The sequence below is a fragment of the Melozone crissalis genome, unplaced genomic scaffold (assembly GCF_028551555.1).
Source record: "Melozone crissalis strain CALT ecotype California unplaced genomic scaffold, PUWL_Pcris_2 ptg000005l_1, whole genome shotgun sequence".
In the NCBI taxonomy this organism is placed as follows: domain Eukaryota; kingdom Metazoa; phylum Chordata; class Aves; order Passeriformes; family Passerellidae; genus Melozone; species Melozone crissalis.
The window spans coordinates 51,401,452-51,470,880 of NW_026535783.1; positions in this window are offsets into that span (position 1 = coordinate 51,401,452).

Here is a 69,429-nt window from a genome sequence, read left to right on the forward strand (position 1 = left end):
GTATGCAGTGTGTCTTGTTGTTGGGGCAGGGCAAGGTTTCATTGTGAACGCTGGGTTTTAAGGGAGCTGTTTGGGTTTGAGGTGGGTTGTAAGCTTGAGCAGGGCTGCGAGGGGCGATGGTGCAAGCGGCCTGAGGTCGCCCTGCGGCGCCTTTGCAAAGGGTCTGGCTGTTTTAGTGCCAAGGCGCAGGTTGGAGCAGAAAGAGCAGGAACTTGCGCACCGTTTGCACTGGCCGCAGGGAAAGGGGCCTCCCGCCGAAGGGGGCGTCTGGCGCGGTTGGCAGCAGGGACACTGGGCGCTGCCAGCCCTCTTGCGGCTTCTCTTCCCTGTCTGCCCATCCTCCTTTCTGGGGGGGCTTTTGCTCCTCTTGGCTTCGCTCACAGCCTGGAAATCAAAGAATGCTGTTTCAATGTTTCCTTCCCCTCAGAAAGCTGGAGATGCCTGCGTCCAGCACAAAAATCTCTTGGCCTAAGCAAATCCTTCCAAATCCTCAAGCGCTGAGGAAACGGCTGCCTTTGCCAGCGGGCTGCGGCGGGCTGCCAAGGCAGAGGTTGAAGGGAAATGCTCCTCTTTTCTACTGGCCAAAGGGGTGGGATAAATGTGTGGCTCTCTAGAATTCTACATTTCTTATTTCTACCTCACTGCCTAACATCTATTTCCCTCGGGTTTTCCTCCAGAAAAGTCTAGGGAATGGGATGGAAATGCAGTCAAATTAGGGAAGACAGATGGTTCTACGTTTTATACAAGCCAGAAGAATCTCTCTCTCTCTCTTTCTCTCTCTCTCTCTCACTATTGCCAACGGAATTGCTCTTTGCTGGTAAGGAAAGTCTGAGGGGAGCCACAGCACTGGCAGCTCCTTCTTGGGGAGTATGCTGGGATGCTGCAAAAAGTGCCTGCAAATCTGCAACATCTCCCTGAAGACAGGGATTGCTGATGTCAGGAGGAGTGAAGTGGGGAATGAAGGGTGTGACTGGAGTCAGCAAAGGTGGCAGCCCTTGAGAAAGCCATCTGTAGAGAGTCAAAGCCCATTTGGGTGGTGGTGCGGCTTTCTTGGCTCCAAGTTAGGCTCCAGAATGGCGTATTTCAGGGCAGCAGCACAAGGAAGGCCTGGGCAGCATCTGCTGCGCCTTTCCCAGCGCATGGGACGATGCGATGGTGGCAAAGTGGCGCCTGGCATGGCTGGCCAGCAGGTTTTCTCCCCTTCTCCCAGTTTCTGCACCCTGCTGGCAGGCCTGGATTTTCTTCCCCCTCACCTGAGCAAGAGTGCTGGCAATTTTATGCTCCTTTTTCCAGGTGTAGTAGTATTCCACACACTGTGCCACGGTCTTAGTCTGGATCTGTTGTGAAGAGAAAAAGAAGGAATCTAAACTTCCTTGGTAGGGTGCATTGGGGAAAAAGTAGAAGATGGAGTAAACTAGGAAGTAAAATCATGAAGTAAATGGAGTAGGGTGTAAAATGAAATCCAGATGGAGAAAGAGAGGCATCATGCAATGTAGTAAACCGTGTATCATGCTAGGTGGTAACACAGGTAATGCACAGATCAACAACAAATGCATCTAGCACAGGTCTTCTTTCCCGGGTTCACTCCAGTTATGGCAGCACAATGTCTTGTGGGAGCACCAGCAGAGCTGTGCGACAAGTCTGGGAGAAGAAATCATCATATTGCAAAGGAGCTTGGAGAAAAGGGCTGGAGAGACAGGATGATCCTTTTGACACAGGCCTTTGATGTCCCGTTTTGTTCCTACTTGAGCAGTTTTGGTACTTGAGAAGAGAGAGACGGAAGCCCAGTGTTTGTTAGCAGATAGAAGCAAGCTTTCCTCGTGATGATCTGCTCAGGTAAAGAATGTGCTGCGGCTTTACCTGCTTCTGGATGAGATGAAAATCCTTGCCGTAGGTGTGGAAAGCCTTTTGGAAGGAGTCCTTCTCCTCAGGTGTCCATCTGTCAGAGCCTGGCAATAAAAAGCAGCAGGTAAATGGATCCCTCGATGCACATGAAGTAGATCGCACTGGCTGCCGAAAGCAAATGGTGGCAGGCCATCATTGACGTGTGAGTAGATGTCTGGTCCCTGAGAAGGTGATGAAGACAAGAGCAGGCATTGCCCAGGGCAAAGGATTGGAAAAGAAGTCAAGCTGAAGGACTAGATGCTGGTGCTTTCCCCAGCCCGCGAGAAGACAAGAGCTTGTGCTGGTGTTAAGCACAATTTGTTGAAGCAGAAACGCATGCCACAACACTGAAGGGGACGGCAGCATCTGTGAGTGAAGGAAGAAGCTCTGCTTTGCTTACCTGCGTAATGATAACCAGCCAAGGGATGGCCTTGAGGTGTTGCAGGCCCCCCCGAGAGCAACATCTCCAGAGCCTCCTGCAAGATGCAAGGGGAAAAGGCTTTAGCCGCCCCACCACATCCAAAATGAGCCAAAAATCACAGATGCTGCCTTTCAGCTACTTTGCCTCTTCAGACCTTCAAGCAACTGTGTGCCATGTGGGTGAAAGCCTGGGATTTGATCCCAGTGCCTAGTTTTTGCTGCCGCGCCCTTTGATGCTGGTCCCCAAGAGTGGCATTTTGCTCACCAACCCAATGATTTTGCGGCTCCTGAGCCAGAATGGCCTCAGCTGACTGAGGCTTCTGGGAATTTCCCCTCCAAATGTCTTAGAGAAGCCAGAGGTGCAGGCCATTTCCAAGGCAGCAGGCTGCAGGAGCTTGCGCCGCCGCCTCCAGGAGGGAGATTCTCCCTGCTGGAGGCGTTTGGGCTCAGCCGTGACGCAGCTGGAGGAGACCCAGGAGGCAGCACGTGCTCTGCTCCCTGTTAAGAGCCTTCATCAAGGAGCAGGCAGGAAAGGCTGTGCCAGTGGCTGGGCCTTGTGCATTCCCTGTGCCCTGTTGTGTGCGCCCACAGAGCCGCTTCTTACCGGAAGGCTGCCGCGTGCCTGGTGCAGGCAGTGCAGGGCGCGCTCCAGGTCAGCTGCTGGCCCGGGAATGCCACGGGAGCTGGCCATGTCCAGCAGTTCTCTTACTGCAAGCAGAAGAAAAACCCAGGCAAAGTCAGGCTTGAGGCCAGCAAGGGCAAAGGTTGCCATGCAAGGCGGAAGGAAAGGCCAGGAGCTAAAGGCAGCAGCTTGGAGAGCATGAAAAGGAGAGCAAAGACAGGGCCAGCTGAAGCAAGGGCCCCCGCAGTGCTGGCTCTCCCTTCAAAGCAGCTTGTGGAAGAAGAAGTGGAGGCCAATGTCCCCTCTTCCAGTGGCAAATGGGCCTGAGCAATTTGGAGAGCAAGATGCTTGCTCTTTTTCCTGCTCTGCTGCAGAAGCAGAGCATTCTCCTTGCCTCTAAGACTTGTAGATGGGAAGATGGGCGAGACAGGGAGAGAAGCGGAGGCTGCAAAAAGCTGCCTTTCTATGCAAAAGGAGACTTGGAAAGATCCAAGTATGTCAGGGGTGGAAGAAAAGCTTGAAGAGAAGCTACCTCGGTCAGGTTTCTCCATGTCAGAGTCATCTTCCCGCCAGGGCTTCCAGAGCAGGCTTGCAGGCTCTTCATCCTCACTTGGTGCTCTGCTCTGCAGCTCTGGCAGCTCAGCCTGAAAGTCGCTGCCAACATTGATGTGTCTAAAGGAAGAAAGAGGTGGAGGTAAGAAAGGCAAGTGCTGGAGAGAGCCTTCCTGTGGATGCACAGGCTTGAAGCAATCCCAGGCTGACTCTGAAAGAGCAGCTCTCCTCGTGGCCATTGCTCCAGTTTGCTGTCCTTTAAGCCTAGGCCAAAACTCACGGCTGATTGTTGGCTCTTGCTTTCCTTTTCATTGTGCCTCCCCTTTCCACCTGAAAAAGATCCAAAGAATGCTCCAGTTAGAAATGGTTCCGCCAAGGATGTGTCAGTAGGCTTCCTTCTCAACCTCATGGTTGCAAACCCTGAGCTCCTCTGTGCCAGCTCCTTTCTGTTTGCTGTCATTGCCGTGGTTTTGAGGTGGAATTGCCTAGGCAGTGGCCTCTAGCAGTCAGCAGCTTCCTCAGGAGGGGAAGCAGAAGGCCATGCACTACTGTCTTCAGTCCTGGGGCCACTGGCAAGAGGCAAGAGAATGGCCTGCAAGATGTGGCAGTGCAGGCTTAGGGTGGATAGAAGGAAAAGGCTCTTCACGCAGAGGCTGCTTGGCCACTGGAACAGGCTCTGCAGGGAAGGGGTGAGAGCACCAAGGCTGACTGAGCTGCAAAAGTGTTTGGACAGCGCTCTTGGGCACAGGGTGTGATTGTTGAGGCTGCCCTGGGCAGGCCCTGGAGTTGGGCTCAGTGATCTTTGAGAATCCCTTGCAAGGCAGAAAATTCTCTGGTACTGTGATTGTGTTCTTGAGAAGATGGCATTTGACAGCTGCCCCTGAGCATGAGGTAGAAGCAGCCCAGCATGCAGTGAAAAAAGTATCTATAGGATATGAAACTAGAATGTATCTATCAGAGATGTAACTATGGAAGCACATAAGGATTGCTGATACCAGATCATTTTTGAAGTTGAACACGTGTGTTTGAGGACAAGCCCAGTCAAATGGCTCCATGGGCTGAATGAGAGGGATCCCAGAGGAGAAGTGCCATCCTTCTGGTTTTTGCAGCTTTGGAGCAGGTGTGAGCTGAGTCAGGGCATAAGGGGATTTGTTGACACTGAAGCCCTGAAGTGCTCAGCCATGAAGAATTTGTTTTGGGGTCAGCACAAGCTAGGTTTAGGACTGAAATGGGTGGCAAGAACTTTGAAGCAGGTGATGTGTGGAGGAGGATCGGCAAGTGCACTGTGACAGCTCTCTACATCCCCTATGGAAAGGTCTGTGTTTGCCCGGGAGGCAAGATGACTCCTTTGGAAGGTGCAGCCCGCTTTGAGGTGGAACCTGGTCTGGGGAAAGTGAGCACGCAGGCTGTGTGTGGTGGTTGGTGGGAGAGGCAGCTGGAGCCTCGTGCCCTTGTGTTAGTGCTTTGAGGGCAAACAGGGATTTTCTTACCTTTGACGGTGCCCAAGTGCTGTGGGGATGCCTGGAGGCAGCCGAGGAGACGAGGATGTGGGTGCAGAGGCCGGGTGTGGCGCTGAGTGCGGGAGGTGGCTGGTCAGGGACAGTCCAGGAGCTGATCCTGCAGCTGCTGCTCCAGCGCTGCTCCACCAGCCTTTCCACCAAGTGCCGCAGGAGCAGGAGACAACGACCGTTGCTATGGGCACAGCCCAACATTCCATGTAGAAGCCCAGGGGAGCCATGGGACAGAAAGGGGCGTGGGCCACCTCTGGCCCTTTTACTTCTGCTGCTGCAAGCTTGCTCTGAGAGCCTTGCCATTGGGCTTTTCTCCTGAGTCGTCTGAGGAGACGGGCAAAAGCAGTGCAGGGACAGCCCTGGCTCTTCTGGGTGCTTCTCTGCAAGGTGTCTCCAGCTGAACGTGCCCAGGAGCCTGGCTGTGTCCAAGGGCCCAGAACGTCATCTCCTGGCCTGGAGAACCAGCAGGACTGCTGCCACTGGCTCTCCTGCAACTCTGAGAGGAGCTAGAATTTGCAAGTTGTTCAGCCGAGAGCCAACTCCAAAGCTTCCTCTCAAAGTGGAGGCATTCATGCTGCCCCCTTTCTCACATCTCCTTTTGGTGCCCAATAATGTCACTTGATGTTTTCCCTCCTTTGGGCCTCTGAGCTGGTCACTCACCTCATCACTCCTTCCTTGAAACTTAGAGAAAGAGGATGTTTCTCAGGGGAACTGATGGGGACACAGAGACAGGGACAGCAGAGTGGCATTTCTGTAGCAAACATTAATGCAGAATTTCTATATGTCTCTTCCAGCTGCCTTGGAGAAAGTAGCTGTTTGTCGAAAAAGACTCAGGGATTCCTCTAAGAAAGGAACACTGATGGAATTACCTTTCCACACTGATGGCCTTTGCGTTTCTTTTAATACTTAGATGCCAGATAGGACAAAAGCCAGCCAGTTTTGCTGCTTTCCGGCCTATTGTTAAGGCAAAGCAAATCTTGCTTCAGTGCCAATCTTGCTTCCTTGCCAGGCTGCATGTTGGCCACAGGGCAGCAAAGTGAGGGGGCAGCTGTAACAAGTGCCACTGCAAGGCAGATCCTTTGTAGGCTCCAAAGGCCAGCTGCACTGGCTCCATCAGACAAGGGCAAGCTTCCCTGGGCTTCCCAGAAGCAGCCTGGCAATCGCCCCCTGCCTGGCCCCCTCTCCACCCTGCACAGCCCCTGCCACCAAAGCCTTGCTGGGCAGTGCCATTTGCTGGGCTAGATGAAAGAGGGACTTTGCTTCTTCTTTGGTGCAAATACCTAAGCTGTGGGAAGCCAGAGAGAGGATAATGATGCCAGGCGCTCTGCTTTAGCTAAGGAGATGGGTGGAGGCCCAGAGCGGGAGAGTGGTCCTTTCAAGAGAAACTGAAACTGAACTGCTGATGCCTTTGTGGTGCAGGTGGATATGAATTGGATAGAATGGCAGGGCTTCTAGAAACGTCCTCCAAGGTGGTCAGGTGCATCAGTCCCCCAAAATGAAACAAAGTTATGTTGCTGGGCTACAAAAAGGACTAAAGCCGTTGCTTTTAGGCCAGAAAAGATGGTGAGAGCAGACAAGTCATTTGGATCCAATTCATTGAATTAAAAAAAGCCTCCCTTTCCACTCGCAGCTGAGATTTTTAGGAATCAAAGGATGAAGCGCCAGCGTTATTTCCCTGGCAGTAAAGGAGACACGCCTTTGCCAGTCCTGCCAGCTGAGCAAGGGGCTGGGCCTGGGGGAGGTGGTGCGTGCCCAGATTCTCCTCTCAGGGCAAGTGGCGTGTTTGATTGCCGGAGTGATTTCACACAGACCAAAAGACAAAGTGGAACAAACATGGTTTAATGATAAAGACAGATTGTGTCTCAACAAAGGCAAAATGACAAAAGACGGAGCATAGCCAACACCAAGCCTCTAACATTTCCTGATAAATCTAATACTACTAATGAATCTTGAATAATACTCATCTAGCTTAACTAAGAAATTGAGGAGATTCCTATCATGTAAACTAACTAAATAGAATTTCAAGCAGTGTGAAAGCTTAAAAAGCAGTCCTATTCCTATCTAGTCCTATTGACGCCTAACCCTTGCTAGGCCTGCCTGTTAAAGCTGCAGGCTTGTCTAATTTGGTCTTTTCTTCTTGGGGAGAGGCTCTGCTTCTTTGCGAGGGCGATGTCTTTTCCTGTGTTTGTTCCTTTCCTTCATGGTTTCAAACAGCCTGGAAGATAGGAAAGAAACCATCCATTGGTCAATGGAGTACACACCATTAAAGCAAGCGGCAAGATCTCCCTTTTAGTATGAATTTCTGTCTTTTTGGGCAGTGGCACGTTGTGAATTGATCAGAGCATGAGTCCGATCTTTCTTGTTTCAATGCCTTGAAATGTCTTCCTCCTTTTGCTGCATCCTCTTTGGAATTTGATCAGCAGCATCAAAGCAAGCTTTGATGGATCTGTTCCTACTTGTATGCAGTGTGTCTTGTTGTTGGGGCAGGGCAAGGTTTCATTGTGAACGCTGGGTTTTAAGGGAGCTGTTTGGGTTTGAGGTGGGTTGTAAGCTTGAGCAGGGCTGCGAGGGGCGATGGTGCAAGCGGCCTGAGGTCGCCCTGCGGCGCCTTTGCAAAGGGTCTGGCTGTTTTAGTGCCAAGGCGCAGGTTGGAGCAGAAAGAGCAGGAACTTGCGCACCGTTTGCACTGGCCGCAGGGAAAGGGGCCTCCCGCCGAAGGGGGCGTCTGGCGCGGTTGGCAGCAGGGACACTGGGCGCTGCCAGCCCTCTTGCGGCTTCTCTTCCCTGTCTGCCCATCCTCCTTTCTGGGGGGGCTTTTGCTCCTCTTGGCTTCGCTCACAGCCTGGAAATCAAAGAATGCTGTTTCAATGTTTCCTTCCCCTCAGAAAGCTGGAGATGCCTGCGTCCAGCACAAAAATCTCTTGGCCTAAGCAAATCCTTCCAAATCCTCAAGCGCTGAGGAAACGGCTGCCTTTGCCAGCGGGCTGCGGCGGGCTGCCAAGGCAGAGGTTGAAGGGAAATGCTCCTCTTTTCTACTGGCCAAAGGGGTGGGATAAATGTGTGGCTCTCTAGAATTCTACATTTCTTATTTCTACCTCACTGCCTAACATCTATTTCCCTCGGGTTTTCCTCCAGAAAAGTCTAGGGAATGGGATGGAAATGCAGTCAAATTAGGGAAGACAGATGGTTCTACGTTTTATACAAGCCAGAAGAATCTCTCTCTCTCTCTTTCTCTCTCTCTCTCTCACTATTGCCAACGGAATTGCTCTTTGCTGGTAAGGAAAGTCTGAGGGGAGCCACAGCACTGGCAGCTCCTTCTTGGGGAGTATGCTGGGATGCTGCAAAAAGTGCCTGCAAATCTGCAACATCTCCCTGAAGACAGGGATTGCTGATGTCAGGAGGAGTGAAGTGGGGAATGAAGGGTGTGACTGGAGTCAGCAAAGGTGGCAGCCCTTGAGAAAGCCATCTGTAGAGAGTCAAAGCCCATTTGGGTGGTGGTGCGGCTTTCTTGGCTCCAAGTTAGGCTCCAGAATGGCGTATTTCAGGGCAGCAGCACAAGGAAGGCCTGGGCAGCATCTGCTGCGCCTTTCCCAGCGCATGGGACGATGTGATGGTGGCAAAGTGGCGCCTGGCATGGCTGGCCAGCAGGTTTTCTCCCCTTCTCCCAGTTTCTCCACCCTCCTGGCAGGCCTGGATTTTCTTCCCCCTCACCTGAGCAAGAGTGCTGGCAATTTTATGCTCCTTTTTCCAGGTGTAGTAGTATTCCACACACTGTGCCACGGTCTTAGTCTGGATCTGTTGTGAAGAGAAAAAGAAGGAATCTAAACTTCCTTGGTAGGGTGCATTGGGGAAAAAGTAGAAGATGGAGTAAACTAGGAAGTAAAATCATGAAGTAAATGGAGTAGGGTGTAAAATGAAATCCAGATGGAGAAAGAGAGGCATCATGCAATGTAGTAAACCGTGTATCATGCTAGGTGGTAACACAGGTAATGCACAGATCAACAACAAATGCATCTAGCACAGGTCTTCTTTCCCGGGTTCACTCCAGTTATGGCAGCACAATGTCTTGTGGGAGCACCAGCAGAGCTGTGCGACAAGTCTGGGAGAAGAAATCATCATATTGCAAAGGAGCTTGGAGAAAAGGGCTGGAGAGACAGGATGATCCTTTTGACACAGGCCTTTGATGTCCCGTTTTGTTCCTACTTGAGCAGTTTTGGTACTTGAGAAGAGAGAGACGGAAGCCCAGTGTTTGTTAGCAGATAGAAGCAAGCTTTCCTCGTGATGATCTGCTCAGGTAAAGAATGTGCTGCGGCTTTACCTGCTTCTGGATGAGATGAAAATCCTTGCCGTAGGTGTGGAAAGCCTTTTGGAAGGAGTCCTTCTCCTCAGGTGTCCATCTGTCAGAGCCTGGCAATAAAAAGCAGCAGGTAAATGGATCCCTCGATGCACATGAAGTAGATCGCACTGGCTGCCGAAAGCAAATGGTGGCAGGCCATCATTGACGTGTGAGTAGATGTCTGGTCCCTGAGAAGGTGATGAAGACAAGAGCAGGCATTGCCCAGGGCAAAGGATTGGAATAGAAGTCAAGCTGAAGGACTAGATGCTGGTGCTTTCCCCAGCCCGCGAGAAGACAAGAGCTTGTGCTGGTGTTAAGCACAATTTGTTGAAGCAGAAACGCATGCCGCAACACTGAAGGGGACGGCAGCATCTGTGAGTGAAGGAAGAAGCTCTGCTTTGCTTACCTGCGTAATGATAACCAGCCAAGGGATGGCCTTGAGGTGTTGCAGGCCCCCCCGAGAGCAACATCTCCAGAGCCTCCTGCAAGATGCAAGGGGAAAAGGCTTTAGCCGCCCCACCACATCCAAAATGAGCCAAAAATCACAGATGCTGCCTTTCAGCTACTTTGCCTCTTCAGACCTTCAAGCAACTGTATGCCATGTGGGTGAAAGCCTGGGATTTGATCCCAGTGCCTAGTTTTTGCTGCCGCGCCCTTTGATGCTGGTCCCCAAGAGTGGCATTTTGCTCACCAACCCAATGATTTTGCGGCTCCTGAGCCAGAATGGCCTCAGCTGACTGAGGCTTCTGGGAATTTCCCCTCCAAATGTCTTAGAGAAGCCAGAGGTGCAGGCCATTTCCAAGGCAGCAGGCTGCAGGAGCTTGCGCTGCCGCCTCCAGGAGGGAGATTCTCCCTGCTGGAGGCGTTTGGGCTCAGCCGTGACGCAGCTGGAGGAGACCCAGGAGGCAGCACGTGCTCTGCTCCCTGTTAAGAGCCTTCATCAAGGAGCAGGCAGGAAAGGCTGTGCCAGTGGCCGGGCCTTGTGCATTCCCTGTGCCCTGTTGTGTGCGCCCACAGAGCCGCTTCTTACCGGAAGGCTGCCGCGTGCCTGGTGCAGGCAGTGCAGGGCGCGCTCCAGGTCAGCTGCTGGCCCGGGAATGCCACGGGAGCTGGCCATGTCCAGCAGTTCTCTTACTGCAAGCAGAAGAAAAACCCAGGCAAAGTCAGGCTTGAGGCCAGCAAGGGCAAAGGTTGCCATGCAAGGCGGAAGGAAAGGCCAGGAGCTAAAGGCAGCAGCTTGGAGAGCATGAAAAGGAGAGCAAAGACAGGGCCAGCTGAAGCAAGGGCCCCCGCAGTGCTGGCTCTCCCTTCAAAGCAGCTTGTGGAAGAAGAAGTGGAGGCCAATGTCCCCTCTTCCAGTGGCAAATGGGCCTGAGCAATTTGGAGAGCAAGATGCTTGCTCTTTTTCCTGCTCTGCTGCAGAAGCAGAGCATTCTCCTTGCCTCTAAGACTTGTAGATGGGAAAATGGGCGAGACAGGGAGAGAAGCGGAGGCTGCAAAAAGCTGCCTTTCTATGCAAAAGGAGACTTGGAAAGATCCAAGTATGTCAGGGGTGGAAGAAAAGCTTGAAGAGAAGCTACCTCGGTCAGGTTTCTCCATGTCAGAGTCATCTTCCCGCCAGGGCTTCCAGAGCAGGCTTGCAGGCTCTTCATCCTCACTTGGTGCTCTGCTCTGCAGCTCTGGCAGCTCAGCCTGAAAGTCGCTGCCAACATTGATGTGTCTAAAGGAAGAAAGAGGTGGAGGTAAGAAAGGCAAGTGCTGGAGAGAGCCTTCCTGTGGATGCACAGGCTTGAAGCAATCCCAGGCTGACTCTGAAAGAGCAGCTCTCCTCGTGGCCATTGCTCCAGTTTGCTGTCCTTTAAGCCTAGGCCAAAACTCACGGCTGATTGTTGGCTCTTGCTTTCCTTTTCATTGTGCCTCCCCTTTCCACCTGAAAAAGATCCAAAGAATGCTCCAGTTAGAAATGGTTCCGCCAAGGATGTGTCAGTAGGCTTCCTTCTCAACCTCATGGTTGCAAACCCTGAGCTCCTCTGTCCCAGCTCCTTTCTGTTTGCTGTCATTGCCGTGGTTTTGAGGTGGAATTGCCTAGGCAGTGGCCTCTAGCAGTCAGCAGCTTCCTCAGGAGGGGAAGCAGAAGGCCATGCACTACTGTCTTCAGTCCTGGGGCCACTGGCAAGAGGCAAGAGAATGGCCTGCAAGATGTGGCAGTGCAGGCTTAGGGTGGATAGAAGGAAAAGGCTCTTCACGCAGAGGCTGCTTGGCCACTGGAACAGGCTCTGCAGGGAAGGGGTGAGAGCACCAAGGCTGACTGAGCTGCAAAAGTGTTTGGACAGCGCTCTTGGGCACAGGGTGTGATTGTTGAGGCTGCCCTGGGCAGGCCCTGGAGTTGGGCTCAGTGATCTTTGAGAATCCCTTGCAAGGCAGAAAATTCTCTGGTACTGTGATTGTGTTCTTGAGAAGATGGCATTTGACAGCTGCCCCTGAGCATGAGGTAGAAGCAGCCCAGCATGCAGTGAAAAAAGTATCTATAGGATATGAAACTAGAATGTATCTATCAGAGATGTAACTATGGAAGCACATAAGGATTGCTGATACCAGATCATTTTTGAAGTTGAACACGTGTGTTTGAGGACAAGCCCAGTCAAATGGCTCCATGGGCTGAATGAGAGGGATCCCAGAGGAGAAGTGCCATCCTTCTGGTTTTTGCAGCTTTGGAGCAGGTGTGAGCTGAGTCAGGGCATAAGGGGATTTGTTGACACTGAAGCCCTGAAGTGCTCAGCCATGAAGAATTTGTTTTGGGGTCAGCACAAGCTAGGTTTAGGACTGAAATGGGTGGCAAGAACTTTGAAGCAGGTGATGTGTGGAGGAGGATCGGCAAGTGCACTGTGACAGCTCTCTACATCCCCTATGGAAAGGTCTGTGTTTGCCCGGGAGGCAAGATGACTCCTTTGGAAGGTGCAGCCCGCTTTGAGGTGGAACCTGGTCTGGGGAAAGTGAGCACGCAGGCTGTGTGTGGTGGTTGGTGGGAGAGGCAGCTGGAGCCTCGTGCCCTTGTGTTAGTGCTTTGAGGGCAAACAGGGATTTTCTTACCTTTGACGGTGCCCAAGTGCTGTGGGGATGCCTGGAGGCAGCCGAGGAGACGAGGATGTGGGTGCAGAGGCCGGGTGTGGCGCTGAGTGCGGGAGGTGGCTGGTCAGGGACAGTCCAGGAGCTGATCCTGCAGCTGCTGCTCCAGCGCTGCTCCACCAGCCTTTCCACCAAGTGCCGCAGGAGCAGGAGACAACGACCGTTGCTATGGGCACAGCCCAACATTCCATGTAGAAGCCCAGGGGAGCCATGGGACAGAAAGAGGCGTGGGCCACCTCTGGCCCTTTTACTTCTGCTGCTGCAAGCTTGCTCTGAGAGCCTTGCCATTGGGCTTTTCTCCTGAGTCGTCTGAGGAGACGGGCAAAAGCAGTGCAGGGACAGCCCTGGCTCTTCTGGGTGCTTCTCTGCAAGGTGTCTCCAGCTGAACGTGCCCAGGAGCCTGGCTGTGTCCAAGGGCCCAGAACGTCATCTCCTGGCCTGGAGAACCAGCAGGACTGCTGCCACTGGCTCTCCTGCAGCTCTGAGAGGAGCTAGAATTTGCAAGTTGTTCAGCCGAGAGCCAACTCCAAAGCTTCCTCTCAAAGTGGAGGCATTCATGCTGCCCCCTTTCTCACATCTCCTTTTGGTGCCCAATAATGTCACTTGATGTTTTCCCTCCTTTGGGCCTCTGAGCTGGTCACTCACCTCATCACTCCTTCCTTGAAACTTAGAGAAAGAGGATGTTTCTCAGGGGAACTGATGGGGACACAGAGACAGGGACAGCAGAGTGGCATTTCTGTAGCAAACATTAATGCAGAATTTCTATATGTCTCTTCCAGCTGCCTTGGAGAAAGTAGCTGTTTGTCGAAAAAGACTCAGGGATTCCTCTAAGAAAGGAACACTGATGGAATTACCTTTCCACACTGATGGCCTTTGCGTTTCTTTTAATACTTAGATGCCAGATAGGACAAAAGCCAGCCAGTTTTGCTGCTTTCCGGCCTATTGTTAAGGCAAAGCAAATCTTGCTTCAGTGCCAATCTTGCTTCCTTGCCAGGCTGCATGTTGGCCACAGGGCAGCAAAGTGAGGGGGCAGCTGTAACAAGTGCCACTGCAAGGCAGATCCTTTGTAGGCTCCAAAGGCCAGCTGCACTGGCTCCATCAGACAAGGGCAAGCTTCCCTGGGCTTCCCAGAAGCAGCCTGGCAATCGCCCCCTGCCTGGCCCCCTCTCCACCCTGCACAGCCCCTGCCACCAAAGCCTTGCTGGGCAGTGCCATTTGCTGGGCTAGATGAAAGAGGGACTTTGCTTCTTCTTTGGTGCAAATACCTAAGCTGTGGGAAGCCAGAGAGAGGATAATGATGCCAGGCGCTCTGCTTTAGCTAAGGAGATGGGTGGAGGCCCAGAGCGGGAGAGTGGTCCTTTCAAGAGAAACTGAAACTGAACTGCTGATGCCTTTGTGGTGCAGGTGGATATGAATTGGATAGAATGGCAGGGCTTCTAGAAACGTCCTCCAAGGTGGTCAGGTGCATCAGTCCCCCAAAATGAAACAAAGTTATGTTGCTGGGCTACAAAAAGGACTAAAGCCGTTGCTTTTAGGCCAGAAAAGATGGTGAGAGCAGACAAGTCATTTGGATCCAATTCATTGAATTAAACAAAGCCTCCCTTTCCACTCGCAGCTGAGATTTTTAGGAATCAAAGGATGAAGCGCCAGCGTTATTTCCCTGGCAGTAAAGGAGACACGCCTTTGCCAGTCCTGCCAGCTGAGCAAGGGGCTGGGCCTGGGGGAGGTGGTGCGTGCCCAGATTCTCCTCTCAGGGCAAGTGGCGTGTTTGATTGCCGGAGTGATTTCACACAGACCAAAAGACAAAGTGGAAGAAACATGGTTTAATGATAAAGACAGATTGTGTCTCAACAAAGGCAAAATGACAAAAGACGGAGCATAGCCAACACCAAGCCTCTAACATTTCCTGATAAATCTAATACTACTAATGAATCTTGAATAATACTCATCTAGCTTAACTAAGAAATTGAGGAGATTCCTATCATGTAAACTAACTAAATAGAATTTCAAGCAGTGTGAAAGCTTAAAAAGCAGTCCTATTCCTATCTAGTCCTATTGACGCCTAACCCTTGCTAGGCCTGCCTGTTAAAGCTGCAGGCTTGTCTAATTTGGTCTTTTCTTCTTGGGGAGAGGCTCTGCTTCTTTGCGAGGGCGATGTCTTCTCCTGTGTTTGTTCCTTTCCTTCATGGTTTCAAACAGCCTGGAAGATAGGAAAGAAACCATCCATTGGTCAATGGAGTACACACCATTAAAGCAAGCGGCAAGATCTCCCTTTTAGTATGAATTTCTGTCTTTTTGGGCAGTGGCACGTTGTGAATTGATCAGAGCATGAGTCCGATCTTTCTTGTTTCAATGCCTTGAAATGTCTTCCTCCTTTTGCTGCATCCTCTTTGGAATTTGATCAGCAGCATCAAAGCAAGCTTTGATGGATCTGTTCCTACTTGTATGCAGTGTGTCTTGTTGTTGGGGCAGGGCAAGGTTTCATTGTGAACGCTGGGTTTTAAGGGAGCTGTTTGGGTTTGAGGTGGGTTGTAAGCTTGAGCAGGGCTGCGAGGGACGATGGTGCAAGCGGCCTGAGGTCGCCCTGCGGCGCCTTTGCAAAGGGTCTGGCTGTTTTAGTGCCAAGGCGCAGGTTGGAGCAGAAAGAGCAGGAACTTGCGCACCGTTTGCACTGGCCGCAGGGAAAGGGGCCTCCCGCCGAAGGGGGCGTCTGGCGCGGTTGGCAGCAGGGACACTGGGCGCTGCCAGCCCTCTTGCGGCTTCTCTTCCCTGTCTGCCCATCCTCCTTTCTGGGGGGGCTTTTGCTCCTCTTGGCTTCGCTCACAGCCTGGAAATCAAAGAATGCTGTTTCAATGTTTCCTTCCCCTCAGAAAGCTGGAGATGCCTGCGTCCAGCACAAAAATCTCTTGGCCTAAGCAAATCCTTCCAAATCCTCAAGCGCTGAGGAAACGGCTGCCTTTGCCAGCGGGCTGCGGCGGGCTGCCAAGGCAGAGGTTGAAGGGAAATGCTCCTCTTTTCTACTGGCCAAAGGGGTGGGATAAATGTGTGGCTCTCTAGAATTCTACATTTCTTATTTCTACCTCACTGCCTAACATCTATTTCCCTCGGGTTTTCCTCCAGAAAAGTCTAGGGAATGGGATGGAAATGCAGTCAAATTAGGGAAGACAGATGGTTCTACGTTTTATACAAGCCAGAAGAATCTCTCTCTCTCTCTTTCTCTCTCTCTCTCTCACTATTGCCAACGGAATTGCTCTTTGCTGGTAAGGAAAGTCTGAGGGGAGCCACAGCACTGGCAGCTCCTTCTTGGGGAGTATGCTGGGATGCTGCAAAAAGTGCCTGCAAATCTGCAACATCTCCCTGAAGACAGGGATTGCTGATGTCAGGAGGAGTGAAGTGGGGAATGAAGGGTGTGACTGGAGTCAGCAAAGGTGGCAGCCCTTGAGAAAGCCATCTGTAGAGAGTCAAAGCCCATTTGGGTGGTGGTGCGGCTTTCTTGGCTCCAAGTTAGGCTCCAGAATGGCGTATTTCAGGGCAGCAGCACAAGGAAGGCCTGGGCAGCATCTGCTGCGCCTTTCCCAGCGCATGGGACGATGTGATGGTGGCAAAGTGGCGCCTGGCATGGCTGGCCAGCAGGTTTTCTCCCCTTCTCCCAGTTTCTCCACCCTCCTGGCAGGCCTGGATTTTCTTCCCCCTCACCTGAGCAAGAGTGCTGGCAATTTTATGCTCCTTTTTCCAGGTGTAGTAGTATTCCACACACTGTGCCACGGTCTTAGTCTGGATCTGTTGTGAAGAGAAAAAGAAGGAATCTAAACTTCCTTGGTAGGGTGCATTGGGGAAAAAGTAGAAGATGGAGTAAACTAGGAAGTAAAATCATGAAGTAAATGGAGTAGGGTGTAAAATGAAATCCAGATGGAGAAAGAGAGGCATCATGCAATGTAGTAAACCGTGTATCATGCTAGGTGGTAACACAGGTAATGCACAGATCAACAACAAATGCATCTAGCACAGGTCTTCTTTCCCGGGTTCACTCCAGTTATGGCAGCACAATGTCTTGTGGGAGCACCAGCAGAGCTGTGCGACAAGTCTGGGAGAAGAAATCATCATATTGCAAAGGAGCTTGGAGAAAAGGGCTGGAGAGACAGGATGATCCTTTTGACACAGGCCTTTGATGTCCCGTTTTGTTCCTACTTGAGCAGTTTTGGTACTTGAGAAGAGAGAGACGGAAGCCCAGTGTTTGTTAGCAGATAGAAGCAAGCTTTCCTCGTGATGATCTGCTCAGGTAAAGAATGTGCTGCGGCTTTACCTGCTTCTGGATGAGATGAAAATCCTTGCCGTAGGTGTGGAAAGCCTTTTGGAAGGAGTCCTTCTCCTCAGGTGTCCATCTGTCAGAGCCTGGCAATAAAAAGCAGCAGGTAAATGGATCCCTCGATGCACATGAAGTAGATCGCACTGGCTGCCGAAAGCAAATGGTGGCAGGCCATCATTGACGTGTGAGTAGATGTCTGGTCCCTGAGAAGGTGATGAAGACAAGAGCAGGCATTGCCCAGGGCAAAGGATTGGAATAGAAGTCAAGCTGAAGGACTAGATGCTGGTGCTTTCCCCAGCCCGCGAGAAGACAAGAGCTTGTGCTGGTGTTAAGCACAATTTGTTGAAGCAGAAACGCATGCCGCAACACTGAAGGGGACGGCAGCATCTGTGAGTGAAGGAAGAAGCTCTGCTTTGCTTACCTGCGTAATGATAACCAGCCAAGGGATGGCCTTGAGGTGTTGCAGGCCCCCCCGAGAGCAACATCTCCAGAGCCTCCTGCAAGATGCAAGGGGAAAAGGCTTTAGCCGCCCCACCACATCCAAAATGAGCCAAAAATCACAGATGCTGCCTTTCAGCTACTTTGCCTCTTCAGACCTTCAAGCAACTGTATGCCATGTGGGTGAAAGCCTGGGATTTGATCCCAGTGCCTAGTTTTTGCTGCCGCGCCCTTTGATGCTGGTCCCCAAGAGTGGCATTTTGCTCACCAACCCAATGATTTTGCGGCTCCTGAGCCAGAATGGCCTCAGCTGACTGAGGCTTCTGGGAATTTCCCCTCCAAATGTCTTAGAGAAGCCAGAGGTGCAGGCCATTTCCAAGGCAGCAGGCTGCAGGAGCTTGCGCTGCCGCCTCCAGGAGGGAGATTCTCCCTGCTGGAGGCGTTTGGGCTCAGCCGTGACGCAGCTGGAGGAGACCCAGGAGGCAGCACGTGCTCTGCTCCCTGTTAAGAGCCTTCATCAAGGAGCAGGCAGGAAAGGCTGTGCCAGTGGCCGGGCCTTGTGCATTCCCTGTGCCCTGTTGTGTGCGCCCACAGAGCCGCTTCTTACCGGAAGGCTGCCGCGTGCCTGGTGCAGGCAGTGCAGGGCGCGCTCCAGGTCAGCTGCTGGCCCGGGAATGCCACGGGAGCTGGCCATGTCCAGCAGTTCTCTTACTGCAAGCAGAAGAAAAACCCAGGCAAAGTCAGGCTTGAGGCCAGCAAGGGCAAAGGTTGCCATGCAAGGCGGAAGGAAAGGCCAGGAGCTAAAGGCAGCAGCTTGGAGAGCATGAAAAGGAGAGCAAAGACAGGGCCAGCTGAAGCAAGGGCCCCCGCAGTGCTGGCTCTCCCTTCAAAGCAGCTTGTGGAAGAAGAAGTGGAGGCCAATGTCCCCTCTTCCAGTGGCAAATGGGCCTGAGCAATTTGGAGAGCAAGATGCTTGCTCTTTTTCCTGCTCTGCTGCAGAAGCAGAGCATTCTCCTTGCCTCTAAGACTTGTAGATGGGAAAATGGGCGAGACAGGGAGAGAAGCGGAGGCTGCAAAAAGCTGCCTTTCTATGCAAAAGGAGACTTGGAAAGATCCAAGTATGTCAGGGGTGGAAGAAAAGCTTGAAGAGAAGCTACCTCGGTCAGGTTTCTCCATGTCAGAGTCATCTTCCCGCCAGGGCTTCCAGAGCAGGCTTGCAGGCTCTTCATCCTCACTTGGTGCTCTGCTCTGCAGCTCTGGCAGCTCAGCCTGAAAGTCGCTGCCAACATTGATGTGTCTAAAGGAAGAAAGAGGTGGAGGTAAGAAAGGCAAGTGCTGGAGAGAGCCTTCCTGTGGATGCACAGGCTTGAAGCAATCCCAGGCTGACTCTGAAAGAGCAGCTCTCCTCGTGGCCATTGCTCCAGTTTGCTGTCCTTTAAGCCTAGGCCAAAACTCACGGCTGATTGTTGGCTCTTGCTTTCCTTTTCATTGTGCCTCCCCTTTCCACCTGAAAAAGATCCAAAGAATGCTCCAGTTAGAAATGGTTCCGCCAAGGATGTGTCAGTAGGCTTCCTTCTCAACCTCATGGTTGCAAACCCTGAGCTCCTCTGTGCCAGCTCCTTTCTGTTTGCTGTCATTGCCGTGGTTTTGAGGTGGAATTGCCTAGGCAGTGGCCTCTAGCAGTCAGCAGCTTCCTCAGGAGGGGAAGCAGAAGGCCATGCACTACTGTCTTCAGTCCTGGGGCCACTGGCAAGAGGCAAGAGAATGGCCTGCAAGATGTGGCAGTGCAGGCTTAGGGTGGATAGAAGGAAAAGGCTCTTCACGCAGAGGCTGCTTGGCCACTGGAACAGGCTCTGCAGGGAAGGGGTGAGAGCACCAAGGCTGACTGAGCTGCAAAAGTGTTTGGACAGCGCTCTTGGGCACAGGGTGTGATTGTTGAGGCTGCCCTGGGCAGGCCCTGGAGTTGGGCTCAGTGATCTTTGAGAATCCCTTGCAAGGCAGAAAATTCTCTGGTACTGTGATTGTGTTCTTGAGAAGATGGCATTTGACAGCTGCCCCTGAGCATGAGGTAGAAGCAGCCCAGCATGCAGTGAAAAAAGTATCTATAGGATATGAAACTAGAATGTATCTATCAGAGATGTAACTATGGAAGCACATAAGGATTGCTGATACCAGATCATTTTTGAAGTTGAACACGTGTGTTTGAGGACAAGCCCAGTCAAATGGCTCCATGGGCTGAATGAGAGGGATCCCAGAGGAGAAGTGCCATCCTTCTGGTTTTTGCAGCTTTGGAGCAGGTGTGAGCTGAGTCAGGGCATAAGGGGATTTGTTGACACTGAAGCCCTGAAGTGCTCAGCCATGAAGAATTTGTTTTGGGGTCAGCACAAGCTAGGTTTAGGACTGAAATGGGTGGCAAGAACTTTGAAGCAGGTGATGTGTGGAGGAGGATCGGCAAGTGCACTGTGACAGCTCTCTACATCCCCTATGGAAAGGTCTGTGTTTGCCCGGGAGGCAAGATGACTCCTTTGGAAGGTGCAGCCCGCTTTGAGGTGGAACCTGGTCTGGGGAAAGTGAGCACGCAGGCTGTGTGTGGTGGTTGGTGGGAGAGGCAGCTGGAGCCTCGTGCCCTTGTGTTAGTGCTTTGAGGGCAAACAGGGATTTTCTTACCTTTGACGGTGCCCAAGTGCTGTGGGGATGCCTGGAGGCAGCCGAGGAGACGAGGATGTGGGTGCAGAGGCCGGGTGTGGCGCTGAGTGCGGGAGGTGGCTGGTCAGGGACAGTCCAGGAGCTGATCCTGCAGCTGCTGCTCCAGCGCTGCTCCACCAGCCTTTCCACCAAGTGCCGCAGGAGCAGGAGACAACGACCGTTGCTATGGGCACAGCCCAACATTCCATGTAGAAGCCCAGGGGAGCCATGGGACAGAAAGAGGCGTGGGCCACCTCTGGCCCTTTTACTTCTGCTGCTGCAAGCTTGCTCTGAGAGCCTTGCCATTGGGCTTTTCTCCTGAGTCGTCTGAGGAGACGGGCAAAAGCAGTGCAGGGACAGCCCTGGCTCTTCTGGGTGCTTCTCTGCAAGGTGTCTCCAGCTGAACGTGCCCAGGAGCCTGGCTGTGTCCAAGGGCCCAGAACGTCATCTCCTGGCCTGGAGAACCAGCAGGACTGCTGCCACTGGCTCTCCTGCAGCTCTGAGAGGAGCTAGAATTTGCAAGTTGTTCAGCCGAGAGCCAACTCCAAAGCTTCCTCTCAAAGTGGAGGCATTCATGCTGCCCCCTTTCTCACATCTCCTTTTGGTGCCCAATAATGTCACTTGATGTTTTCCCTCCTTTGGGCCTCTGAGCTGGTCACTCACCTCATCACTCCTTCCTTGAAACTTAGAGAAAGAGGATGTTTCTCAGGGGAACTGATGGGGACACAGAGACAGGGACAGCAGAGTGGCATTTCTGTAGCAAACATTAATGCAGAATTTCTATATGTCTCTTCCAGCTGCCTTGGAGAAAGTAGCTGTTTGTCGAAAAAGACTCAGGGATTCCTCTAAGAAAGGAACACTGATGGAATTACCTTTCCACACTGATGGCCTTTGCGTTTCTTTTAATACTTAGATGCCAGATAGGACAAAAGCCAGCCAGTTTTGCTGCTTTCCGGCCTATTGTTAAGGCAAAGCAAATCTTGCTTCAGTGCCAATCTTGCTTCCTTGCCAGGCTGCATGTTGGCCACAGGGCAGCAAAGTGAGGGGGCAGCTGTAACAAGTGCCACTGCAAGGCAGATCCTTTGTAGGCTCCAAAGGCCAGCTGCACTGGCTCCATCAGACAAGGGCAAGCTTCCCTGGGCTTCCCAGAAGCAGCCTGGCAATCGCCCCCTGCCTGGCCCCCTCTCCACCCTGCACAGCCCCTGCCACCAAAGCCTTGCTGGGCAGTGCCATTTGCTGGGCTAGATGAAAGAGGGACTTTGCTTCTTCTTTGGTGCAAATACCTAAGCTGTGGGAAGCCAGAGAGAGGATAATGATGCCAGGCGCTCTGCTTTAGCTAAGGAGATGGGTGGAGGCCCAGAGCGGGAGAGTGGTCCTTTCAAGAGAAACTGAAACTGAACTGCTGATGCCTTTGTGGTGCAGGTGGATATGAATTGGATAGAATGGCAGGGCTTCTAGAAACGTCCTCCAAGGTGGTCAGGTGCATCAGTCCCCCAAAATGAAACAAAGTTATGTTGCTGGGCTACAAAAAGGACTAAAGCCGTTGCTTTTAGGCCAGAAAAGATGGTGAGAGCAGACAAGTCATTTGGATCCAATTCATTGAATTAAACAAAGCCTCCCTTTCCACTCGCAGCTGAGATTTTTAGGAATCAAAGGATGAAGCGCCAGCGTTATTTCCCTGGCAGTAAAGGAGACACGCCTTTGCCAGTCCTGCCAGCTGAGCAAGGGGCTGGGCCTGGGGGAGGTGGTGCGTGCCCAGATTCTCCTCTCAGGGCAAGTGGCGTGTTTGATTGCCGGAGTGATTTCACACAGACCAAAAGACAAAGTGGAAGAAACATGGTTTAATGATAAAGACAGATTGTGTCTCAACAAAGGCAAAATGACAAAAGACGGAGCATAGCCAACACCAAGCCTCTAACATTTCCTGATAAATCTAATACTACTAATGAATCTTGAATAATACTCATCTAGCTTAACTAAGAAATTGAGGAGATTCCTATCATGTAAACTAACTAAATAGAATTTCAAGCAGTGTGAAAGCTTAAAAAGCAGTCCTATTCCTATCTAGTCCTATTGACGCCTAACCCTTGCTAGGCCTGCCTGTTAAAGCTGCAGGCTTGTCTAATTTGGTCTTTTCTTCTTGGGGAGAGGCTCTGCTTCTTTGCGAGGGCGATGTCTTCTCCTGTGTTTGTTCCTTTCCTTCATGGTTTCAAACAGCCTGGAAGATAGGAAAGAAACCATCCATTGGTCAATGGAGTACACACCATTAAAGCAAGCGGCAAGATCTCCCTTTTAGTATGAATTTCTGTCTTTTTGGGCAGTGGCACGTTGTGAATTGATCAGAGCATGAGTCCGATCTTTCTTGTTTCAATGCCTTGAAATGTCTTCCTCCTTTTGCTGCATCCTCTTTGGAATTTGATCAGCAGCATCAAAGCAAGCTTTGATGGATCTGTTCCTACTTGTATGCAGTGTGTCTTGTTGTTGGGGCAGGGCAAGGTTTCATTGTGAACGCTGGGTTTTAAGGGAGCTGTTTGGGTTTGAGGTGGGTTGTAAGCTTGAGCAGGGCTGCGAGGGACGATGGTGCAAGCGGCCTGAGGTCGCCCTGCGGCGCCTTTGCAAAGGGTCTGGCTGTTTTAGTGCCAAGGCGCAGGTTGGAGCAGAAAGAGCAGGAACTTGCGCACCGTTTGCACTGGCCGCAGGGAAAGGGGCCTCCCGCCGAAGGGGGCGTCTGGCGCGGTTGGCAGCAGGGACACTGGGCGCTGCCAGCCCTCTTGCGGCTTCTCTTCCCTGTCTGCCCATCCTCCTTTCTGGGGGGGCTTTTGCTCCTCTTGGCTTCGCTCACAGCCTGGAAATCAAAGAATGCTGTTTCAATGTTTCCTTCCCCTCAGAAAGCTGGAGATGCCTGCGTCCAGCACAAAAATCTCTTGGCCTAAGCAAATCCTTCCAAATCCTCAAGCGCTGAGGAAACGGCTGCCTTTGCCAGCGGGCTGCGGCGGGCTGCCAAGGCAGAGGTTGAAGGGAAATGCTCCTCTTTTCTACTGGCCAAAGGGGTGGGATAAATGTGTGGCTCTCTAGAATTCTACATTTCTTATTTCTACCTCACTGCCTAACATCTATTTCCCTCGGGTTTTCCTCCAGAAAAGTCTAGGGAATGGGATGGAAATGCAGTCAAATTAGGGAAGACAGATGGTTCTACGTTTTATACAAGCCAGAAGAATCTCTCTCTCTCTCTTTCTCTCTCTCTCTCTCACTATTGCCAACGGAATTGCTCTTTGCTGGTAAGGAAAGTCTGAGGGGAGCCACAGCACTGGCAGCTCCTTCTTGGGGAGTATGCTGGGATGCTGCAAAAAGTGCCTGCAAATCTGCAACATCTCCCTGAAGACAGGGATTGCTGATGTCAGGAGGAGTGAAGTGGGGAATGAAGGGTGTGACTGGAGTCAGCAAAGGTGGCAGCCCTTGAGAAAGCCATCTGTAGAGAGTCAAAGCCCATTTGGGTGGTGGTGCGGCTTTCTTGGCTCCAAGTTAGGCTCCAGAATGGCGTATTTCAGGGCAGCAGCACAAGGAAGGCCTGGGCAGCATCTGCTGCGCCTTTCCCAGCGCATGGGATGATGTGATGGTGGCAAAGTGGCGCCTGGCATGGCTGGCCAGCAGGTTTTCTTCCCTTCTCCCAGTTTCTGCACCCTCCTGGCAGGCCTGGATTTTCTTCCCCCTCACCTGAGCAAGAGTGCTGGCAATTTTATGCTCCTTTTTCCAGGTGTAGTAGTATTCCACACACTGTGCCACGGTCTTAGTCTGGATCTGTTGTGAAGAGAAAAAGAAGGAATCTAAACTTCCTTGGTAGGGTGCATTGGGGAAAAAGTAGAAGATGGAGTAAACTAGGAAGTAAAATCATGAAGTAAATGGAGTAGGGTGTAAAATGAAATCCAGATGGAGAAAGAGAGGCATCATGCAATGTAGTAAACCGTGTATCATGCTAGGTGGTAACACAGGTAATGCACAGATCAACAACAAATGCATCTAGCACAGGTCTTCTTTCCCGGGTTCACTCCAGTTATGGCAGCACAATGTCTTGTGGGAGCACCAGCAGAGCTGTGCGACAAGTCTGGGAGAAGAAATCATCATATTGCAAAGGAGCTTGGAGAAAAGGGCTGGAGAGACAGGATGATCCTTTTGACACAGGCCTTTGATGTCCCGTTTTGTTCCTACTTGAGCAGTTTTGGTACTTGAGAAGAGAGAGACGGAAGCCCAGTGTTTGTTAGCAGATAGAAGCAAGCTTTCCTCGTGATGATCTGCTCAGGTAAAGAATGTGCTGCGGCTTTACCTGCTTCTGGATGAGATGAAAATCCTTGCCGTAGGTGTGGAAAGCCTTTTGGAAGGAGTCCTTCTCCTCAGGTGTCCATCTGTCAGAGCCTGGCAATAAAAAGCAGCAGGTAAATGGATCCCTCGATGCACATGAAGTAGATCGCACTGGCTGCCGAAAGCAAATGGTGGCAGGCCATCATTGACGTGTGAGTAGATGTCTGGTCCCTGAGAAGGTGATGAAGACAAGAGCAGGCATTGCCCAGGGCAAAGGATTGGAAAAGAAGTCAAGCTGAAGGACTAGATGCTGGTGCTTTCCCCAGCCCGCGAGAAGACAAGAGCTTGTGCTGGTGTTAAGCACAATTTGTTGAAGCAGAAACGCATGCCGCAACACTGAAGGGGACGGCAGCATCTGTGAGTGAAGGAAGAAGCTCTGCTTTGCTTACCTGCGTAATGATAACCAGCCAAGGGATGGCCTTGAGGTGTTGCAGGCCCCCCCGATAGCAACATCTCCAGAGCCTCCTGCAAGATGCAAGGGGAAAAGGCTTTAGCCGCCCCACCACATCCAAAATGAGCCAAAAATCACAGATGCTGCCTTTCAGCTACTTTGCCTCTTCAGACCTTCAAGCAACTGTGTGCCATGTGGGTGAAAGCCTGGGATTTGATCCCAGTGCCTAGTTTTTGCTGCCGCGCCCTTTGATGCTGGTCCCCAAGAGTGGCATTTTGCTCACCAACCCAATGATTTTGCGTCTCCTGAGCCAGAATGGCCTCAGCTGACTGAGGCTTCTGGGAATTTCCCCTCCAAATGTCTTAGAGAAGCCAGAGGTGCAGGCCATTTCCAAGGCAGCAGGCTGCAGGAGCTTGCGCCGCCGCCTCCAGGAGGGAGATTCTCCCTGCTGGAGGCGTTTGGGCTCAGCCGTGACGCAGCTGGAGGAGACCCAGGAGGCAGCACGTGCTCTGCTCCCTGTTAAGAGCCTTCATCAAGGAGCAGGCAGGAAAGGCTGTGCCAGTGGCCGGGCCTTGTGCATTCCCTGTGCCCTGTTGTGTGCGCCCACAGAGCCGCTTCTTACCGGAAGGCTGCCGCGTGCCTGGTGCAGGCAGTGCAGGGCGCGCTCCAGGTCAGCTGCTGGCCCGGGAATGCCACGGGAGCTGGCCATGTCCAGCAGTTCTCTTACTGCAAGCAGAAGAAAAACCCAGGCAAAGTCAGGCTTGAGGCCAGCAAGGGCAAAGGTTGCCATGCAAGGCGGAAGGAAAGGCCAGGAGCTAAAGGCAGCAGCTTGGAGAGCATGAAAAGGAGAGCAAAGACAGGGCCAGCTGAAGCAAGGGCCCCCGCAGTGCTGGCTCTCCCTTCAAAGCAGCTTGTGGAAGAAGAAGTGGAGGCCAATGTCCCCTCTTCCAGTGGCAAATGGGCCTGAGCAATTTGGAGAGCAAGATGCTTGCTCTTTTTCCTGCTCTGCTGCAGAAGCAGAGCATTCTCCTTGCCTCTAAGACTTGTAGATGGGAAGATGGGCGAGACAGGGAGAGAAGCGGAGGCTGCAAAAAGCTGCCTTTCTATGCAAAAGGAGACTTGGAAAGATCCAAGTATGTCAGGGGTGGAAGAAAAGCTTGAAGAGAAGCTACCTCGGTCAGGTTTCTCCATGTCAGAGTCATCTTCCCGCCAGGGCTTCCAGAGCAGGCTTGCAGGCTCTTCATCCTCACTTGGTGCTCTGCTCTGCAGCTCTGGCAGCTCAGCCTGAAAGTCGCTGCCAACATTGATGTGTCTAAAGGAAGAAAGAGGTGGAGGTAAGAAAGGCAAGTGCTGGAGAGAGCCTTCCTGTGGATGCACAGGCTTGAAGCAATCCCAGGCTGACTCTGAAAGAGCAGCTCTCCTCGTGGCCATTGCTCCAGTTTGCTGTCCTTTAAGCCTAGGCCAAAACTCACGGCTGATTGTTGGCTCTTGCTTTCCTTTTCATTGTGCCTCCCCTTTCCACCTGAAAAAGATCCAAAGAATGCTCCAGTTAGAAATGGTTCCGCCAAGGATGTGTCAGTAGGCTTCCTTCTCAACCTCATGGTTGCAAACCCTGAGCTCCTCTGTGCCAGCTCCTTTCTGTTTGCTGTCATTGCCGTGGTTTTGAGGTGGAATTGCCTAGGCAGTGGCCTCTAGCAGTCAGCAGCTTCCTCAGGAGGGGAAGCAGAAGGCCATGCACTACTGTCTTCAGTCCTGGGGCCACTGGCAAGAGGCAAGAGAATGGCCTGCAAGATGTGGCAGTGCAGGCTTAGGGTGGATAGAAGGAAAAGGCTCTTCACGCAGAGGCTGCTTGGCCACTGGAACAGGCTCTGCAGGGAAGGGGTGAGAGCACCAAGGCTGACTGAGCTGCAAAAGTGTTTGGACAGCGCTCTTGGGCACAGGGTGTGATTGTTGAGGCTGCCCTGGGCAGGCCCTGGAGTTGGGCTCAGTGATCTTTGAGAATCCCTTGCAAGGCAGAAAATTCTCTGGTACTGTGATTGTGTTCTTGAGAAGATGGCATTTGACAGCTGCCCCTGAGCATGAGGTAGAAGCAGCCCAGCATGCATTGAAAAAAGTATCTATAGGATATGAAACTAGAATGTATCTATCAGAGATGTAACTATGGAAGCACATAAGGTTTGCTGATACCAGATCATTTTTGAAGTTGAACACGTGTGTTTGAGGACAAGCCCAGTCAAATGGCTCCATGGGCTGAATGAGAGGGATCCCAGAGGAGAAGTGCCATCCTTCTGGTTTTTGCAGCTTTGGAGCAGGTGTGAGCTGAGTCAGGGCATAAGGGGATTTGTTGACACTGAAGCCCTGAACTGCTCAGCCATGAAGAATTTGTTTTGGGGTCAGCACAAGCTAGGTTTAGGACTGAAATGGGTGGCAAGAACTTTGAAGCAGGTGATGTGTGGAGGAGGATCGGCAAGTGCACTGCGACAGCTCTCTACATCCCCTATGGAAAGGTCTGTGTTTGCCCGGGAGGCAAGATGACTCCTTTGGAAGGTGCAGCCCGCTTTGAGGTGGAACCTGGTCTGGGGAAAGTGAGCACGCAGGCTGTGTGTGGTGGTTGGTGGGAGAGGCAGCTGGAGCCTCGTGCCCTTGTGTTAGTGCTTTGAGGGCAAACAGGGATTTTCTTACCTTTGACGGTGCCCAAGTGCTGTGGGGATGCCTGGAGGCAGCCGAGGAGACGAGGATGTGGGTGCAGAGGCCGGGTGTGGCGCTGAGTGCGGGAGGTGACTGGTCAGGGACAGTCCAGGAGCTGATCCTGCAGCTGCTGCTCCAGCGCTGCTCCACCAGCCTTTCCACCAAGTGCCGCAGGAGCAGGAGACAACGACCGTTGCTATGGGCACAGCCCAACATTCCATGTAGAAGCCCAGGGGAGCCATGGGACAGAAAGAGGCGTGGGCCACCTCTGGCCCTTTTACTTCTGCTGCTGCAAGCTTGCTCTGAGAGCCTTGCCATTGGGCTTTTCTCCTGAGTCGTCTGAGGAGACGGGCAAAAGCAGTGCAGGGACAGCCCTGGCTCTTCTGGGTGCTTCTCTGCAAGGTGTCTCCAGCTGAACGTGCCCAGGAGCCTGGCTGTGTCCAAGGGCCCAGAACGTCATCTCCTGGCCTGGAGAACCAGCAGGACTGCTGCCACTGGCTCTCCTGCAGCTCTGAGAGGAGCTAGAATTTGCAAGTTGTTCAGCCGAGAGCCAACTCCAAAGCTTCCTCTCAAAGTGGAGGCATTCATGCTGCCCCCTTTCTCACATCTCCTTTTGGTGCCCAATAATGTCACTTGATGTTTTCCCTCCTTTGGGCCTCTGAGCTGGTCACTCACCTCATCACTCCTTCCTTGAAACTTAGAGAAAGAGGATGTTTCTCAGGGGAACTGATGGGGACACAGAGACAGGGACAGCAGAGTGGCATTTCTGTAGCAAACATTAATGCAGAATTTCTATATGTCTCTTCCAGCTGCCTTGGAGAAAGTAGCTGTTTGTCGAAAAAGACTCAGGGATTCCTCTAAGAAAGGAACACTGATGGAATTACCTTTCCACACTGATGGCCTTTGCGTTTCTTTTAATACTTAGATGCCAGATAGGACAAAAGCCAGCCAGTTTTGCTGCTTTCCGGCCTATTGTTAAGGCAAAGCAAATCTTGCTTCAGTGCCAATCTTGCTTCCTTGCCAGGCTGCATGTTGGCCACAGGGCAGCAAAGTGAGGGGGCAGCTGTAACAAGTGCCACTGCAAGGCAGATCCTTTGTAGGCTCCAAAGGCCAGCTGCACTGGCTCCATCAGACAAGGGCAAGCTTCCCTGGGCTTCCCAGAAGCAGCCTGGCAATCGCCCCCTGCCTGGCCCCCTCTCCACCCTGCACAGCCCCTGCCACCAAAGCCTTGCTGGGCAGTGCCATTTGCTGGGCTAGATGAAAGAGGGACTTTGCTTCTTCTTTGGTGCAAATACCTAAGCTGTGGGAAGCCAGAGAGAGGATAATGATGCCAGGCGCTCTGCTTTAGCTAAGGAGATGGGTGGAGGCCCAGAGCGGGAGAGTGGTCCTTTCAAGAGAAACTGAAACTGAACTGCTGATGCCTTTGTGGTGCAGGTGGATATGAATTGGATAGAATGGCAGGGCTTCTAGAAACGTCCTCCAAGGTGGTCAGGTGCATCAGTCCCCCAAAATGAAACAAAGTTATGTTGCTGGGCTACAAAAAGGACTAAAGCCGTTGCTTTTAGGCCAGAAAAGATGGTGAGAGCAGACAAGTCATTTGGATCCAATTCATTGAATTAAACAAAGCCTCCCTTTCCACTCGCAGCTGAGATTTTTAGGAATCAAAGGATGAAGCGCCAGCGTTATTTCCCTGGCAGTAAAGGAGACACGCCTTTGCCAGTCCTGCCAGCTGAGCAAGGGGCTGGGCCTGGGGGAGGTGGTGCGTGCCCAGATTCTCCTCTCAGGGCAAGTGGCGTGTTTGATTGCCGGAGTGATTTCACACAGACCAAAAGACAAAGTGGAAGAAACATGGTTTAATGATAAAGACAGATTGTGTCTCAACAAAGGCAAAATGACAAAAGACGGAGCATAGCCAACACCAAGCCTCTAACATTTCCTGATAAATCTAATACTACTAATGAATCTTGAATAATACTCATCTAGCTTAACTAAGAAATTGAGGAGATTCCTATCATGTAAACTAACTAAATAGAATTTCAAGCAGTGTAAAAGCTTAAAAAGCAGTCCTATTCCTATCTAGTCCTATTGACGCCTAACCCTTGCTAGGCCTGCCTGTTAAAGCTGCAGGCTTGTCTAATTTGGTCTTTTCTTCTTGGGGAGAGGCTCTGCTTCTTTGCGAGGGCGATGTCTTCTCCTGTGTTTGTTCCTTTCCTTCATGGTTTCAAACAGCCTGGAAGATAGGAAAGAAACCATCCATTGGTCAATGGAGTACACACCATTAAAGCAAGCGGCAAGATCTCCCTTTTAGTATGAATTTCTGTCTTTTTGGGCAGTGGCACGTTGTGAATTGATCAGAGCATGAGTCCGATCTTTCTTGTTTCAATGCCTTGAAATATCTTCCTCCTTTTGCTGCATCCTCTTTGGAATTTGATCAGCAGCATCAAAGCAAGCTTTGATGGATCTGTTCCTACTTGTATGCAGTGTGTCTTGTTGTTGGGGCAGGGCAAGGTTTCATTGTGAACGCTGGGTTTTAAGGGAGCTGTTTGGGTTTGAGGTGGGTTGTAAGCTTGAGCAGGGCTGCGAGGGGCGATGGTGCAAGCGGCCTGAGGTCGCCCTGCGGCGCCTTTGCAAAGGGTCTGGCTGTTTTAGTGCCAAGGCGCAGGTTGGAGCAGAAAGAGCAGGAACTTGCGCACCGTTTGCACTGGCCGCAGGGAAAGGGGCCTCCCGCCGAAGGGGGCGTCTGGCGCGGTTGGCAGCAGGGACACTGGGCGCTGCCAGCCCTCTTGCGGCTTCTCTTCCCTGTCTGCCCATCCTCCTTTCTGGGGGGGCTTTTGCTCCTCTTGGCTTCGCTCACAGCCTGGAAATCAAAGAATGCTGTTTCAATGTTTCCTTCCCCTCAGAAAGCTGGAGATGCCTGCGTCCAGCACAAAAATCTCTTGGCCTAAGCAAATCCTTCCAAATCCTCAAGCGCTGAGGAAACGGCTGCCTTTGCCAGCGGGCTGCGGCGCGCTGCCAAGGCAGAGGTTGAAGGGAAATGCTCCTCTTTTCTACTGGCCAAAGGGGTGGGATAAATGTGTGGCTCTCTAGAATTCTACATTTCTTATTTCTACCTCACTGCCTAACATCTATTTCCCTCGGGTTTTCCTCCAGAAAAGTCTAGGGAATGGGATGGAAATGCAGTCAAATTAGGGAAGACAGATGGTTCTACGTTTTATACAAGCCAGAAGAATCTCTCCCTCTGTCTTTCTCTCTCTCTCTCTCACTATTGCCAACGGAATTGCTCTTTGCTGGTAAGGAAAGTCTGAGGGGAGCCACAGCACTGGCAGCTCCTTCTTGGGGAGTATGCTGGGATGCTGCAAAAAGTGCCTGCAAATCTGCAACATCTCCCTGAAGACAGGGATTGCTGATGTCAGGAGGAGTGAAGTGGGGAATGAAGGGTGTGACTGGAGTCAGCAAAGGTGGCAGCCCTTGAGAAAGCCATCTGTAGAGAGTCAAAGCCCATTTGGGTGGTGGTGCGGCTTTCTTGGCTCCAAGTTAGGCTCCAGAATGGCGTATTTCAGGGCAGCAGCACAAGGAAGGCCTGGGCAGCATCTGCTGCGCCTTTCCCAGCGCATGGGACGATGTGATGGCGGCAAAGTGGCGCCTGGCATGGCTGGCCAGCAGGTTTTCTTCCCTTCTCCCAGTTTCTCCACCCTCCTGGCAGGCCTGGATTTTCTTCCCCCTCACCTGAGCAAGAGTGCTGGCAATTTTATGCTCCTTTTTCCAGGTGTAGTAGTATTCCACACACTGTGCCACGGTCTTAGTCTGGATCTGTTGTGAAGAGAAAAAGAAGGAATCTAAACTTCCTTGGTAGGGTGCATTGGGGAAAAAGTAGAAGATGGAGTAAACTAGGAAGTAAAATCATGAAGTAAATGGAGTAGGGTGTAAAATGAAATCCAGATGGAGAAAGAGAGGCATCATGCAATGTAGTAAACCGTGTATCATGCTAGGTGGTAACACAGGTAATGCACAGATCAACAACAAATGCATCTAGCACAGGTCTTCTTTCCCGGGTTCACTCCAGTTATGGCAGCACAATGTCTTGTGGGAGCACCAGCAGAGCTGTGCGACAAGTCTGGGAGAAGAAATCATCATATTGCAAAGGAGCTTGGAGAAAAGGGCTGGAGAGACAGGATGATCCTTTTGACACAGGCCTTTGATGTCCCGTTTTGTTCCTACTTGAGCAGTTTTGGTACTTGAGAAGAGAGAGACGGAAGCCCAGTGTTTGTTAGCAGATAGAAGCAAGCTTTCCTCGTGATGATCTGCTCAGGTAAAGAATGTGCTGCGGCTTGACCTGCTTCTGGATGAGATGAAAATCCTTGCCGTAGGTGTGGAAAGCCTTTTGGAAGGAGTCCTTCTCCTCAGGTGTCCATCTGTCAGAGCCTGGCAATAAAAAGCAGCAGGTAAATGGATCCCTCGATGCACATGAAGTAGATCGCACTGGCTGCCGAAAGCAAATGGTGGCAGGCCATCATTGACGTGTGAGTAGATGTCTGGTCCCTGAGAAGGTGATGAAGACAAGAGCAGGCATTGCCCAGGGCAAAGGATTGGAAAAGAAGTCAAGCTGAAGGACTAGATGCTGGTGCTTTCCCCAGCCCGCGAGAAGACAAGAGCTTGTGCTGGTGTTAAGCACAATTTGTTGAAGCAGAAACGCATGCCGCAACACTGAAGGGGACGGCAGCATCTGTGAGTGAAGGAAGAAGCTCTGCTTTGCTTACCTGCGTAATGATAACCAGCCAAGGGATGGCCTTGAGGTGTTGCAGGCCCCCCCGAGAGCAACATCTCCAGAGCCTCCTGCAAGATGCAAGGGGAAAAGGCTTTAGCCGCCCCACCACATCCAAAATGAGCCAAAAATCACAGATGCTGCCTTTCAGCTACTTTGCCTCTTCAGACCTTCAAGCAACTGTGTGCCATGTGGGTGAAAGCCTGGGATTTGATCCCAGTGCCTAGTTTTTGCTGCCGCGCCCTTTGATGCTGGTCCCCAAGAGTGGCATTTTGCTCACCAACCCAATGATTTTGCGGCTCCTGAGCCAGAATGGCCTCAGCTGACTGAGGCTTCTGGGAATTTCCCCTCCAAATGTCTTAGAGAAGCCAGAGGTGCAGGCCATTTCCAAGGCAGCAGGCTGCAGGAGCTTGTGCCGCCGCCTCCAGGAGGGAGATTCTCCCTGCTGGAGGCGTTTGGGCTCAGCCGTGACGCAGCTGGAGGAGACCCAGGAGGCAGCACGTGCTCTGCTCCCTGTTAAGAGCCTTCATCAAGGAGCAGGCAGGAAAGGCTGTGCCAGTGGCCGGGCCTTGTGCATTCCCTGTGCCCTGTTGTGTGCGCCCACAGAGCCGCTTCTTACCGGAAGGCTGCCGCGTGCCTGGTGCAGGCAGTGCAGGGCGCGCTCCAGGTCAGCTGCTGGCCCGGGAATGCCACGGGAGCTGGCCATGTCCAGCAGTTCTCTTACTGCAAGCAGAAGAAAAACCCAGGCAAAGTCAGGCTTGAGGCCAGCAAGGGCAAAGGTTGCCATGCAAGGCGGAAGGAAAGGCCAGGAGCTAAAGGCAGCAGCTTGGAGAGCATGAAAAGGAGAGCAAAGACAGGGCCAGCTGAAGCAAGGGCCCCCGCAGTGCTGGCTCTCCCTTCAAAGCAGCTTGTGGAAGAAGAAGTGGAGGCCAATGTCCCCTCTTCCAGTGGCAAATGGGCCTGAGCAATTTGGAGAGCAAGATGCTTGCTCTTTTTCCTGCTCTGCTGCAGAAGCAGAGCATTCTCCTTGCCTCTAAGACTTGTAGATGGGAAGATGGGCGAGACAGGGAGAGAAGCGGAGGCTGCAAAAAGCTGCCTTTCTATGCAAAAGGAGACTTGGAAAGATCCAAGTATGTCAGGGGTGGAAGAAAAGCTTGAAGAGAAGCTACCTCGGTCAGGTTTCTCCATGTCAGAGTCATCTTCCCGCCAGGGCTTCCAGAGCAGGCTTGCAGGCTCTTCATCCTCACTTGGTGCTCTGCTCTGCAGCTCTGGCAGCTCAGCCTGAAAGTCGCTGCCAACATTGATGTGTCTAAAGGAAGAAAGAGGTGGAGGTAAGAAAGGCAAGTGCTGGAGAGAGCCTTCCTGTGGATGCACAGGCTTGAAGCAATCCCAGGCTGACTCTGAAAGAGCAGCTCTCCTCGTGGCCATTGCTCCAGTTTGCTGTCCTTTAAGCCTAGGCCAAAACTCACGGCTGATTGTTGGCTCTTGCTTTCCTTTTCATTGTGCCTGCCCTTTCCACCTGAAAAAGATCCAAAGAATGCTCCAGTTAGAAATGGTTCCGCCAAGGATGTGTCAGTAGGCTTCCTTCTCAACCTCATGGTTGCAAACCCTGAGCTCCTCTGTGCCAGCTCCTTTCTGTTTGCTGTCATTGCCGTGGTTTTGAGGTGGAATTGCCTAGGCAGGAGCCTCTAGCAGTCAGCAGCTTCCTCAGGAGGGGAAGCAGAAGGCCATGCACTACTGTCTTCAGTCCTGGGGCCACTGGCAAGAGGCAAGAGAATGGCCTGCAAGATGTGGCAGTGCAGGCTTAGGGTGGATAGAAGGAAAAGGCTCTTCACGCAGAGGCTGCTTGGCCACTGGAACAGGCTCTGCAGGGAAGGGGTGAGAGCACCAAGGCTGACTGAGCTGCAAAAGTGTTTGGACAGCGCTCTTGGGCACAGGGTGTGATTGTTGAGGCTGCCCTGGGCAGGCCCTGGAGTTGGGCTCAGTGATCTTTGAGAATCCCTTGCAAGGCAGAAAATTCTCTGGTACTGTGATTGTGTTCTTGAGAAGATGGCATTTGACAGCTGCCCCTGAGCATGAGGTAGAAGCAGCCCAGCATGCAGTGAAAAAAGTATCTATAGGATATGAAACTAGAATGTATCTATCAGAGATGTAACTATGGAAGCACATAAGGATTGCTGATACCAGATCATTTTTGAAGTTGAACACGTGTGTTTGAGGACAAGCCCAGTCAAATGGCTCCATGGGCTGAATGAGAGGGATCCCAGAGGAGAAGTGCCATCCTTCTGGTTTTTGCAGCTTTGGAGCAGGTGTGAGCTGAGTCAGGGCATAAGGGGATTTGTTGACACTGAAGCCCTGAAGTGCTCAGCCATGAAGAATTTGTTTTGGGGTCAGCACAAGCTAGGTTTAGGACTGAAATGGGTGGCAAGAACTTTGAAGCAGGTGATGTGTGGAGGAGGATCGGCAAGTGCACTGTGACAGCTCTCTACATCCCCTATGGAAAGGTCTGTGTTTGCCCGGGAGGCAAGATGACTCCTTTGGAAGGTGCAGCCCGCTTTGAGGTGGAACCTGGTCTGGGGAAAGTGAGCACGCAGGCTGTGTGTGGTGGTTGGTGGGAGAGGCAGCTGGAGCCTCGTGCCCTTGTGTTAGTGCTTTGAGGGCAAACAGGGATTTTCTTACCTTTGACGGTGCCCAAGTGCTGTGGGGATGCCTGGAGGCAGCCGAGGAGACGAGGATGTGGGTGCAGAGGCCGGGTGTGGCGCTGAGTGCGGGAGGTGACTGGTCAGGGACAGTCCAGGAGCTGATCCTGCAGCTGCTGCTCCAGCGCTGCTCCACCAGCCTTTCCACCAAGTGCCGCAGGAGCAGGAGACAACGACCGTTGCTATGGGCACAGCCCAACATTCCATGTAGAAGCCCAGGGGAGCCATGGGACAGAAAGAGGCGTGGGCCACCTCTGGCCCTTTTACTTCTGCTGCTGCAAGCTTGCTCTGAGAGCCTTGCCATTGGGCTTTTCTCCTGAGTCGTCTGAGGAGACGGGCAAAAGCAGTGCAGGGACAGCCCTGGCTCTTCTGGGTGCTTCTCTGCAAGGTGTCTCCAGCTGAACGTGCCCAGGAGCCTGGCTGTGTCCAAGGGCCCAGAACGTCATCTCCTGGCCTGGAGAACCAGCAGGACTGCTGCCACTGGCTCTCCTGCAGCTCTGAGAGGAGCTAGAATTTGCAAGTTGTTCAGCTGAGAGCCAACTCCAAAGCTTCCTCTCAAAGTGGAGGCATTCATGCTGCCCCCTTTCTCCCATCTCCTTTTGGTGCCCAATAATGTCACTTGATGTTTTCCCTCCTTTGGGCCTCTGAGCTGGTCACTCACCTCATCACTCCTTCCTTGAAACTTAGAGAAAGAGGATGTTTCTCAGGGGAACTGATGGGGACACAGAGACAGGGACAGCAGAGTGGCATTTCTGTAGCAAACATTAATGCAGAATTTCTATATGTCTCTTCCAGCTGCCTTGGAGAAAGTAGCTGTTTGTCGAAAAAGACTCAGGGATTCCTCTAAGAAAGGAACACTGATGGAATTACCTTTCCACACTGATGGCCTTTGCGTTTCTTTTAATACTTAGATGCCAGATAGGACAAAAGCCAGCCAGTTTTGCTGCTTTCCGGCCTATTGTTAAGGCAAAGCAAATCTTGCTTCAGTGCCAATCTTGCTTCCTTGCCAGGCTGCATGTTGGCCACAGGGCAGCAAAGTGAGGGGGCAGCTGTAACAAGTGCCACTGCAAGGCAGATCCTTTGTAGGCTCCAAAGGCCAGCTGCACTGGCTCCATCAGACAAGGGCAAGCTTCCCTGGGCTTCCCAGAAGCAGCCTGGCAATCGCCCCCTGCCTGGCCCCCTCTCCACCCTGCACAGCCCCTGCCACCAAAGCCTTGCTGGGCAGTGCCATTTGCTGGGCTAGATGAAAGAGGGACTTTGCTTCTTCTTTGGTGCAAATACCTAAGCTGTGGGAAGCCAGAGAGAGGATAATGATGCCAGGCGCTCTGCTTTAGCTAAGGAGATGGGTGGAGGCCCAGAGCGGGAGAGTGGTCCTTTCAAGAGAAACTGAAACTGAACTGCTGATGCCTTTGTGGTGCAGGTGGATATGAATTGGATAGAATGGCAGGGCTTCTAGAAACGTCCTCCAAGGTGGTCAGGTGCATCAGTCCCCCAAAATGAAACAAAGTTATGTTGCTGGGCTACAAAAAGGACTAAAGCCGTTGCTTTTAGGCCAGAAAAGATGGTGAGAGCAGACAAGTCATTTGGATCCAATTCATTGAATTAAACAAAGCCTCCCTTTCCACTTGCAGCTGAGATTTTTAGGAATCAAAGGATGAAGCGCCAGCGTTATTTCCCTGGCAGTAAAGGAGACACGCCTTTGCCAGTCCTGCCAGCTGAGCAAGGGGCTGGGCCTGGGGGAGGTGGTGCGTGCCCAGATTCTCCTCTCAGGGCAAGTGGCGTGTTTGATTGCCGGAGTGATTTCACACAGACCAAAAGACAAAGTGGAACAAACATGGTTTAATGATAAAGACAGATTGTGTCTCAACAAAGGCAAAATGACAAAAGACGGAGCATAGCCAACACCAAGCCTCTAACATTTCCTGATAAATCTAATACTACTAATGAATCTTGAATAATACTCATCTAGCTTAACTAAGAAATTGAGGAGATTCCTATCATGTAAACTAACTAAATAGAATTTCAAGCAGTGTAAAAGCTTAAAAAGCAGTCCTATTCCTATCTAGTCCTATTGACGCCTAACCCTTGCTAGGCCTGCCTGTTAAAGCTGCAGGCTTGTCTAATTTGGTCTTTTCTTCTTGGGGAGAGGCTCTGCTTCTTTGCGAGGGCGATGTCTTCTCCTGTGTTTGTTCCTTTCCTTCATGGTTTCAAACACCCTGGAAGATAGGAAAGAAACCATCCATTGGTCAATGGAGTACACACCATTAAAGCAAGCGGCAAGATCTCCCTTTTAGTATGAATTTCTGTCTTTTTGGGCAGTGGCACGTTGTGAATTGATCAGAGCATGAGTCCGATCTTTCTTGTTTCAATGCCTTGAAATATCTTCCTCCTTTTGCTGCATCCTCTTTGGAATTTGATCAGCAGCATCAAAGCAAGCTTTGATGGATCTGTTCCTACTTGTATGCAGTGTGTCTTGTTGTTGGGGCAGGGCAAGGTTTCATTGTGAACGCTGGGTTTTAAGGGAGCTGTTTGGGTTTGAGGTGGGTTGTAAGCTTGAGCAGGGCTGCGAGGGGCGATGGTGCAAGCGGCCTGAGGTCGCCCTGTGGCGCCTTTGCAAAGGGTCTGGCTGTTTTAGTGCCAAGGCGCAGGTTGGAGCAGAAAGAGCAGGAACTTGCGCACCGTTTGCACTGGCCGCAGGGAAAGGGGCCTCCCGCCGAAGGGGGCGTCTGGCGCGGTTGGCAGCAGGGACACTGGGCGCTGCCAGCCCTCTTGCGGCTTCTCTTCCCTGTCTGCCCATCCTCCTTTCTGGGGGGGCTTTTGCTCCTCTTGGCTTCGCTCACAGCCTGGAAATCAAAGAATGCTGTTTCAATGTTTCCTTCCCCTCAGAAAGCTGGAGATGCCTGCGTCCAGCACAAAAATCTCTTGGCCTAAGCAAATCCTTCCAAATCCTCAAGCGCTGAGGAAACGGCTGCCTTTGCCAGCGGGCTGCGGCGCGCTGCCAAGGCAGAGGTTGAAGGGAAATGCTCCTCTTTTCTACTGGCCAAAGGGGTGGGATAAATGTGTGGCTCTCTAGAATTCTACATTTCTTATTTCTACCTCACTGCCTAACATCTATTTCCCTCGGGTTTTCCTCCAGAAAAGTCTAGGGAATGGGATGGAAATGCAGTCAAATTAGGGAAGACAGATGGTTCTACGTTTTATACAAGCCAGAAGAATCTCTCCCTCTGTCTTTCTCTCTCTCTCTCTCACTATTGCCAACGGAATTGCTCTTTGCTGGTAAGGAAAGTCTGAGGGGAGCCACAGCACTGGCAGCTCCTTCTTGGGGAGTATGCTGGGATGCTGCAAAAAGTGCCTGCAAATCTGCAACATCTCCCTGAAGACAGGGATTGCTGATGTCAGGAGGAGTGAAGTGGGGAATGAAGGGTGTGACTGGAGTCAGCAAAGGTGGCAGCCCTTGAGAAAGCCATCTGTAGAGAGTCAAAGCCCATTTGGGTGGTGGTGCGGATTTCTTGGCTCCAAGTTAGGCTCCAGAATGGCGTATTTCAGGGCAGCAGCACAAGGAAGGCCTGGGCAGCATCTGCTGCGCCTTTCCCAGCGCATGGGACGATGTGATGGCGGCAAAGTGGCGCCGGGCATGGCTGGCCAGCAGGTTTTCTTCCCTTCTCCCAGTTTCTCCACCCTCCTGGCAGGCCTGGATTTTCTTCCCCCTCACCTGAGCAAGAGTGCTGGCAATTTTATGCTCCTTTTTCCAGGTGTAGTAGTATTCCACACACTGTGCCACGGTCTTAGTCTGGATCTGTTGTGAAGAGAAAAAGAAGGAATCTAAACTTCCTTGGTAGGGTGCATTGGGGAAAAAGTAGAAGATGGAGTAAACTAGGAAGTAAAATCATGAAGTAAATGGAGTAGGGTGTAAAATGAAATCCAGATGGAGAAAGAGAGGCATCATGCAATGTAGTAAACCGTGTATCATGCTAGGTGGTAACACAGGTAATGCACAGATCAACAACAAATGCATCTAGCACAGGTCTTCTTTCCCGGGTTCACTCCAGTTATGGCAGCACAATGTCTTGTGGGAGCACCAGCAGAGCTGTGCGACAAGTCTGGGAGAAGAAATCATCATATTGCAAAGGAGCTTGGAGAAAAGGGCTGGAGAGACAGGATGATCCTTTTGACACAGGCCTTTGATGTCCCGTTTTGTTCCTACTTGAGCAGTTTTGGTACTTGAGAAGAGAGAGACGGAAGCCCAGTGTTTGTTAGCAGATAGAAGCAAGCTTTCCTCGTGATGATCTGCTCAGGTAAAGAATGTGCTGCGGCTTGACCTGCTTCTGGATGAGATGAAAATCCTTGCCGTAGGTGTGGAAAGCCTTTTGGAAGGAGTCCTTCTCCTCAGGTGTCCATCTGTCAGAGCCTGGCAATAAAAAGCAGCAGGTAAATGGATCCCTCGATGCACATGAAGTAGATCGCACTGGCTGCCGAAAGCAAATGGTGGCAGGCCATCATTGACGTGTGAGTAGATGTCTGGTCCCTGAGAAGGTGATGAAGACAAGAGCAGGCATTGCCCAGGGCAAAGGATTGGAAAAGAAGTCAAGCTGAAGGACTAGATGCTGGTGCTTTCCCCAGCCCGCGAGAAGACAAGAGCTTGTGCTGGTGTTAAGCACAATTTGTTGAAGCAGAAACGCATGCCGCAACACTGAAGGGGACGGCAGCATCTGTGAGTGAAGGAAGAAGCTCTGCTTTGCTTACCTGCGTAATGATAACCAGCCAAGGGATGGCCTTGAGGTGTTGCAGGCCCCCCCGAGAGCAACATCTCCAGAGCCTCCTGCAAGATGCAAGGGGAAAAGGCTTTAGCCGCCCCACCACATCCAAAATGAGCCAAAAATCACAGATGCTGCCTTTCAGCTACTTTGCCTCTTCAGACCTTCAAGCAACTGTGTGCCATGTGGGTGAAAGCCTGGGATTTGATCCCAGTGCCTAGTTTTTGCTGCCGCGCCCTTTGATGCTGGTCCCCAAGAGTGGCATTTTGCTCACCAACCCAATGATTTTGCGGCTCCTGAGCCAGAATGGCCTCAGCTGACTGAGGCTTCTGGGAATTTCCCCTCCAAATGTCTTAGAGAAGCCAGAGGTGCAGGCCATTTCCAAGGCAGCAGGCTGCAGGAGCTTGTGCCGCCGCCTCCAGGAGGGAGATTCTCCCTGCTGGAGGCGTTTGGGCTCAGCCGTGACGCAGCTGGAGGAGACCCAGGAGGCAGCACGTGCTCTGCTCCCTGTTAAGAGCCTTCATCAAGGAGCAGGCAGGAAAGGCTGTGCCAGTGGCCAGGCCTTGTGCATTCCCTGTGCCCTGTTGTGTGCGCCCACAGAGCCGCTTCTTACCGGAAGGCTGCCGCGTGCCTGGTGCAGGCAGTGCAGGGCGCGCTCCAGGTCAGCTGCTGGCCCGGGAATGCCACGGGAGCTGGCCATGTCCAGCAGTTCTCTTACTGCAAGCAGAAGAAAAACCCAGGCAAAGTCAGGCTTGAGGCCAGCAAGGGCAAAGGTTGCCATGCAAGGCGGAAGGAAAGGCCAGGAGCTAAAGGCAGCAGCTTGGAGAGCATGAAAAGGAGAGCAAAGACAGGGCCAGCTGAAGCAAGGGCCCCCGCAGTGCTGGCTCTCCCTTCAAAGCAGCTTGTGGAAGAAGAAGTGGAGGCCAATGTCCCCTCTTCCAGTGGCAAATGGGCCTGAGCAATTTGGAGAGCAAGATGCTTGCTCTTTTTCCTGCTCTGCTGCAGAAGCAGAGCATTCTCCTTGCCTCTAAGACTTGTAGATGGGAAGATGGGCGAGACAGGGAGAGAAGCGGAGGCTGCAAAAAGCTGCCTTTCTATGCAAAAGGAGACTTGGAAAGATCCAAGTATGTCAGGGGTGGAAGAAAAGCTTGAAGAGAAGCTACCTCGGTCAGGTTTCTCCATGTCAGAGTCATCTTCCCGCCAGGGCTTCCAGAGCAGGCTTGCAGGCTCTTCATCCTCACTTGGTGCTCTGCTCTGCAGCTCTGGCAGCTCAGCCTGAAAGTCGCTGCCAACATTGATGTGTCTAAAGGAAGAAAGAGGTGGAGGTAAGAAAGGCAAGTGCTGGAGAGAGCCTTCCTGTGGATGCACAGGCTTGAAGCAATCCCAGGCTGACTCTGAAAGAGCAGCTCTCCTCGTGGCCATTGCTCCAGTTTGCTGTCCTTTAAGCCTAGGCCAAAACTCACGGCTGATTGTTGGCTCTTGCTTTCCTTTTCATTGTGCCTCCCCTTTCCACCTGAAAAAGATCCAAAGAATGCTCCAGTTAGAAATGGTTCCGCCAAGGATGTGTCAGTAGGCTTCCTTCTCAACCTCATGGTTGCAAACCCTGAGCTCCTCTGTGCCAGCTCCTTTCTGTTTGCTGTCATTGCCGTGGTTTTGAGGTGGAATTGCCTAGGCAGGAGCCTCTAGCAGTCAGCAGCTTCCTCAGGAGGGGAAGCAGAAGGCCATGCACTACTGTCTTCAGTCCTGGGGCCACTGGCAAGAGGCAAGAGAATGGCCTGCAAGATGTGGCAGTGCAGGCTTAGGGTGGATAGAAGGAAAAGGCTCTTCACGCAGAGGCTGCTTGGCCACTGGAACAGGCTCTGCAGGGAAGGGGTGAGAGCACCAAGGCTGACTGAGCTGCAAAAGTGTTTGGACAGCGCTCTTGGGCACAGGGTGTGATTGTTGAGGCTGCCCTGGGCAGGCCCTGGAGTTGGGCTCAGTGATCTTTGAGAATCCCTTGCAAGGCAGAAAATTCTCTGGTACTGTGATTGTGTTCTTGAGAAGATGGCATTTGACAGCTGCCCCTGAGCATGAGGTAGAAGCAGCCCAGCATGCAGTGAAAAAAGTATCTATAGGATATGAAACTAGAATGTATCTATCAGAGATGTAACTATGGAAGCACATAAGGATTGCTGATACCAGATCATTTTTGAAGTTGAACACGTGTGTTTGAGGACAAGCCCAGTCAAATGGCTCCATGGGCTGAATGAGAGGGATCCCAGAGGAGAAGTGCCATCCTTCTGGTTTTTGCAGCTTTGGAGCAGGTGTGAGCTGAGTCAGGGCATAAGGGGATTTGTTGACACTGAAGCCCTGAAGTGCTCAGCCATGAAGAATTTGTTTTGGGGTCAGCACAAGCTAGGTTTAGGACTGAAATGGGTGGCAAGAACTTTGAAGCAGGTGATGTGTGGAGGAGGATCGGCAAGTGCACTGTGACAGCTCTCTACATCCCCTATGGAAAGGTCTGTGTTTGCCCGGGAGGCAAGATGACTCCTTTGGAAGGTGCAGCCCGCTTTGAGGTGGAACCTGGTCTGGGGAAAGTGAGCACGCAGGCTATGTGTGGTGGTTGGTGGGAGAGGCAGCTGGAGCCTCGTGCCCTTGTGTTAGTGCTTTGAGGGCAAACAGGGATTTTCTTACCTTTGACGGTGCCCAAGTGCTGTGGGGATGCCTGGAGGCAGCCGAGGAGACGAGGATGTGGGTGCAGAGGCCGGGTGTGGCGCTGAGTGCGGGAGGTGACTGGTCAGGGACAGTCCAGGAGCTGATCCTGCAGCTGCTGCTCCAGCGCTGCTCCACCAGCCTTTCCACCAAGTGCCGCAGGAGCAGGAGACAACGACCGTTGCTATGGGCACAGCCCAACATTCCATGTAGAAGCCCAGGGGAGCCATGGGACAGAAAGAGGCGTGGGCCACCTCTGGCCCTTTTACTTCTGCTGCTGCAAGCTTGCTCTGAGAGCCTTGCCATTGGGCTTTTCTCCTGAGTCGTCTGAGGAGACGGGCAAAAGCAGTGCAGGGACAGCCCTGGCTCTTCTGGGTGCTTCTCTGCAAGGTGTCTCCAGCTGAACGTGCCCAGGAGCCTGGCTGTGTCCAAGGGCCCAGAACGTCATCTCCTGGCCTGGAGAACCAGCAGGACTGCTGCCACTGGCTCTCCTGCAGCTCTGAGAGGAGCTAGAATTTGCAAGTTGTTCAGCCGAGAGCCAACTCCAAAGCTTCCTCTCAAAGTGGAGGCATTCATGCTGCCCCCTTTCTCCCATCTCCTTTTGGTGCCCAATAATGTCACTTGATGTTTTCCCTCCTTTGGGCCTCTGAGCTGGTCACTCACCTCATCACTCCTTCCTTGAAACTTAGAGAAAGAGGATGTTTCTCAGGGGAACTGATGGGGACACAGAGACAGGGACAGCAGAGTGGCATTTCTGTAGCAAACATTAATGCAGAATTTCTATATGTCTCTTCCAGCTGCCTTGGAGAAAGTAGCTGTTTGTCGAAAAAGACTCAGGGATTCCTCTAAGAAAGGAACACTGATGGAATTACCTTTCCACACTGATGGCCTTTGCGTTTCTTTTAATACTTAGATGCCAGATAGGACAAAAGCCAGCCAGTTTTGCTGCTTTCCGGCCTATTGTTAAGGCAAAGCAAATCTTGCTTCAGTGCCAATCTTGCTTCCTTGCCAGGCTGCATGTTGGCCACAGGGCAGCAAAGTGAGGGGGCAGCTGTAACAAGTGCCACTGCAAGGCAGATCCTTTGTAGGCTCCAAAGGCCAGCTGCACTGGCTCCATCAGACAAGGGCAAGCTTCCCTGGGCTTCCCAGAAGCAGCCTGGCAATCGCCCCCTGCCTGGCCCCCTCTCCACCCTGCACAGCCCCTGCCACCAAAGCCTTGCTGGGCAGTGCCATTTGCTGGGCTAGATGAAAGAGGGACTTTGCTTCTTCTTTGGTGCAAATACCTAAGCTGTGGGAAGCCAGAGAGAGGATAATGATGCCAGGCGCTCTGCTTTAGCTAAGGAGATGGGTGGAGGCCCAGAGCGGGAGAGTGGTCCTTTCAAGAGAAACTGAAACTGAACTGCTGATGCCTTTGTGGTGCAGGTGGATATGAATTGGATAGAATGGCAGGGCTTCTAGAAACGTCCTCCAAGGTGGTCAGGTGCATCAGTCCCCCAAAATGAAACAAAGTTATGTTGCTGGGCTACAAAAAGGACTAAAGCCGTTGCTTTTAGGCCAGAAAAGATGGTGAGAGCAGACAAGTCATTTGGATCCAATTCATTGAATTAAACAAAGCCTCCCTTTCCACTCGCAGCTGAGATTTTTAGGAATCAAAGGATGAAGCGCCAGCGTTATTTCCCTGGCAGTAAAGGAGACACGCCTTTGCCAGTCCTGCCAGCTGAGCAAGGGGCTGGGCCTGGGGGAGGTGGTGCGTGCCCAGATTCTCCTCTCAGGGCAAGTGGCGTGTTTGATTGCCGGAGTGATTTCACACAGACCAAAAGACAAAGTGGAACAAACATGGTTTAATGATAAAGACAGATTGTGTCTCAACAAAGGCAAAATGACAAAAGACGGAGCATAGCCAACACCAAGCCTCTAACATTTCCTGATAAATCTAATACTACTAATGAATCTTGAATAATACTCATCTAGCTTAACTAAGAAATTGAGGAGATTCCTATCATGTAAACTAACTAAATAGAATTTCAAGCAGTGTGAAAGCTTAAAAAGCAGTCCTATTCCTATCTAGTCCTATTGACGCCTAACCCTTGCTAGGCCTGCCTGTTAAAGCTGCAGGCTTGTCTAATTTGGTCTTTTCTTCTTGGGGAGAGGCTCTGCTTCTTTGCGAGGGCGATGTCTTCTCCTGTGTTTGTTCCTTTCCTTCATGGTTTCAAACAGCCTGGAAGATAGGAAAGAAACCATCCATTGGTCAATGGAGTACACACCATTAAAGCAAGCAGCAAGATCTCCCTTTTAGTATGAATTTCTGTCTTTTTGGGCAGTGGCACGTTGTGAATTGATCAGAGCATGAGTCCGATCTTTCTTGTTTCAATGCCTTGAAATATCTTCCTCCTTTTGCTGCATCCTCTTTGGAATTTGATCAGCAGCATCAAAGCAAGCTTTGATGGATCTGTTCCTACTTGTATGCAGTGTGTCTTGTTGTTGGGGCAGGGCAAGGTTTCATTGTGAACGCTGGGTTTTAAGGGAGCTGTTTGGGTTTGAGGTGGGTTGTAAGCTTGAGCAGGGCTGCGAGGGGCGATGGTGCAAGCGGCCTGAGGTCGCCCTGCGGCGCCTTTGCAAAGGGTCAGCCTGTTTTAGTGCCAAGGCGCAGGTTGGAGCAGAAAGAGCAGGAACTTGCGCACCGTTTGCACTGGCCGCAGGGAAAGGGGCCTCCCGCCGAAGGGGGCGTCTGGCGCGGTTGGCAGCAGGGACACTGGGCGCTGCCAGCCCTCTTGCGGCTTCTCTTCCCTGTCTGCCCATCCTCCTTTCTGGGGGGGCTTTTGCTCCTCTTGGCTTCGCTCACAGCCTGGAAATCAAAGAATGCTGTTTCAATGTTTCCTTCCCCTCAGAAAGCTGGAGATGCCTGCGTCCAGCACAAAAATCTCTTGGCCTAAGCAAATCCTTCCAAATCCTCAAGCGCTGAGGAAACGGCTGCCTTTGCCAGCGGGCTGCGGCGCGCTGCCAAGGCAGAGGTTGAAGGGAAATGCTCCTCTTTTCTACTGGCCAAAGGGGTGGGATAAATGTGTGGCTCTCTAGAATTCTACATTTCTTATTTCTACCTCACTGCCTAACATCTATTTCCCTCGGGTTTTCCTCCAGAAAAGTCTAGGGAATGGGATGGAAATGCAGTCAAATTAGGGAAGACAGATGGTTCTACGTTTTATACAAGCCAGAAGAATCTCTCCCTCTGTCTTTCTCTCTCTCTCTCTCACTATTGCCAACGGAATTGCTCTTTGCTGGTAAGGAAAGTCTGAGGGGAGCCACAGCACTGGCAGCTCCTTCTTGGGGAGTATGCTGGGATGCTGCAAAAAGTGCCTGCAAATCTGCAACATCTCCCTGAAGACAGGGATTGCTGATGTCAGGAGGAGTGAAGTGGGGAATGAAGGGTGTGACTGGAGTCAGCAAAGGTGGCAGCCCTTGAGAAAGCCATCTGTAGAGAGTCAAAGCCCATTTGGGTGGTGGTGCGGCTTTCTTGGCTCCAAGTTAGGCTCCAGAATGGCGTATTTCAGGGCAGCAGCACAAGGAAGGCCTGGGCAGCATCTGCTGCGCCTTTCCCAGCGCATGGGACGATGTGATGGCGGCAAAGTGGCGCCTGGCATGGCTGGCCAGCAGGTTTTCTTCCCTTCTCCCAGTTTCTGCACCCTCCTGGCAGGCCTGGATTTTCTTCCCCCTCACCTGAGCAAGAGTGCTGGCAATTTTATGCTCCTTTTTCCAGGTGTAGTAGTATTCCACACACTGTGCCACGGTCTTAGTCTGGATCTGTTGTGAAGAGAAAAAGAAGGAATCTAAACTTCCTTGGTAGGGTGCATTGGGGAAAAAGTAGAAGATGGAGTAAACTAGGAAGTAAAATCATGAAGTAAATGGAGTAGGGTGTAAAATGAAATCCAGATGGAGAAAGAGAGGCATCATGCAATGTAGTAAACCGTGTATCATGCTAGGTGGTAACACAGGTAATGCACAGATCAACAACAAATGCATCTAGCACAGGTCTTCTTTCCCGGGTTCACTCCAGTTATGGCAGCACAATGTCTTGTGGGAGCACCAGCAGAGCTGTGCGACAAGTCTGGGAGAAGAAATCATCATATTGCAAAGGAGCTTGGAGAAAAGGGCTGGAGAGACAGGATGATCCTTTTGACACAGGCCTTTGATGTCCCGTTTTGTTCCTACTTGAGCAGTTTTGGTACTTGAGAAGAGAGAGACGGAAGCCCAGTGTTTGTTAGCAGATAGAAGCAAGCTTTCCTCGTGATGATCTGCTCAGGTAAAGAATGTGCTGCGGCTTTACCTGCTTCTGGATGAGATGAAAATCCTTGCCGTAGGTGTGGAAAGCCTTTTGGAAGGAGTCCTTCTCCTCAGGTGTCCATCTGTCAGAGCCTGGCAATAAAAAGCAGCAGGTAAATGGATCCCTCGATGCACATGAAGTAGATCGCACTGGCTGCCGAAAGCAAATGGTGGCAGGCCATCATTGACGTGTGAGTAGATGTCTGGTCCCTGAGAAGGTGATGAAGACAAGAGCAGGCATTGCCCAGGGCAAAGGATTGGAAAAGAAGTCAAGCTGAAGGACTAGATGCTGGTGCTTTCCCCAGCCCGCGAGAAGACAAGAGCTTGTGCTGGTGTTAAGCACAATTTGTTGAAGCAGAAACGCATGCCGCAACACTGAAGGGGACGGCAGCATCTGTGAGTGAAGGAAGAAGCTCTGCTTTGCTTACCTGCGTAATGATAACCAGCCAAGGGATGGCCTTGAGGTGTTGCAGGCCCCCCCGAGAGCAACATCTCCAGAGCCTCCTGCAAGATGCAAGGGGAAAAGGCTTTAGCCGCCCCACCACATCCAAAATGAGCCAAAAATCACAGATGCTGCCTTTCAGCTACTTTGCCTCTTCAGACCTTCAAGCAACTGTGTGCCATGTGGGTGAAAGCCTGGGATTTGATCCCAGTGCCTAGTTTTTGCTGCCGCGCCCTTTGATGCTGGTCCCCAAGAGTGGCATTTTGCTCACCAACCCAATGATTTTGCGGCTCCTGAGCCAGAATGGCCTCAGCTGACTGAGGCTTCTGGGAATTTCCCCTCCAAATGTCTTAGAGAAGCCAGAGGTGCAGGCCATTTCCAAGGCAGCAGGCTGCAGGAGCTTGTGCCGCCGCCTCCAGGAGGGAGATTCTCCCTGCTGGAGGCGTTTGGGCTCAGCCGTGACGCAGCTGGAGGAGACCCAGGAGGCAGCACGTGCTCTGCTCCCTGTTAAGAGCCTTCATCAAGGAGCAGGCAGGAAAGGCTGTGCCAGTGGCCGGGCCTTGTGCATTCCCTGTGCCCTGTTGTGTGCGCCCACAGAGCCGCTTCTTACCGGAAGGCTGCCGCGTGCCTGGTGCAGGCAGTGCAGGGCGCGCTCCAGGTCAGCTGCTGGCCCGGGAATGCCACGGGAGCTGGCCATGTCCAGCAGTTCTCTTACTGCAAGCAGAAGAAAAACCCAGGCAAAGTCAGGCTTGAGGCCAGCAAGGGCAAAGGTTGCCATGCAAGGCGGAAGGAAAGGCCAGGAGCTAAAGGCAGCAGCTTGGAGAGCATGAAAAGGAGAGCAAAGACAGGGCCAGCTGAAGCAAGGGCCCCCGCAGTGCTGGCTCTCCCTTCAAAGCAGCTTGTGGAAGAAGAAGTGGAGGCCAATGTCCCCTCTTCCAGTGGCAAATGGGCCTGAGCAATTTGGAGAGCAAGATGCTTGCTCTTTTTCCTGCTCTGCTGCAGAAGCAGAGCATTCTCCTTGCCTCTAAGACTTGTAGATGGGAAGATGGGCGAGACAGGGAGAGAAGCGGAGGCTGCAAAAAGCTGCCTTTCTATGCAAAAGGAGACTTGGAAAGATCCAAGTATGTCAGGGGTGGAAGAAAAGCTTGAAGAGAAGCTACCTCGGTCAGGTTTCTCCATGTCAGAGTCATCTTCCCGCCAGGGCTTCCAGAGCAGGCTTGCAGGCTCTTCATCCTCACTTGGTGCTCTGCTCTGCAGCTCTGGCAGCTCAGCCTGAAAGTCGCTGCCAACATTGATGTGTCTAAAGGAAGAAAGAGGTGGAGGTAAGAAAGGCAAGTGCTGGAGAGGGCCTCCCTGTGGATGCACAGGCTTGAAGCAATCCCAGGCTGACTCTGAAAGAGCAGCTCTCCTCGTGGCCATTGCTCCAGTTTGCTGTCCTTTAAGCCTAGGCCAAAACTCACGGCTGATTGTTGGCTCTTGCTTTCCTTTTCATTGTGCCTGCCCTTTCCACCTGAAAAAGATCCAAAGAATGCTCCAGTTAGAAATGGTTCCGCCAAGGATGTGTCAGTAGGCTTCCTTCTCAACCTCATGGTTGCAAACCCTGAGCTCCTCTGTGCCAGCTCCTTTCTGTTTGCTGTCATTGCCGTGGTTTTGAGGTGGAATTGCCTAGGCAGGAGCCTCTAGCAGTCAGCAGCTTCCTCAGGAGGGGAAGCAGAAGGCCATGCACTACTGTCTTCAGTCCTGGGGCCACTGGCAAGAGGCAAGAGAATGGCCTGCAAGATGTGGCAGTGCAGGCTTAGGGTGGATAGAAGGAAAAGGCTCTTCACGCAGAGGCTGCTTGGCCACTGGAACAGGCTCTGCAGGGAAGGGGTGAGAGCACCAAGGCTGACTGAGCTGCAAAAGTGTTTGGACAGCGCTCTTGGGCACAGGGTGTGATTGTTGAGGCTGCCCTGGGCAGGCCCTGGAGTTGGGCTCAGTGATCTTTGAGAATCCCTTGCAAGGCAGAAAATTCTCTGGTACTGTGATTGTGTTCTTGAGAAGATGGCATTTGACAGCTGCCCCTGAGCATGAGGTAGAAGCAGCCCAGCATGCATTGAAAAAAGTATCTATAGGATATGAAACTAGAATGTATCTATCAGAGATGTAACTATGGAAGCACATAAGGATTGCTGATACCAGATCATTTTTGAAGTTGAACACGTGTGTTTGAGGACAAGCCCAGTCAAATAGTTCCATGGGCTGAATGAGAGGGATCCCAGAGGAGAAGTGCCATCCTTCTGGTTTTTGCAGCTTTGGAGCAGGTGTGAGCTGAGTCAGGGCATAAGGGGATTTGTTGACACTGAAGCCCTGAACTGCTCAGCCATGAAGAATTTGTTTTGGGGTCAGCACAAGCTAGGTTTAGGACTGAAATGGGTGGCAAGAACTTTGAAGCAGGTGATGTGTGGAGGAGGATCGGCAAGTGCACTGTGACAGCTCTCTACATCCCCTATGGAAAGGTCTGTGTTTGCCCGGGAGGCAAGATGACTCCTTTGGAAGGTGCAGCCCGCTTTGAGGTGGAACCTGGTCTGGGAAAAGTGAGCACGCAGGCTGTGTGTGGTGGTTGGTGGGAGAGGCAGCTGGAGCCTCGTGCCCTTGTGTTAGTGCTTTGAGGGCAAACAGGGATTTTCTTACCTTTGACGGTGCCCAAGTGCTGTGGGGATGCCTGGAGGCAGCCGAGGAGACGAGGATGTGGGTGCAGAGGCCGGGTGTGGCGCTGAGTGCGGGAGGTGACTGGTCAGGGACAGTCCAGGAGCTGATCCTGCAGCTGCTGCTCCAGCGCTGCTCCACCAGCCTTTCCACCAAGTGCCGCAGGAGCAGGAGACAACGACCGTTGCTATGGGCACAGCCCAACATTCCATGTAGAAGCCCAGGGGAGCCATGGGACAGAAAGAGGCGTGGGCCACCTCTGGCCCTTTTACTTCTGCTGCTGCAAGCTTGCTCTGAGAGCCTTGCCATTGGGCTTTTCTCCTGAGTCGTCTGAGGAGACGGGCAAAAGCAGTGCAGGGACAGCCCTGGCTCTTCTGGGTGCTTCTCTGCAAGGTGTCTCCAGCTGAACGTGCCCAGGAGCCTGGCTGTGTCCAAGGGCCCAGAACGTCATCTCCTGGCCTGGAGAACCAGCAGGACTGCTGCCACTGGCTCTCCTGCAGCTCTGAGAGGAGCTAGAATTTGCAAGTTGTTCAGCCGAGAGCCAACTCCAAAGCTTCCTCTCAAAGTGGAGGCATTCATGCTGCCCCCTTTCTCACATCTCCTTTTGGTGCCCAATAATGTCACTTGATGTTTTCCCTCCTTTGGGCCTCTGAGCTGGTCACTCACCTCATCACTCCTTCCTTGAAACTTAGAGAAAGAGGATGTTTCTCAGGGGAACTGATGGGGACACAGAGACAGGGACAGCAGAGTGGCATTTCTGTAGCAAACATTAATGCAGAATTTCTATATGTCTCTTCCAGCTGCCTTGGAGAAAGTAGCTGTTTGTCGAAAAAGACTCAGGGATTCCTCTAAGAAAGGAACACTGATGGAATTACCTTTCCACACTGATGGCCTTTGCGTTTCTTTTAATACTTAGATGCCAGATAGGACAAAAGCCAGCCAGTTTTGCTGCTTTCCGGCCTATTGTTAAGGCAAAGCAAATCTTGCTTCAGTGCCAATCTTGCTTCCTTGCCAGGCTGCATGTTGGCCACAGGGCAGCAAAGTGAGGGGGCAGCTGTAACAAGTGCCACTGCAAGGCAGATCCTTTGTAGGCTCCAAAGGCCAGCTGCACTGGCTCCATCAGACAAGGGCAAGCTTCCCTGGGCTTCCCAGAAGCAGCCTGGCAATCGCCCCCTGCCTGGCCCCCTCTCCACCCTGCACAGCCCCTGCCACCAAAGCCTTGCTGGGCAGTGCCATTTGCTGGGCTAGATGAAAGAGGGACTTTGCTTCTTCTTTGGTGCAAATACCTAAGCTGTGGGAAGCCAGAGAGAGGATAATGATGCCAGGCGCTCTGCTTTAGCTAAGGAGATGGGTGGAGGCCCAGAGCGGGAGAGGGGTCCTTTCAAGAGAAACTGAAACTGAACTGCTGATGCCTTTGTGGTGCAGGTGGATATGAATTGGATAGAATGGCAGGGCTTCTAGAAACGTCCTCCAAGGTGGTCAGGTGCATCAGTCCCCCAAAATGAAACAAAGTTATGTTGCTGGGCTACAAAAAGGACTAAAGCTGTTGCTTTTAGGCCAGAAAAGATGGTGAGAGCAGACAAGTCATTTGGATCCAATTCATTGAATTAAACAAAGCCTCCCTTTCCACTCGCAGCTGAGATTTTTAGGAATCAAAGGATGAAGCGCCAGCGTTATTTCCCTGGCAGTAAAGGAGACACGCCTTTGCCAGTCCTGCCAGCTGAGCAAGGGGCTGGGCCTGGGGGAGGTGGTGCGTGCCCAGATTCTCCTCTCAGGGCAAGTGGCGTGTTTGATTGCCGGAGTGATTTCACACAGACCAAAAGACAAAGTGGAAGAAACATGGTTTAATGATAAAGACAGATTGTGTCTCAACAAAGGCAAAATGACAAAAGACGGAGCATAGCCAACACCAAGCCTCTAACATTTCCTGATAAATCTAATACTACTAATGAATCTTGAATAATACTCATCTAGCTTAACTAAGAAATTGAGGAGATTCCTATCATGTAAACTAACTAAATAGAATTTCAAGCAGTGTGAAAGCTTAAAAAGCAGTCCTATTCCTATCTAGTCCTATTGACGCCTAACCCTTGCTAGGCCTGCCTGTTAAAGCTGCAGGCTTGTCTAATTTGGTCTTTTCTTCTTGGGGAGAGGCTCTGCTTCTTTGCGAGGGCGATGTCTTCTCCTGTGTTTGTTCCTTTCCTTCATGGTTTCAAACAGCCTGGAAGATAGGAAAGAAACCATCCATTGGTCAATGGAGTACACACCATTAAAGCAAGCAGCAAGATCTCCCTTTTAGTATGAATTTCTGTCTTTTTGGGCAGTGGCACGTTGTGAATTGATCAGAGCATGAGTCCGATCTTTCTTGTTTCAATGCCTTGAAATATCTTCCTCCTTTTGCTGCATCCTCTTTGGAATTTGATCAGCAGCATCAAAGCAAGCTTTGATGGATCTGTTCCTACTTGTATGCAGTGTGTCTTGTTGTTGGGGCAGGGCAAGGTTTCATTGTGAACGCTGGGTTTTAAGGGAGCTGTTTGGGTTTGAGGTGGGTTGTAAGCTTGAGCAGGGCTGCAAGGGGCGATGGTGCAAGCGGCCTGAGGTCGCCCTGCGGCGCCTTTGCAAAGGGTCTGGCTGTTTTAGTGCCAAGGCGCAGGTTGGAGCAGAAAGAGCAGGAACTTGCGCACCGTTTGCACTGGCCGCAGGGAAAGGGGCCTCCCGCCGAAGGGGGCGTCTGGCGCGGTTGGCAGCAGGGACACTGGGCGCTGCCAGCCCTCTTGCGGCTTCTCTTCCCTGTCTGCCCATCCTCCTTTCTGGGGGGGCTTTTGCTCCTCTTGGCTTCGCTCACAGCCTGGAAATCAAAGAATGCTGTTTCAATGTTTCCTTCCCCTCAGAAAGCTGGAGATGCCTGCGTCCAGCACAAAAATCTCTTGGCCTAAGCAAATCCTTCCAAATCCTCAAGCGCTGAGGAAACGGCTGCCTTTGCCAGCGGGCTGCGGCGCGCTGCCAAGGCAGAGGTTGAAGGGAAATGCTCCTCTTTTCTACTGGCCAAAGGGGTGGGATAAATGTGTGGCTCTCTAGAATTCTACATTTCTTATTTCTACCTCACTGCCTAACATCTATTTCCCTCGGGTTTTCCTCCAGAAAAGTCTAGGGAATGGGATGGAAATGCAGTCAAATTAGGGAAGACAGATGGTTCTACGTTTTATACAAGCCAGAAGAATCTCTCCCTCTGTCTTTCTCTCTCTCTCTCTCACTATTGCCAACGGAATTGCTCTTTGCTGGTAAGGAAAGTCTGAGGGGAGCCACAGCACTGGCAGCTCCTTCTTGGGGAGTATGCTGGGATGCTGCAAAAAGTGCCTGCAAATCTGCAACATCTCCCTGAAGACAGGGATTGCTGATGTCAGGAGGAGTGAAGTGGGGAATGAAGGGTGTGACTGGAGTCAGCAAAGGTGGCAGCCCTTGAGAAAGCCATCTGTAGAGAGTCAAAGCCCATTTGGGTGGTGGTGCGGCTTTCTTGGCTCCAAGTTAGGCTCCAGAATGGCGTATTTCAGGGCAGCAGCACAAGGAAGGCCTGGGCAGCATCTGCTGCGCCTTTCCCAGCGCATGGGACGATGTGATGGCGGCAAAGTGGCGCCTGGCATGGCTGGCCAGCAGGTTTTCTTCCCTTCTCCCAGTTTCTCCACCCTCCTGGCAGGCCTGGATTTTCTTCCCCCTCACCTGAGCAAGAGTGCTGGCAATTTTATGCTCCTTTTTCCAGGTGTAGTAGTATTCCACACACTGTGCCACGGTCTTAGTCTGGATCTGTTGTGAAGAGAAAAAGAAGGAATCTAAACTTCCTTGGTAGGGTGCATTGGGGAAAAAGTAGAAGATGGAGTAAACTAGGAAGTAAAATCATGAAGTAAATGGAGTAGGGTGTAAAATGAAATCCAGATGGAGAAAGAGAGGCATCATGCAATGTAGTAAACCGTGTATCATGCTAGGTGGTAACACAGGTAATGCACAGATCAACAACAAATGCATCTAGCACAGGTCTTCTTTCCCGGGTTCACTCCAGTTATGGCAGCACAATGTCTTGTGGGAGCACCAGCAGAGCTGTGCGACAAGTCTGGGAGAAGAAATCATCATATTGCAAAGGAGCTTGGAGAAAAGGGCTGGAGAGACAGGATGATCCTTTTGACACAGGCCTTTGATGTCCCGTTTTGTTCCTACTTGAGCAGTTTTGGTACTTGAGAAGAGAGAGACGGAAGCCCAGTGTTTGTTAGCAGATAGAAGCAAGCTTTCCTCGTGATGATCTGCTCAGGTAAAGAATGTGCTGCGGCTTTACCTGCTTCTGGATGAGATGAAAATCCTTGCCGTAGGTGTGGAAAGCCTTTTGGAAGGAGTCCTTCTCCTCAGGTGTCCATCTGTCAGAGCCTGGCAATAAAAAGCAGCAGGTAAATGGATCCCTCGATGCACATGAAGTAGATCGCACTGGCTGCCGAAAGCAAATGGTGGCAGGCCATCATTGACGTGTGAGTAGATGTCTGGTCCCTGAGAAGGTGATGAAGACAAGAGCAGGCATTGCCCAGGGCAAAGGATTGGAAAAGAAGTCAAGCTGAAGGACTAGATGCTGGTGCTTTCCCCAGCCCGCGAGAAGACAAGAGCTTGTGCTGGTGTTAAGCACAATTTGTTGAAGCAGAAACGCATGCCGCAACACTGAAGGGGACGGCAGCATCTGTGAGTGAAGGAAGAAGCTCTGCTTTGCTTACCTGCGTAATGATAACCAGCCAAGGGATGGCCTTGAGGTGTTGCAGGCCCCCCCGAGAGCAACATCTCCAGAGCCTCCTGCAAGATGCAAGGGGAAAAGGCTTTAGCCGCCCCACCACATCCAAAATGAGCCAAAAATCACAGATGCTGCCTTTCAGCTACTTTGCCTCTTCAGACCTTCAAGCAACTGTGTGCCATGTGGGTGAAAGCCTGGGATTTGATCCCAGTGCCTAGTTTTTGCTGCCGCGCCCTTTGATGCTGGTCCCCAAGAGTGGCATTTTGCTCACCAACCCAATGATTTTGCGGCTCCTGAGCCAGAATGGCCTCAGCTGACTGAGGCTTCTGGGAATTTCCCCTCCAAATGTCTTAGAGAAGCCAGAGGTGCAGGCCATTTCCAAGGCAGCAGGCTGCAGGAGCTTGTGCCGCCGCCTCCAGGAGGGAGATTCTCCCTGCTGGAGGCGTTTGGGCTCAGCCGTGACGCAGCTGGAGGAGACCCAGGAGGCAGCACGTGCTCTGCTCCCTGTTAAGAGCCTTCATCAAGGAGCAGGCAGGAAAGGCTGTGCCAGTGGCCGGGCCTTGTGCATTCCCTGTGCCCTGTTGTGTGCGCCCACAGAGCCGCTTCTTACCGGAAGGCTGCCGCGTGCCTGGTGCAGGCAGTGCAGGGCGCGCTCCAGGTCAGCTGCTGGCCCGGGAATGCCACGGGAGCTGGCCATGTCCAGCAGTTCTCTTACTGCAAGCAGAAGAAAAACCCAGGCAAAGTCAGGCTTGAGGCCAGCAAGGGCAAAGGTTGCCATGCAAGGCGGAAGGAAAGGCCAGGAGCTAAAGGCAGCAGCTTGGAGAGCATGAAAAGGAGAGCAAAGACAGGGCCAGCTGAAGCAAGGGCCCCCGCAGTGCTGGCTCTCCCTTCAAAGCAGCTTGTGGAAGAAGAAGTGGAGGCCAATGTCCCCTCTTCCAGTGGCAAATGGGCCTGAGCAATTTGGAGAGCAAGATGCTTGCTCTTTTTCCTGCTCTGCTGCAGAAGCAGAGCATTCTCCTTGCCTCTAAGACTTGTAGATGGGAAGATGGGCGAGACAGGGAGAGAAGCGGAGGCTGCAAAAAGCTGCCTTTCTATGCAAAAGGAGACTTGGAAAGATCCAAGTATGTCAGGGGTGGAAGAAAAGCTTGAAGAGAAGCTACCTCGGTCAGGTTTCTCCATGTCAGAGTCATCTTCCCGCCAGGGCTTCCAGAGCAGGCTTGCAGGCTCTTCATCCTCACTTGGTGCTCTGCTCTGCAGCTCTGGCAGCTCAGCCTGAAAGTCGCTGCCAACATTGATGTGTCTAAAGGAAGAAAGAGGTGGAGGTAAGAAAGGCAAGTGCTGGAGAGGGCCTCCCTGTGGATGCACAGGCTTGAAGCAATCCCAGGCTGACTCTGAAAGAGCAGCTCTCCTCGTGGCCATTGCTCCAGTTTGCTGTCCTTTAAGCCTAGGCCAAAACTCACGGCTGATTGTTGGCTCTTGCTTTCCTTTTCATTGTGCCTCCCCTTTCCACCTGAAAAAGATCCAAAGAATGCTCCAGTTAGAAATGGTTCCGCCAAGGATGTGTCAGTAGGCTTCCTTCTCAACCTCATGGTTGCAAACCCTGAGCTCCTCTGTGCCAGCTCCTTTCTGTTTGCTGTCATTGCCGTGGTTTTGAGGTGGAATTGCCTAGGCAGGAGCCTCTAGCAGTCAGCAGCTTCCTCAGGAGGGGAAGCAGAAGGCCATGCACTACTGTCTTCAGTCCTGGGGCCACTGGCAAGAGGCAAGAGAATGGCCTGCAAGATGTGGCAGTGCAGGCTTAGGGTGGATAGAAGGAAAAGGCTCTTCACGCAGAGGCTGCTTGAAGAGCCACTGGAACAGGCTCTGCAGGGAAGGGGTGAGAGCACCAAGGCTGACTGAGCTGCAAAAGTGTTTGGACAGCGCTCTTGGGCACAGGGTGTGATTGTTGAGGCTGCCCTGGGCAGGCCCTGGAGTTGGGCTCAGTGATCTTTGAGAATCCCTTGCAAGGCAGAAAATTCTCTGGTACTGTGATTGTGTTCTTGAGAAGATGGCATTTGACAGCTGCCCCTGAGCATGAGGTAGAAGCAGCCCAGCATGCATTGAAAAAAGTATCTATAGGATATGAAACTAGAATGTATCTATCAGAGATGTAACTATGGAAGCACATAAGGATTGCTGATACCAGATCATTTTTGAAGTTGAACACGTGTGTTTGAGGACAAGCCCAGTCAAATAGTTCCATGGGCTGAATGAGAGGGATCCCAGAGGAGAAGTGCCATCCTTCTGGTTTTTGCAGCTTTGGAGCAGGTGTGAGCTGAGTCAGGGCATAAGGGGATTTGTTGACACTGAAGCCCTGAACTGCTCAGCCATGAAGAATTTGTTTTGGGGTCAGCACAAGCTAGGTTTAGGACTGAAATGGGTGGCAAGAACTTTGAAGCAGGTGATGTGTGGAGGAGGATCGGCAAGTGCACTGTGACAGCTCTCTACATCCCCTATGGAAAGGTCTGTGTTTGCCCGGGAGGCAAGATGACTCCTTTGGAAGGTGCAGCCCGCTTTGAGGTGGAACCTGGTCTGGGAAAAGTGAGCACGCAGGCTGTGTGTGGTGGTTGGTGGGAGAGGCAGCTGGAGCCTCGTGCCCTTGTGTTAGTGCTTTGAGGGCAAACAGGGATTTTCTTACCTTTGACGGTGCCCAAGTGCTGTGGGGATGCCTGGAGGCAGCCGAGGAGACGAGGATGTGGGTGCAGAGGCCGGGTGTGGCGCTGAGTGCGGGAGGTGACTGGTCAGGGACAGTCCAGGAGCTGATCCTGCAGCTGCTGCTCCAGCGCTGCTCCACCAGCCTTTCCACCAAGTGCCGCAGGAGCAGGAGACAACGACCGTTGCTATGGGCACAGCCCAACATTCCATGTAGAAGCCCAGGGGAGCCATGGGACAGAAAGAGGCGTGGGCCACCTCTGGCCCTTTTACTTCTGCTGCTGCAAGCTTGCTCTGAGAGCCTTGCCATTGGGCTTTTCTCCTGAGTCGTCTGAGGAGACGGGCAAAAGCAGTGCAGGGACAGCCCTGGCTCTTCTGGGTGCTTCTCTGCAAGGTGTCTCCAGCTGAACGTGCCCAGGAGCCTGGCTGTGTCCAAGGGCCCAGAACGTCATCTCCTGGCCTGGAGAACCAGCAGGACTGCTGCCACTGGCTCTCCTGCAGCTCTGAGAGGAGCTAGAATTTGCAAGTTGTTCAGCCGAGAGCCAACTCCAAAGCTTCCTCTCAAAGTGGAGGCATTCATGCTGCCCCCTTTCTCCCATCTCCTTTTGGTGCCCAATAATGTCACTTGATGTTTTCCCTCCTTTGGGCCTCTGAGCTGGTCACTCACCTCATCACTCCTTCCTTGAAACTTAGAGAAAGAGGATGTTTCTCAGGGGAACTGATGGGGACACAGAGACAGGGACAGCAGAGTGGCATTTCTGTAGCAAACATTAATGCAGAATTTCTATATGTCTCTTCCAGCTGCCTTGGAGAAAGTAGCTGTTTGTCGAAAAAGACTCAGGGATTCCTCTAAGAAAGGAACACTGATGGAATTACCTTTCCACACTGATGGCCTTTGCGTTTCTTTTAATACTTAGATGCCAGATAGGACAAAAGCCAGCCAGTTTTGCTGCTTTCCGGCCTATTGTTAAGGCAAAGCAAATCTTGCTTCAGTGCCAATCTTGCTTCCTTGCCAGGCTGCATGTTGGCCACAGGGCAGCAAAGTGAGGGGGCAGCTGTAACAAGTGCCACTGCAAGGCAGATCCTTTGTAGGCTCCAAAGGCCAGCTGCACTGGCTCCATCAGACAAGGGCAAGCTTCCCTGGGCTTCCCAGAAGCAGCCTGGCAATCGCCCCCTGCCTGGCCCCCTCTCCACCCTGCACAGCCCCTGCCACCAAAGCCTTGCTGGGCAGTGCCATTTGCTGGGCTAGATGAAAGAGGGACTTTGCTTCTTCTTTGGTGCAAATACCTAAGCTGTGGGAAGCCAGAGAGAGGATAATGATGCCAGGCGCTCTGCTTTAGCTAAGGAGATGGGTGGAGGCCACGAGCGGGAGAGGGGTCCTTTCAAGAGAAACTGAAACTGAACTGCTGATGCCTTTGTGGTGCAGGTGGATATGAATTGGATAGAATGGCAGGGCTTCTAGAAACGTCCTCCAAGGTGGTCAGGTGCATCAGTCCCCCAAAATGAAACAAAGTTATGTTGCTGGGCTACAAAAAGGACTAAAGCTGTTGCTTTTAGGCCAGAAAAGATGGTGAGAGCAGACAAGTCATTTGGATCCAATTCATTGAATTAAACAAAGCCTCCCTTTCCACTCGCAGCTGAGATTTTTAGGAATCAAAGGATGAAGCGCCAGCGTTATTTCCCTGGCAGTAAAGGAGACACGCCTTTGCCAGTCCTGCCAGCTGAGCAAGGGGCTGGGCCTGGGGGAGGTGGTGCGTGCCCAGATTCTCCTCTCAGGGCAAGTGGCGTGTTTGATTGCCGGAGTGATTTCACACAGACCAAAAGACAAAGTGGAAGAAACATGGTTTAATGATAAAGACAGATTGTGTCTCAACAAAGGCAAAATGACAAAAGTCGGAGCATAGCCAACACCAAGCCTCTAACATTTCCTGATAAATCTAATACTACTAATGAATCTTGAATAATACTCATCTAGCTTAACTAAGAAATTGAGGAGATTCCTATCATGTAAACTAACTAAATAGAATTTCAAGCAGTGTGAAAGCTTAAAAAGCAGTCCTATTCCTATCTAGTCCTATTGACGCCTAACCCTTGCTAGGCCTGCCTGTTAAAGCTGCAGGCTTGTCTAATTTGGTCTTTTCTTCTTGGGGAGAGGCTCTGCTTCTTTGCGAGGGCGATGTCTTCTCCTGTGTTTGTTCCTTTCCTTCATGGTTTCAAACAGCCTGGAAGATAGGAAAGAAACCATCCATTGGTCAATGGAGTACACACCATTAAAGCAAGCAGCAAGATCTCCCTTTTAGTATGAATTTCTGTCTTTTTGGGCAGTGGCACGTTGTGAATTGATCAGAGCATGAGTCCGATCTTTCTTGTTTCAATGCCTTGAAATATCTTCCTCCTTTTGCTGCATCCTCTTTGGAATTTGATCAGCAGCATCAAAGCAAGCTTTGATGGATCTGTTCCTACTTGTATGCAGTGTGTGTTGTTGTTGGGGCAGGGCAAGGTTTCATTGTGAACGCTGGGTTTTAAGGGAGCTGTTTGGGTTTGAGGTGGGTTGTAAGCTTGAGCAGGGCTGCAAGGGGCGATGGTGCAAGCGGCCTGAGGTCGCCCTGCGGCGCCTTTGCAAAGGGTCTGGCTGTTTTAGTGCCAAGGCGCAGGTTGGAGCAGAAAGAGCAGGAACTTGCGCACCGTTTGCACTGGCCGCAGGGAAAGGGGCCTCCCGCCGAAGGGGGCGTCTGGCGCGGTTGGCAGCAGGGACACTGGGCGCTGCCAGCCCTCTTGCGGCTTCTCTTCCCTGTCTGCCCATCCTCCTTTCTGGGGGGGCTTTTGCTCCTCTTGGCTTCGCTCACAGCCTGGAAATCAAAGAATGCTGTTTCAATGTTTCCTTCCCCTCAGAAAGCTGGAGATGCCTGCGTCCAGCACAAAAATCTCTTGGCCTAAGCAAATCCTTCCAAATCCTCAAGCGCTGAGGAAACGGCTGCCTTTGCCAGCGGGCTGCGGCGCGCTGCCAAGGCAGAGGTTGAAGGGAAATGCTCCTCTTTTCTACTGGCCAAAGGGGTGGGATAAATGTGTGGCTCTCTAGAATTCTACATTTCTTATTTCTACCTCACTGCCTAACATCTATTTCCCTCGGGTTTTCCTCCAGAAAAGTCTAGGGAATGGGATGGAAATGCAGTCAAATTAGGGAAGACAGATGGTTCTACGTTTTATACAAGCCAGAAGAATCTCTCCCTCTGTCTTTCTCTCTCTCTCTCTCACTATTGCCAACGGAATTGCTCTTTGCTGGTAAGGAAAGTCTGAGGGGAGCCACAGCACTGGCAGCTCCTTCTTGGGGAGTATGCTGGGATGCTGCAAAAAGTGCCTGCAAATCTGCAACATCTCCCTGAAGACAGGGATTGCTGATGTCAGGAGGAGTGAAGTGGGGAATGAAGGGTGTGACTGGAGTCAGCAAAGGTGGCAGCCCTTGAGAAAGCCATCTGTAGAGAGTCAAAGCCCATTTGGGTGGTGGTGCGGCTTTCTTGGCTCCAAGTTAGGCTCCAGAATGGCGTATTTCAGGGCAGCAGCACAAGGAAGGCCTGGGCAGCATCTGCTGCGCCTTTCCCAGCGCATGGGACGATGTGATGGTGGCAAAGTGGCGCCTGGCATGGCTGGCCAGCAGGTTTTCTTCCCTTCTCCCAGTTTCTCCACCCTCCTGGCAGGCCTGGATTTTCTTCCCCCTCACCTGAGCAAGAGTGCTGGCAATTTTATGCTCCTTTTTCCAGGTGTAGTAGTATTCCACACACTGTGCCACGGTCTTAGTCTGGATCTGTTGTGAAGAGAAAAAGAAGGAATCTAAACTTCCTTGGTAGGGTGCATTGGGGAAAAAGTAGAAGATGGAGTAAACTAGGAAGTAAAATCATGAAGTAAATGGAGTAGGGTGTAAAATGAAATCCAGATGGAGAAAGAGAGGCATCATGCAATGTAGTAAACCGTGTATCATGCTAGGTGGTAACACAGGTAATGCACAGATCAACAACAAATGCATCTAGCACAGGTCTTCTTTCCCGGGTTCACTCCAGTTATGGCAGCACAATGTCTTGTGGGAGCACCAGCAGAGCTGTGCGACAAGTCTGGGAGAAGAAATCATCATATTGCAAAGGAGCTTGGAGAAAAGGGCTGGAGAGACAGGATGATCCCTTTGACACAGGCCTTTGATGTCCCGTTTTGTTCCTACTTGAGCAGTTTTGGTACTTGAGAAGAGAGAGACGGAAGCCCAGTGTTTGTTAGCAGATAGAAGCAAGCTTTCCTCGTGATGATCTGCTCAGGTAAAGAATGTGCTGCGGCTTTACCTGCTTCTGGATGAGATGAAAATCCTTGCCGTAGGTGTGGAAAGCCTTTTGGAAGGAGTCCTTCTCCTCAGGTGTCCATCTGTCAGAGCCTGGCAATAAAAAGCAGCAGGTAAATGGATCCCTCGATGCACATGAAGTAGATCGCACTGGCTGCCGAAAGCAAATGGTGGCAGGCCATCATTGACGTGTGAGTAGATGTCTGGTCCCTGAGAAGGTGATGAAGACAAGAGCAGGCATTGCCCAGGGCAAAGGATTGGAAAAGAAGTCAAGCTGAAGGACTAGATGCTGGTGCTTTCCCCAGCCCGCGAGAAGACAAGAGCTTGTGCTGGTGTTAAGCACAATTTGTTGAAGCAGAAACGCATGCCGCAACACTGAAGGGGACGGCAGCATCTGTGAGTGAAGGAAGAAGCTCTGCTTTGCTTACCTGCGTAATGATAACCAGCCAAGGGATGGCCTTGAGGTGTTGCAGGCCCCCCCGAGAGCAACATCTCCAGAGCCTCCTGCAAGATGCAAGGGGAAAAGGCTTTAGCCGCCCCACCACATCCAAAATGAGCCAAAAATCACAGATGCTGCCTTTCAGCTACTTTGCCTCTTCAGACCTTCAAGCAACTGTGTGCCATGTGGGTGAAAGCCTGGGATTTGATCCCAGTGCCTAGTTTTTGCTGCCGCGCCCTTTGATGCTGGTCCCCAAGAGTGGCATTTTGCTCACCAACCCAATGATTTTGCGGCTCCTGAGCCAGAATGGCCTCAGCTGACTGAGGCTTCTGGGAATTTCCCCTCCAAATGTCTTAGAGAAGCCAGAGGTGCAGGCCATTTCCAAGGCAGCAGGCTGCAGGAGCTTGTGCCGCCGCCTCCAGGAGGGAGATTCTCCCTGCTGGAGGCGTTTGGGCTCAGCCGTGACGCAGCTGGAGGAGACCCAGGAGGCAGCACGTGCTCTGCTCCCTGTTAAGAGCCTTCATCAAGGAGCAGGCAGGAAAGGCTGTGCCAGTGGCCGGGCCTTGTGCATTCCCTGTGCCCTGTTGTGTGCGCCCACAGAGCCGCTTCTTACCGGAAGGCTGCCGCGTGCCTGGTGCAGGCAGTGCAGGGCGCGCTCCAGGTCAGCTGCTGGCCCGGGAATGCCACGGGAGCTGGCCATGTCCAGCAGTTCTCTTACTGCAAGCAGAAGAAAAACCCAGGCAAAGTCAGGCTTGAGGCCAGCAAGGGCAAAGGTTGCCATGCAAGGCGGAAGGAAAGGCCAGGAGCTAAAGGCAGCAGCTTGGAGAGCATGAAAAGGAGAGCAAAGACAGGGCCAGCTGAAGCAAGGGCCCCCGCAGTGCTGGCTCTCCCTTCAAAGCAGCTTGTGGAAGAAGAAGTGGAGGCCAATGTCCCCTCTTCCAGTGGCAAATGGGCCTGAGCAATTTGGAGAGCAAGATGCTTGCTCTTTTTCCTGCTCTGCTGCAGAAGCAGAGCATTCTCCTTGCCTCTAAGACTTGTAGATGGGAAGATGGGCGAGACAGGGAGAGAAGCGGAGGCTGCAAAAAGCTGCCTTTCTATGCAAAAGGAGACTTGGAAAGATCCAAGTATGTCAGGGGTGGAAGAAAAGCTTGAAGAGAAGCTACCTCGGTCAGGTTTCTCCATGTCAGAGTCATCTTCCCGCCAGGGCTTCCAGAGCAGGCTTGCAGGCTCTTCATCCTCACTTGGTGCTCTGCTCTGCAGCTCTGGCAGCTCAGCCTGAAAGTCGCTGCCAACATTGATGTGTCTAAAGGAAGAAAGAGGTGGAGGTAAGAAAGGCAAGTGCTGGAGAGGGCCTCCCTGTGGATGCACAGGCTTGAAGCAATCCCAGGCTGACTCTGAAAGAGCAGCTCTCCTCGTGGCCATTGCTCCAGTTTGCTGTCCTTTAAGCCTAGGCCAAAACTCACGGCTGATTGTTGGCTCTTGCTTTCCTTTTCATTGTGCCTCCCCTTTCCACCTGAAAAAGATCCAAAGAATGCTCCAGTTAGAAATGGTTCCGCCAAGGATGTGTCAGTAGGCTTCCTTCTCAACCTCATGGTTGCAAACCCTGAGCTCCTCTGTGCCAGCTCCTTTCTGTTTGCTGTCATTGCCGTGGTTTTGAGGTGGAATTGCCTAGGCAGGAGCCTCTAGCAGTCAGCAGCTTCCTCAGGAGGGGAAGCAGAAGGCCATGCACTACTGTCTTCAGTCCTGGGGCCACTGGCAAGAGGCAAGAGAATGGCCTGCAAGATGTGGCAGTGCAGGCTTAGGGTGGATAGAAGGAAAAGGCTCTTCACGCAGAGGCTGCTTGGCCACTGGAACAGGCTCTGCAGGGAAGGGGTGAGAGCACCAAGGCTGACTGAGCTGCAAAAGTGTTTGGACAGCGCTCTTGGGCACAGGGTGTGATTGTTGAGGCTGCCCTGGGCAGGCCCTGGAGTTGGGCTCAGTGATCTTTGAGAATCCCTTGCAAGGCAGAAAATTCTCTGGTACTGTGATTGTGTTCTTGAGAAGATGGCATTTGACAGCTGCCCCTGAGCATGAGGTAGAAGCAGCCCAGCATGCATTGAAAAAAGTATCTATAGGATATGAAACTAGAATGTATCTATCAGAGATGTAACTATGGAAGCACATAAGGATTGCTGATACCAGATCATTTTTGAAGTTGAACACGTGTGTTTGAGGACAAGCCCAGTCAAATAGTTCCATGGGCTGAATGAGAGGGATCCCAGAGGAGAAGTGCCATCCTTCTGGTTTTTGCAGCTTTGGAGCAGGTGTGAGCTGAGTCAGGGCATAAGGGGATTTGTTGACACTGAAGCCCTGAACTGCTCAGCCATGAAGAATTTGTTTTGGGGTCAGCACAAGCTAGGTTTAGGACTGAAATGGGTGGCAAGAACTTTGAAGCAGGTGATGTGTGGAGGAGGATCGGCAAGTGCACTGTGACAGCTCTCTACATCCCCTATGGAAAGGTCTGTGTTTGCCCGGGAGGCAAGATGACTCCTTTGGAAGGTGCAGCCCGCTTTGAGGTGGAACCTGGTCTGGGGAAAGTGAGCACGCAGGCTGTGTGTGGTGGTTGGTGCGAGAGGCAGCTGGAGCCTCGTGCCCTTGTGTTAGTGCTTTGAGGGCAAACAGGGATTTTCTTACCTTTGACGGTGCCCAAGTGCTGTGGGGATGCCTGGAGGCAGCCGAGGAGACGAGGATGTGGGTGCAGAGGCCGGGTGTGGCGCTGAGTGCGGGAGGTGACTGGTCAGGGACAGTCCAGGAGCTGATCCTGCAGCTGCTGCTCCAGTGCTGCTCCACCAGCCTTTCCACCAAGTGCCGCAGGAGCAGGAGACAACGACCGTTGCTATGGGCACAGCCCAACATTCCATGTAGAAGCCCAGGGGAGCCATGGGACAGAAAGAGGCGTGGGCCACCTCTGGCCCTTTTACTTCTGCTGCTGCAAGCTTGCTCTGAGAGCCTTGCCATTGGGCTTTTCTCCTGAGTCGTCTGAGGAGACGGGCAAAAGCAGTGCAGGGACAGCCCTGGCTCTTCTGGGTGCTTCTCTGCAAGGTGTCTCCAGCTGAACGTGCCCAGGAGCCTGGCTGTGTCCAAGGGCCCAGAACGTCATCTCCTGGCCTGGAGAACCAGCAGGACTGCTGCCACTGGCTCTCCTGCAGCTCTGAGAGGAGCTAGAATTTGCAAGTTGTTCAGCCGAGAGCCAACTCCAAAGCTTCCTCTCAAAGTGGAGGCATTCATGCTGCCCCCTTTCTCACATCTCCTTTTGGTGCCCAATAATGTCACTTGATGTTTTCCCTCCTTTGGGCCTCTGAGCTGGTCACTCACCTCATCACTCCTTCCTTGAAACTTAGAGAAAGAGGATGTTTCTCAGGGGAACTGATGGGGACACAGAGACAGGGACAGCAGAGTGGCATTTCTGTAGCAAACATTAATGCAGAATTTCTATATGTCTCTTCCAGCTGCCTTGGAGAAAGTAGCTGTTTGTCGAAAAAGACTCAGGGATTCCTCTAAGAAAGGAACACTGATGGAATTACCTTTCCACACTGATGGCCTTTGCGTTTCTTTTAATACTTAGATGCCAGATAGGACAAAAGCCAGCCAGTTTTGCTGCTTTCCGGCCTATTGTTAAGGCAAAGCAAATCTTGCTTCAGTGCCAATCTTGCTTCCTTGCCAGGCTGCATGTTGGCCACAGGGCAGCAAAGTGAGGGGGCAGCTGTAACAAGTGCCACTGCAAGGCAGATCCTTTGTAGGCTCCAAAGGCCAGCTGCACTGGCTCCATCAGACAAGGGCAAGCTTCCCTGGGCTTCCCAGAAGCAGCCTGGCAATCGCCCCCTGCCTGGCCCCCTCTCCACCCTGCACAGCCCCTGCCACCAAAGCCTTGCTGGGCAGTGCCATTTGCTGGGCTAGATGAAAGAGGGACTTTGCTTCTTCTTTGGTGCAAATACCTAAGCTGTGGGAAGCCAGAGAGAGGATAATGATGCCAGGCGCTCTGCTTTAGCTAAGGAGATGGGTGGAGGCCACGAGCGGGAGAGGGGTCCTTTCAAGAGAAACTGAAACTGAACTGCTGATGCCTTTGTGGTGCAGGTGGATATGAATTGGATAGAATGGCAGGGCTTCTAGAAACGTCCTCCAAGGTGGTCAGGTGCATCAGTCCCCCAAAATGAAACAAAGTTATGTTGCTGGGCTACAAAAAGGACTAAAGCTGTTGCTTTTAGGCCAGAAAAGATGGTGAGAGCAGACAAGTCATTTGGATCCAATTCATTGAATTAAACAAAGCCTCCCTTTCCACTCGCAGCTGAGATTTTTAGGAATCAAAGGATGAAGCGCCAGCGTTATTTCCCTGGCAGTAAAGGAGACACGCCTTTGCCAGTCCTGCCAGCTGAGCAAGGGGCTGGGCCTGGGGGAGGTGGTGCGTGCCCAGATTCTCCTCTCAGGGCAAGTGGCGTGTTTGATTGCCGGAGTGATTTCACACAGACCAAAAGACAAAGTGGAAGAAACATGGTTTAATGATAAAGACAGATTGTGTCTCAACAAAGGCAAAATGACAAAAGTCGGAGCATAGCCAACACCAAGCCTCTAACATTTCCTGATAAATCTAATACTACTAATGAATCTTGAATAATACTCATCTAGCTTAACTAAGAAATTGAGGAGATTCCTATCATGTAAACTAACTAAATAGAATTTCAAGCAGTGTGAAAGCTTAAAAAGCAGTCCTATTCCTATCTAGTCCTATTGACGCCTAACCCTTGCTAGGCCTGCCTGTTAAAGCTGCAGGCTTGTCTAATTTGGTCTTTTCTTCTTGGGGAGAGGCTCTGCTTCTTTGCGAGGGCGATGTCTTCTCCTGTGTTTGTTCCTTTCCTTCATGGTTTCAAACAGCCTGGAAGATAGGAAAGAAACCATCCATTGGTCAATGGAGTACACACCATTAAAGCAAGCAGCAAGATCTCCCTTTTAGTATGAATTTCTGTCTTTTTGGGCAGTGGCACGTTGTGAATTGATCAGAGCATGAGTCCGATCTTTCTTGTTTCAATGCCTTGAAATATCTTCCTCCTTTTGCTGCATCCTCTTTGGAATTTGATCAGCAGCATCAAAGCAAGCTTTGATGGATCTGTTCCTACTTGTATGCAGTGTGTGTTGTTGTTGGGGCAGGGCAAGGTTTCATTGTGAACGCTGGGTTTTAAGGGAGCTGTTTGGGTTTGAGGTGGGTTGTAAGCTTGAGCAGGGCTGCAAGGGGCGATGGTGCAAGCGGCCTGAGGTCGCCCTGCGGCGCCTTTGCAAAGGGTCTGGCTGTTTTAGTGCCAAGGCGCAGGTTGGAGCAGAAAGAGCAGGAACTTGCGCACCGTTTGCACTGGCCGCAGGGAAAGGGGCCTCCCGCCGAAGGGGGCGTCTGGCGCGGTTGGCAGCAGGGACACTGGGCGCTGCCAGCCCTCTTGCGGCTTCTCTTCCCTGTCTGCCCATCCTCCTTTCTGGGGGGGCTTTTGCTCCTCTTGGCTTCGCTCACAGCCTGGAAATCAAAGAATGCTGTTTCAATGTTTCCTTCCCCTCAGAAAGCTGGAGATGCCTGCGTCCAGCACAAAAATCTCTTGGCCTAAGCAAATCCTTCCAAATCCTCAAGCGCTGAGGAAACGGCTGCCTTTGCCAGCGGGCTGCGGCGCGCTGCCAAGGCAGAGGTTGAAGGGAAATGCTCCTCTTTTCTACTGGCCAAAGGGGTGGGATAAATGTGTGGCTCTCTAGAATTCTACATTTCTTATTTCTACCTCACTGCCTAACATCTATTTCCCTCGGGTTTTCCTCCAGAAAAGTCTAGGGAATGGGATGGAAATGCAGTCAAATTAGGGAAGACAGATGGTTCTACGTTTTATACAAGCCAGAAGAATCTCTCCCTCTGTCTTTCTCTCTCTCTCTCTCACTATTGCCAACGGAATTGCTCTTTGCTGGTAAGGAAAGTCTGAGGGGAGCCACAGCACTGGCAGCTCCTTCTTGGGGAGTATGCTGGGATGCTGCAAAAAGTGCCTGCAAATCTGCAACATCTCCCTGAAGACAGGGATTGCTGATGTCAGGAGGAGTGAAGTGGGGAATGAAGGGTGTGACTGGAGTCAGCAAAGGTGGCAGCCCTTGAGAAAGCCATCTGTAGAGAGTCAAAGCCCATTTGGGTGGTGGTGCGGCTTTCTTGGCTCCAAGTTAGGCTCCAGAATGGCGTATTTCAGGGCAGCAGCACAAGGAAGGCCTGGGCAGCATCTGCTGCGCCTTTCCCAGCGCATGGGACGATGTGATGGCGGCAAAGTGGCGCCTGGCATGGCTGGCCAGCAGGTTTTCTTCCCTTCTCCCAGTTTCTCCACCCTCCTGGCAGGCCTGGATTTTCTTCCCCCTCACCTGAGCAAGAGTGCTGGCAATTTTATGCTCCTTTTTCCAGGTGTAGTAGTATTCCACACACTGTGCCACGGTCTTAGTCTGGATCTGTTGTGAAGAGAAAAAGAAGGAATCTAAACTTCCTTGGTAGGGTGCATTGGGGAAAAAGTAGAAGATGGAGTAAACTAGGAAGTAAAATCATGAAGTAAATGGAGTAGGGTGTAAAATGAAATCCAGATGGAGAAAGAGAGGCATCATGCAATGTAGTAAACCGTGTATCATGCTAGGTGGTAACACAGGTAATGCACAGATCAACAACAAATGCATCTAGCACAGGTCTTCTTTCCCGGGTTCACTCCAGTTATGGCAGCACAATGTCTTGTGGGAGCACCAGCAGAGCTGTGCGACAAGTCTGGGAGAAGAAATCATCATATTGCAAAGGAGCTTGGAGAAAAGGGCTGGAGAGACAGGATGATCCCTTTGACACAGGCCTTTGATGTCCCGTTTTGTTCCTACTTGAGCAGTTTTGGTACTTGAGAAGAGAGAGACGGAAGCCCAGTGTTTGTTAGCAGATAGAAGCAAGCTTTCCTCGTGATGATCTGCTCAGGTAAAGAATGTGCTGCGGCTTTACCTGCTTCTGGATGAGATGAAAATCCTTGCCGTAGGTGTGGAAAGCCTTTTGGAAGGAGTCCTTCTCCTCAGGTGTCCATCTGTCAGAGCCTGGCAATAAAAAGCAGCAGGTAAATGGATCCCTCGATGCACATGAAGTAGATCGCACTGGCTGCCGAAAGCAAATGGTGGCAGGCCATCATTGACGTGTGAGTAGATGTCTGGTCCCTGAGAAGGTGATGAAGACAAGAGCAGGCATTGCCCAGGGCAAAGGATTGGAAAAGAAGTCAAGCTGAAGGACTAGATGCTGGTGCTTTCCCCAGCCCGCGAGAAGACAAGAGCTTGTGCTGGTGTTAAGCACAATTTGTTGAAGCAGAAACGCATGCCGCAACACTGAAGGGGACGGCAGCATCTGTGAGTGAAGGAAGAAGCTCTGCTTTGCTTACCTGCGTAATGATAACCAGCCAAGGGATGGCCTTGAGGTGTTGCAGGCCCCCCCGAGAGCAACATCTCCAGAGCCTCCTGCAAGATGCAAGGGGAAAAGGCTTTAGCCGCCCCACCACA